Raw genomic sequence first — 72,089 nt, forward strand, 5'->3', positions numbered from 1 at the left:
AAACTTTGTATAAAAATTGTTATATGAAAATATATAGTATACAAAATGCAAACTCTTCTGTAACCTAAAGCTGCAGCTTTGAAATAGGGAAATATTTGTTATTTTTAGTGCGATGGCTGTCATCGTCTTATGATGTCATAGTTAGGACCTTTGTGGTGATCAATTTTTGGAAAACTTTTAATATGTAGTTCCCCACATATAGTAGTAATAAAAAAAAACATAAAACACTTTCTTGGAATTTGTTCCGGGTCAAACCATATTTTGACTGGACTACACATAAGACTCTCAGTTTCCCCGGTAGCAGCGGGGTTTTTCATTTTTCGTTAAGAAAAAAGATGGCGGCCTACGTCCCTGCCTCGACTTTCGAGAACTAAATAAAATTACTGTCAGGAACACATATCCCGTACCGTTGATTCCTCATCTCTATAATCAGCTCTCTCGCTCCAAATGGTTTTCTAAACTGGATCTGAGAGGGGCTTACAACTTAATAAGAATACGAGAAGAGGATGAGTGGAAAGCAGCTTTCCTTATGTCTGAGGGGTTATTTGAGAATCTAGTAATGCCATTTGGGCTCACCAACGCACCCGCAGTGTTTGAAAATGTTATCAATGTAGTATTTTCGAATCTCATCAGCCATTTTGTAGTGAAATACCTAGATGATATCCTGATATATTCTGTTGACAGAGTTTCCCATTTGATGCATGTTAAAAAAGTGCTTCAGAGGATCAGAGAAAAACAATTGTTAGTCAAAATCGAGAAATGTTCATTTTTTGTTCAGGAATTGTCATTTCTAGGTCTGATAATTTCACCTTAGGGGTTTCGCATGGATCCTAAGAAAGTGCAAGCTACTGTATTGTGGAGTGGGTCCAGCTCCGGGACCTTAGGGGACCCCAGCGCTTCTTGGGATTCGCAAATTATTATCGCAAGTTTATTAAAGGTTTTTCACAGGTGACTAAGCCTCTCACGGACCTCACTTGTAAAGGGACAGATGTCAGAAACTGGTCCTCGTTAGCTAAATAATTCTTTCTAATGCTAAAAAACTGTTTTTCATCTGCTCCTATCCTGGTCCAACTGGATCCTTCCAAACCATTTGAGGTCGAGGTGGATGCTTCCGAGGTGGGGGTGGGGGCAGTTTTGTCACAAGGACTAGCTTCTCTGACTAATCTCATGGCCTGTGTCTATTTTTCAAAGAAATTTTGTCAGGAGGAGAAATATTATGACATAGGCAACAGAGAGCTTCTGGATATTAAATTGGCGTTCAATGAATGGAAGAACTTTTTGGAGGGGCGGCTGTTAGGGGTCAAGTTCCCGCCTCTGCACAGGCGGAATCTCGAGCCATCTCCTCTGCGATCTCCCATTACTCTCCAGCCATAGTGGAGCCTGCTCAGCAGAGATGTCGTTCCCAGCGTCTGGCTCAGCCTGATACTGTGCTGATGGTTTCTGCTGCTTTCCCAGGATAAGCCATTGTAGTCAGTACTGGTCAGCGGCGAGCAGACGTCTCTAGGACTAAGTCCTTCTTTTTCCCTTCTGAGCATGCCCAAGGTAAGACCTCTCATTGGAGGTCAGGGGTCACATGCTCAGGTACTGCTGCAGCTCCCATTGGTCCTCTAGGAAGGTCCTGAAGTTGCTCTGGTGTTGTAGCATCTTCCATTGGTCCTCTAGGAAGCTCCAGAAGCTGCTGCAGCTATAAAAGGTTTGCATGGCCACACGGCCATGCGCTAGTATCACTTCATGTTATGAGCTTGCTAATTGTGGTTGCGCCTGTATGATTGTATTCAGGGACCCGGCTGAAATAAGCCCCTAGAATACCGGCACCTCCGATGAGGTGCTTTTGAGTGCTTCTCTCTGTGTGTGACCACTGACTGCCATCAGCTCAGCAGTTAGCTGTGTTCCCCTGTAACGCTAACAGGGCACAGCGTGTTCTTTTCTGTGTGACTCAGTGAAGTAACTGAGTTCACTTATACCGCCATATAGTGCCGTCATTTTCTAGCAGCAGGTTGTCTCCTGCACGGTGGACCCCAGGCTGCAAATGCACTAATTATAACATCCATATTAACTCGGTGCATTCCGCCAGTCCTCACATAATTCTAGCGCCAGGGTTTGGCTAGAAAATGGTGGACGATCAGCGTCTACAGCGGCACATCCAGCAGCTGGAGGGTAGGTTGGTGGTTCTTGAGCGCACAACCTCAGCTGTGGATGTTACCGCAGTCGCTGTTCAGGCTGCTAGTGTAGCTGCAGCCAATTTGTCCTCTGCCACTCCTGCTCCGACTTTATCCCGTCTCCCACTACTGGACAAGTTTGCTGGTGACAGTAAGCTATGTCGAGGATTCGTGAGCCAGTGCACCATACATCTTGAGCTTCTGGCTGCACGTTTTCCTACGGAACGGGCTAAGGTGGGATTTATCATATCCCTTTTGTCGGGCAGGGCGTTGGAATGGGCTACGCCGCTGTGGGAGCGTGATGATCGTGTGGTGCAGAGTGCTCCTCGCTTTCTGGACACTTTGAAACAGGTCTTTTTAGGACCTCGCGTCACCCACGATACGGCGCTCCAACTCTTGGCAATTACACAGGTTTCGTCCATGGTCAGCCAGTTCACCATCCAATTCTGGACTCTGGCATCAGAGCTGGAGTGGCCGGATAAAGTCCTTATTCTGGTGTTCTGGAAAGGACTGGCAGACCATGTGAAGGACACCTTGGCCATCAGGGAGATTCCTGCGACACTGGAGGAGCTCATTACTGTCTCTACCCACATCGACGTCCATTTTAACGAGCAGAGGTTAGAGCGGACCCAGTGTAGGCAGAGGTTCCGGTTGGCTCCTACCTTCGCCAGCTCTCTGGAATCTCTTGTTCAGGCGTCCGACGCCCATGAGGCCATGGAGGTTTCTCGAGTGGGACCTGAGTCCCGGGCCGCTCGAGTACCTGTGGTTTGTAATATTTGCCAACAGTTAGGACATTATGCCACTAAATGTCCTCAGCGGTCGGGAAACTATCGCGTCTAGTAACCATTGGAGGAGGTTCACTAGACACAGAGGCATGTTCCTCCAAGTTGTCCTTCAAAAGGACAATCACTTTAGGCTCTTCCACTCTCACAGTTGAGCTTTGTGTGGACTCTGGGGTGGAGGGGAATTTTATGTCCTCTGCCTTCGCCCAACGGCACGCCATACCCCTGGTGATGGTCGCCAGGCCATTGACTATTCGAGTGGTAAATGGGTCAACACTGCCCACACAAATTACACATCAGTCCATCCCTTTCAGATTACCTATGTCTCCTTCCCATCAGGATATTATCTCCCTGCTTGTCCTTCCCGAGGGGATGGATGAGATTCTACTTGGGATGCCCTGGTTATGTTTTCACTCTCCTCTTATAGAGTGGTCCTCAGGGAGAATTTTGGGTTGGAGCAAATCTTGTAAGGGCAGATGTGTGAGGGAGTCCGTTCAGGTTTCCACTACAGAGATACCCGCAGATCTTACTTCCCTACCCAAGTGCTATTGGTCCTATGCAGACGTGTTCTCCAAGAAGGCTGCAGAGTCTCTTCCACCTCACCGCCCATATGACTGTCCTATTGACCTCATGCCTGGAGCTGAACCTCCTCGGGGACGGGTCTATCCCCTCTCTCTCTCTCTCCCGGAGATGGAGGCTATGTCTCAATACATCCAGGAGAATTTGGCAATGGGGTTCATTAGGAAGTCAGTGTCACCTGCAGGGGCAGGGTTCTTCTTCGTGCAGAAGAAGAACAGAGAACTACGTTCAAGCATAGATTACAGGGGTCTTAATGCCATCATCTTTAAGAATAAGTACCTGTTGCCCCTGATATCTTAGCTCTTCGATACGCTACGGGGAGCAAGGGTACTTGTCAAATTAGACATGTGCGATGCTAATAACCTGATTCGCATCCGTGAGGGGGACGAATGGAAGAAGGCTTTTAATACCAGGGATGGGCATTATGAATATCTGGTGATGCCCTTTAGGCTCTGTAATGCCCCAGCCGCTTTCCAAGACTTTGTGAATGACATCTTCCGGGATATGCTCTCCACCTCAGTCGTAGTCTATCTGGATGATATGCTCATCTACTCTCCAGATATTGACTCCCACCAGAGAGAGGTTCGCAAGGTATTCGACCTCTCAGAGGCAAATTCTCTTTATGCCAAGTTGGAGAAATGTCTGTTTGAGCAGGAGTCCTTGCCTTTCCTTAGCTATATCATCTCCGCCCAGGGATTCGCTATGGATCCTGCCAAACTACAGGCTGTGATGGACTGGCAGGAACCTCATTCTCTCAAAGTGGTGCAGCGTTTTATGGGGTTCATTAATTATTACCGTCAGTTCATTCCGCATTTCTTGACTTTGGTAGCTCCCTTGGTAGCCCTCACCAATAAGGGAGCAAATCCCAAGTTGTGGTCGGTGGAAGTCTACAAGGCCTTCCTCTTTATAAAATCTAATTTTGTTAGTGCTCCCATCCTACATCTCCCCGATGTAGATAAGCCGTTCATAATGGAGGTGGATGCCTCATCTGTTGGTGCTGGAGCAGTCCTCTTCCAAAAGGATGCTCAAGGTCGGAAGTATCCCTGCTTCTTCTTTTCCAAGACCTTCACACCAGCAGAGAGGAATTATTCCATTGGGGACAGGGAGTTATTAACTATGAAGTTGGCTTTCTCTGAGTGGAGACACCTTCTGGAAGGGGCTCGCTTTCCCTTCCAAGTCTTCACCGACCACAAAAATTTGGTGTACCTACAAACAGCTCAGCGGCTAAATTCTCACCAAGCCAGATGGTCCTTATTCTTCTCCCGGTTCCATTTTACCCTCCATTATCTCTCTGGGGAGAAGAACATTCGTGCTGACGCTCTCTCTCGCTCTACTGTGTCTTCTGTGGAGGAGGAAGAGGAGCCTTGACTTATAGTTCCTTCTGAGAGCCTGAGAACTGTGGCTCCGGTTTTGCTAGAATCAGTGCCTCCGGGCAAGATGTTTGCACCTACTAATTTGCTACCGGAGGTTCTCTCTTGGGCTCATTCATCCAGGGTGGGTGCACATTTTGGGACCAAGAGGACATCTGAGCTGTTGTCGAGGACGTACTGGTGGCCGCATATGGCTCATGACATCGGAGACAGTGTTCGGGCATGTGTCTCCTGCGCCAAAAATAAATCTCCTCGACAACTGCCGTCTGGGTTACTCTATTCCCTGCCAGTGGCTGACAGGCCCTGGGAGATGGTCGGGTTGGACCTTGTAGTGGGTTTACCCAAGTCTCGTGGTTGTACCATCATTTGGGTAATCACTGACCATTTTTCTAAAATGGTGCACCTGGTGCTGCTTCCACGGTTACCTTCTGCATGGGCCTTGGCAGCGTTGTTTATAAGACACATATTCCACCTACACGGTATGCCGGACAAAGTTGTCAGTGACCGGGGTCCCCAGTTTGCTTCTCGGTTCTGGAGAGAGCTTTGTCGTTTACTCAGCATTGAGTTAAATCTCTCTTTAGCATATCATCCAGAGACTAATGGATTGGTAGAGAGGACTAATCAGATCTTGGTTACATATTAGCGACATTTCGTTTCTGCCAGGCAGGATGACTGGGCATCCTTGCTACCATGGGTGGAGTTTGCGCTTAATAACTCCGTAGCCGACTCCACTGGTCAGACTCCATTCCTCCTTAATTATGGTCAGCATCCGGGGGTTCCTGTGCCTATGCCCGTGTTTTCCGCCGACTCCAAGGTGGCAGACTGGGCTGTGGAGGCACGGGACATTTGGGACCGCACTCAGGATGCCATTCGGACCTCCAAGGAGAAAATGAGGTCCTCCGCCTAGGCACATCGGCGGCCCGCTCCGACCTTTGCTCCCGGTGACTTAGTGCGGCTCACCACCCGTAACATCAGGCTGCGAGTTGAGTCCACTAAGTTTACTCCTCGCTACTTGGGACCTTTCAAGGTCCTCGAGCTGGTTAACCCTGTGATCTACCGTCTGGCTCTTCCTCCACGCCTAGGTATCACCGACACCTTTCATGTGTCCCTCTTAAAACCCGTACACATGTCCCGGTTTTCTGAGTCATCTGCCGGGACATCGGGTTCGTCTTCGGACGATTACGAGGTGAACGCTATCTTGGGGTGCAAGGTGGTACGTGAGAAAAAGTTTTATTTGGTGGACTGGAAGGGTTATGGCGCAGAGGACAGGTCCTGGGAGCCTGTTGAGAATATTCGAGCTCCGCTGCTCATTGCTGCCTTCAAGCGTGGCGAGGCCCTAGGAGGGGGGGGGGTATTGTTAGGGGTCATTTTCCCACCTCTGCACAGGGGGAATCTCAAGCCATCTCCTCTGCGGTCTCCCATTCCTCTCCAGCCGCAGTGGAGCCTGCTCAGCGGAGACATCGGTACCAGCGTCTGGCTCAGCCTGACACTGTGCGGATGGTTTCTGCTGCTTCCCCAGGCTCAGTCTTTGTAGCCAGTACTGGTCAGCAGTGAGAAGACATCTCTGGGACTAATTCCTGCTTTTTCCCTTCTGAGCATGCCCAAGGTAGGAACTCTCATTGGAGGTCAGAGGTCACATGCTCAGGTACTGCTGCAGCTCCCATTGGTCCTCTAGGAAGGTCCTGATGTTGCTCTGGTATTGTAGCATCTTTCATTGGTCCTCTAGGAAGGTCCTGAAGCTGCTGCAGCTATAAAAGGTTTGCATGGCCGCACGGCCATGCGCTAGTATCACTTCATGTTATGAGCTTGCTAATTGTGGTCACGCCTGTATGATTGTATTCAGGGACCTGGCTGAAATAAGCCCCTAGAATACCGGCACCTCCGGGGGGAGTTTTTGTGTACTTCTCTGTGTGCGTGACCACTGACTGCCCTCAGATCAGCAGTTAGCTGTGTTCCCCTGTAACGCTAACAGGGCACAGCGTGTTCTTTACTGTGTGACTCAGTGAAGTAACTGAGTTCACTTATACCGCCATATAGTGGCGTCATTTTCTAGCAGCAGGTTCACCCTGTTACGGTTATCACTGACCATGAAAATTTAGAGTACATCAAATCTGCTAAAAGACTCCCAGGCAAGCTTGCTGATCGCATTTTTTTTTCCAGATTTCAGTTTTCCATTACCTTTCGGCCAGGGTCTAAGAACATAAAGGCTGATGCCTTAGTTTAGAGCCAATATCTGCCCCTGATCCGCCATCCCTCATTCTTCAACCCAGTCTTGTGGTTGCCGAGGTGTCGTTGGAATTGGTGCGAGAGTTGTGGGGGCTCAATTTTTGGCTCCAAGCTCCAAACCTGTAGACAAATTGTTTGTCCCGCAGCATTTGCAGAACAAACTCCTGTGGGCGTTCCATGATTCGAAGTTAAGTGCACACCCTGGTATGGCTGCTGTTGTGATAAGGTAATTCAGCACCACAATGGACATAGAGGTCAGAGCACATACAGTGACCTGACAATAACCCAAAAACATAGAACGAGCTCTGAGACGTTGGAACTCTGCTGACCGCAATCCCTAATCCTCTCCAACCACACTAGAGGCAGCCGTGGATTGCGCCTAACGCTTCCTATGCGACTCGGCACAGCCTGAGAAACTAGCTAGCCTGAAGATAGAAAATAAGCCTACCTTGCCTCAGAGAAATACCCCAAAGGAAAAGGCAGCCCCCACATATAATGACTGTGAGTTAAGATGAAAAGACAAACGTAGAGATGAAATAGATTTAGCAAAGTGAGGCCCGACTTGCTGAACAGAGCGAGGATAGGAAAGGTAACTTTGCGGTCAACACAAAACCCTACAAAAACCACGCCAAGGGGGCAAAAAGACCCTCCGTACCGAACTAACGGCACGGAGGTACACCCTCTGCGTCCCAGAGCTTCCAGCAAGCAGGAAAAAACAAATAGACAAACTGGACAGAAAAAAACAGCAAACAAAATAGCAAAGCGGAACTTAGCAATGCAGAGCAGCAGGCCACAGGAACGATCCAGGAGGAAACAGGTCCAATACTAGAACATTGACTGGAGGCCAGGATCAAAGCACTAGGTGGAGTTAAATAGAGCAGCACCTAACGACTTCACCACATCACCTGAGGAAGGAAACTCAGAAGCCGCAGTACCACTTTCCTCCACCAACGGAAGCTCACAGAGAGAATCAGCCGAAGTACCACTTGTGACCACAGGAGGGAGCTCTGCCACAGAATTCACAACAGGCTGCATCACGGGAAGCAGTGGCAAGTGTCTTTTGGAGGCCTTTAACGGCTGCAATGCAGAGCTGCGGCCGTTCTATTCTTATCTGCCCACGCTCCCATTCGGTACCCACACGCCGGACGCCCCTCCGCAGCATCGGACGAGCAAATCCATCTCTGCTGGTGCCACACCTGCCTCCTGGTGAGTCTGTGCCTATGTATTAGCTATTTCGTGCACACACGCCATATACTGTTTTATGGGGACACTTTATTGACTCTGTCTTTGCAGCCTGCAGGAGCCCACATACCAGGTCAGCCTTTTCCACTGTGGGCCCCGTACACCACCAGTTACGTTGCTTGGCAATTATCTGGTATGGTTCACAGTGTGCAACAGGCATGGTATCGGCTACAGGCACGTTACTTTGTCTTACAGTCACGCTTGTGCAGACTGCAGGAACCTGCACACTAGGTCTGCATTTATACATTGTGGGCCTTGCACACTACCAGCTACGTTACTTTGATTATAATCTTGTATTATTCACAGGTTGCAATAGGCACGTTACCGTTAACCCAACGTGGGCTCTTTAGTCTATCATCTAATCGCACCTTTTCAGGTATTTATTGCTTGGGGATTCTCCTACTGGATTTCTATAGGGTGATCCCCATTATATGTACATGTTATTTGTGCACACTTGTTCTAGAGCTTTCATTCCCACAAGCGCGGTTTCAATTTTTTTCTTGTTACTAGAAATATAAACATTTTGCGGATAGGAAAAGGGACTCTGCTCAGATGCTGCTTTGTGGGGATATGTTGTGGCTGTCCACACGAAATATAAATCTTCAGTTGCCTTCCGCCAAACTGGGGCCTAAATTTATTGGCCCCTATGAGGTCATCGAAGTAGTGAACCCGGTATCCTGTCACCTCCATCTTCCTCCCTCCTTTAAACTTCATAATGTTTTTCATAGGTCTTTACTTAAACCCTAGGGGCGGTGAGGGAGGATACTGAAGCTGCTTCTCTTCCCATCTTGGTTGAGGGACATATGGAGTTTGAGGTACAACATATTGTGGATTCCAGGTGGGTTCAGGGGTCTATGCAGTATTTGGTACATTGGAGGGGGTATGGTCCGGAAGATCGGTCATGGGTACCAGCCAGATCGGTACACGCTGACCGTCTGAATCATGCATTCCATGCCCGGTATCCTTGGAAACCTGGAGGTCCGGAGGTCCCCCGTTGAGAGGGGGGTACTGTCATGATCTGCTTAGTTTATGCGATTAGGTTCAGAGGTTAATCAGGAACGCCTCACTCTGGGATTTTGGGAGGCTTCTTATAGCCTCATTATTGGGTTATTCCTCATCGCTTATACCTTGACCCTTGGACAAGTGTGTGTGACCCTGTTATGCCTGTGCCTTGTGCTACTTTATGCTTGTCTGGTTCTGATCTGGTTCTGTCCCTGTTAAGAGTTCTGCCTGTCCCTCCTGTACTGCGCTGCTATCTCCGTGTATTACTCTTTGCCTCCTTTCTGACTATTCTCTGCTCGCCCCTCCTGTACCGCGCCGCCCTCTCCGTGTATGACATCCTGCACTCATCTCCAGCAGCAGGACGCTAAGCCCCGCCCCCTGTGGTCACATATTTGCAGGTCCTTCTGCTTCCTGCTATCCTCAGCGTCCCCTCTCATCATGCTACTCAGGTCCCATCTGCCTGAGCTTTCCCTGTGGCATCTGACCCCGGGTTCTCCCGCAGGGTGGGTGAGTCACCGTGCTCAGCCGTGGCAGTTCGCCGGAGCTGACAGGATCCTGATAGATACCCATTGGGACAACACTAATAGCCAATGTGAGTGAAAGATATTCTTTGAACAGGGACTCTGCTTTGATTGTGGCATCTAAGTAAGAAGACGTGTTCTCTTTAACCTTCAAAGCACCCAACAGAGCAAATAAGAAGTGAACAACCCCTTTAATAAATGTATAACGTAATAAATTGCAGCTGGACAATAAAAGTTTTTATGTAAGCTTTCAATGTAATTTACTTTAAAGAAGGAATATAATAGAACATTGAGTTGATAAAAGTCAAATTACAAAGTTTCAGTCAAGTTATACAACCTTAGAAAAGTCACACCTGGAGCTTGGTTACTGAGGAGGCCACAAAAAGAAGACCCTGATAGGTGGGAATTTTATTTCAAAACTTGCATTGTGCTTCAGAACCTCCAGAGGTTGAAGATGTCTCATCACAGAAAATCATTTTAATATGGAAACTTGCACGACAATTGGCTAATTATTATGGATTACACTCCGGAGACACCTGACAAAGAAGCAAATCGAGCAATCACTGCGGTAGTACATGGTGGGCATTCAGATAAATGGCTTTGTATGTAATAAATGGATGGCTGAAACCAATAGATCGAGAGCCGATGCTTGTTGTTATCATATCTCCATGGTCTTGGGTGGAGGACCCTCTCCTGTATGACAGCGATATGTCCAAATCTGTATATATAATTGTCTAAGGGTTTTTCCGTCTGTCTGTCCTGGAAATCCCATGTCTTTGATTGGTCAGCGATGGGCACAGTATCGACGTAGAAATGCCGCGTCTCTGATTGGTCGAGGCCGCCAGGCCTCGACCAATCAGCGACGGGTACAGCGACGATGATGTCATAAAGGACGTAGAAATCCCACGTTTCTGATTCAGCGACGGGCACAGTATCGACGTAGATGTCATAATGGTTGCCATGGCGACGATGATGTCATAAAGGTTGCGTCGACCAATCAGTGACGGGCACAGTCTGCTGCAAATTGTGGAATCATCATTGTCCATATACTATGGGGACATACATATTCTAGAATACCCGATGCGTTAGAATCGGGCCACAATCTAGTAATTATATAATTTCCACATCCATAAAGGGAAACTGTCAGCTGATACATGCTGTCCATATCACAATTAGCAGGAATGAGAGCCAGAAATGTTTTTAGCATTTCACAGTAATCATAGGCAGAGACTAAACCAGTCCAGCACCACCCTGGCCAGGTTCTCCTCAACCTGCTTTACTGAATTAACAGGTCTCTCCCAATGTACACATAAGGAGAGACCTGTGTTAATCACATGGAGTGGTGCAGAGAGAAACCAACCAGGGGCAGCACTAGACTAGTGACATCTCTCCTGTGGTCCCAGATATTTAAATGATGTTTTATTGAACGTTTCAGAAAAAAAAAGCATCCTTGGCTGCATTTGTTCAGCCAGGTTCTGAAACATGAAAACACAAAAGCGCACAGAGAGGTCAAAAAATACTCTGTTGTAAAAAAGTCACAGTAAATAAGCAAGTGCTAGTCAAAAAATGAAAAAATACAGGGTATTTAGTTAATACGTTTTTTTGCAAAAAAAAGTATGTTAAGCTGCTCCACCAATCACCAAGGTATACCCATAATAGAGCAGTCCTGTCTAATGTATATAATCCCTGTCTGATGTATTTAAAAACTTCATCATCTGTATAGTACCTGTATGAACAGGGCTCAGAGAGAAAATATCCACGTTGAACATGCGAGATGGAACATCTCGAACAAGTTTTGCAAAAAAACGTATTTACTAAATACCCTGTATTATTTCATTTTTTGACTAGCACTTGCTTATTTACTGTGACTTTTTTACAACAGAGTATTTTTTTACCTCTCTGTGCGCTTTTGTGTTTTCAAGTTCTTTGGTGGTGTGAACAGGTTCCTACAGACTTGTGCGCTATGCAGGTGGCCCATGTGTTTTTGGTTTTATAATTGTTCTCTTGTTTCTACAAGACTGGGGAGTTCACCACTCCTCTGTGGGTCATTTGCATTGTAGCTGTTCCATCTCGCATGTTCAACGTGGATATTTTCTCTCTGAGCCCTGTTCATACAGGTACTATACAGATGATCAGGTTTTTAAATACATCAGATAGGGATTATATACATTAGACAGGACTGCTCTATTATGGGTATACCTTGGCGATTGGTGGAGCAGCTTAACATACTTTTTTTGCAAAAAAACGTATTAACTAAATACCCTGTATTTTTTCATTTTTTGACTAGCACTTGCTTATTTACTGTGACTTTTTTACAACAGAGTATTTTTTGACCTCTCTGTGCGCTTTTGTGTTTTCAAGTTCTTTGGTGGTGTGAACAGGTTCCGAGAGACTTGTTCGCTATGCAGGTGGCCCATGTGTTTTAGGTTCTGAAACATGCAACCTTTGGTTTATGCAGCATGAATCAGCTGACTGGTTCCCTTTACATATATACATTTACATGTGGCCAACCCATCCAGATAATGGAAGCTACAATAGTCGTTATTATCAGCTTTGTGCATAGGATGTGGGATGGTATATAGATCCCCCAACAAATAGAAGAGTTCATACATTATTCCTTCGAGAGCACCTAATATTTTTTTGGAAAAATTCTTGCATCTCTTTCCAACTAGTTTCTTGTGCTCTACAATGTGGCTGAAGTTCTCCACCCCAAGTCAAAGCAACCGGAAAGTTGTGACCCTTTGATAAGGGACAGAAAGGGGAACCTGGAGGGTCAAGAAGATGTCCTGCACCTGGATAACATTGCACATACACATCCTTCTTTCCATATTTTTCCGCCCGGGATTTTGCTTCTGTAGCAAAGAACAAACCATCCAAATGCTCATCTTTGTTTCCCACCAAAAAGAGAATGGGGCCTCTGGCTTTCTCCAGGGGAATTATAGAGTCCTGGAATTCTGGTTTTCTTGGATCGTCCAGTACGTTGGTAAAATTGTAAGAGCAAAAGTCTGTGCTCAGAAGTTTTTCCATTTTGAAGGGTATGGGTTTTATAAAGTGATCACCATAAACTAGATTGTTGCGATTCACGGCATTGAGTCCATTGATGCATACTGCAGCAGCGACCTGAGGCAGGAAGGACGCCATAGCCAAAGCTATCTCAGCTCCTTTACATATACCGATCACTCCAACTCCATCACCTGACACCTAAAAAGTAAAATGTATTGTCACATTGATTCATAAGTCTATAGATTAATAATATTGTGAACAGTTAATGGAGCAAATTCAATCTTTTATCGGTTTTCTGGTCATTAATACTGCCACTGCTTTACGGCAGTAATATGAGGTTTAGCCGACCAATCAAATAAATGGTTGACCAGGTAATACGCTGGCCAACCTGGACTATGACAGCGAACGCTAGACAGAGGTCCCCATATATGATGTCCATGTGTCCTAGTAATCTCAACAGGACAACTCCTTCAACACTAGAATTTAAAGGGGTTGTTCAATTGTTCAATTTGGGAAATTTTGAGGGATGGGTCCTCTGTTTAAAATACTCATCTTTTGGTTAAAGAGTGGAGGAGAATGGAGGTGCAGTCCTCGTTGGCAGATATGTAACAGACACAGACTTATTTGTGTGCAAGAGGAGTTTACACTTCTCTGACAGTAGATGGCGATGCTGTTACTGTTATACTGTATGCTTAGTTGAATGTACACTTGTACTTTGGTTTCACTTTCTCTATGGTAAATGATCCTTAAAGAAGTTGTCCACTACTATAAAGTTTTTTGTTTTTTTTCATAAATCTTGCTATTATGTGCCACTGAAAACATCTACTGTGTTTATTTTAGCAATATTAGCTGTTATCATGCTGTAGCAGCACATCTTCAGTGCTGGATTCAGCTCTCATGGGGTTAATCGACAACTTCCTTTCTCCTGAGTTATTGTGCTCTAATACTACAAGTTCCATGATGCTTTACACTGCCACTAAGCCGGAACCTAGCACACCCACTCCAAAAACACTCAAACCCCTCCCTCCTCTCTCTTCAAAAAGATTTGTGATGTCATTTCTGTCCAACTCCTCTTTTACATTTGTCCAACCCACACTCCATTACACATAGATAGATAGATAGATAGATAGATAGATAGATAGATAGATATTAGATAGATAGATAGATAGATATTAGATAGATAGATATTAGATAGATAGATAGATAGATAGATAGATAGATAGATAGATAGATAGATAGATAGATATTAGATAGATAGATATTAGATAGATAGATAGATAGATAGATAGATAGATAGATAGATAGATATTAGATAGATAGATATTAGATAGATAGATATGGGATACATAGATAGATAGATAGATAGATAGATAGATAGATAGATAGATAGATAGATAGATAGATAGATATTAGATAGATAGATAGATAGATATTAGATAGATAGATATTAGATAGATAGATAGATAGATAGATATTAGATAGATAGATATTAGATAGATAGATATGGGATAGATAGATATGGGATAGATAGATAGATAGATAGATAGATATGGGATAGATATATAGATATATCTGTATGTATATATCTATTTCCATAGATATGTCCATATCCATGTTTCTAAACCCCTTCACCCCTGGAGCTTTTTTCGTTTATCGCTCCCCTCCTTCCCAGAGCCATAATGTTTCCGTCAATATGGCCATGTGAGGGCTTATCTTTTGCGGGACAAGTTCTACTTTTGAACGACACCATTGGTTTTACCATGTCGTGTAACAGAAAATGTGAAAAAAATTCAAAGTGCGATGAAATTGCTAAAAAGTGCAATCCCACACTTGTTTTTTGCTTGCCTTTTTGCTAGGTTCACTAAATGCTAAGGCTGTGTGCACACGTTGTGGATTTGATTGCAGATCCGCAGCGTTTTTTGCCGTACGGAATTGCATCAAATCCGCAGTGTAGTGCACAACCAATGTGAGTCTATGGGAGCCGCAGACTTGTTGTGCACATGCTGCGGAAAAGGCCGCACCGAAACGCAGCTTTTTTTTCTCCGCAGCATGTCACTTCTTTTGTGCCGAACTGCAGCGTTTTTGCACCCTTAGGCCGGGATCACACACAGCGAGATACGGCAGAGTCTCGCAGGTTAAAACCAAACTCTGGAGCGGACGGCACTCTGGAGCGGAGCGTGCGGCCGCATAGCAATACATGGAGCCGCACGCTCCGCTCCGGAGTGCTGGTGCCAGAGCTTGTATTTAACCTGCGAGACTCGGCCGTATCTCGCTGTAGTGTGACTCCGGCCTTAGACTTTCATTGAGATGTAAAAAATATCTGCAGTTTTGTTGCGGATGTGGGTCCGAGAAACGCTGCAGTTCAGGAGGAGGGAAGTGTGTGGGCGGTGACCAGGGCCGGACTGGCCATCGGGCACTTCTGGCAAATGCCAGAAGGGCCGGTGCCAGTAGTGGGCCGCTGCACTCTTTCCCCCCTACTCCCGCCAGTGCCGCCGCTGCATTCAACTATACCGGCGTCTATGACGCCGGTATAGTTCAATGCAATGATGGAGGAGAGAGCGTCTGCTGTCACTCCCTCTCCCATCATTCCCCGCTCTGCCTCTGACACTGCGGGTGCGCGATGACGTCATATCATCGCGCACCTGCTGTGTCCCGGGCAGAGTGCAGCCGCCGAAACAGGAGCCAGGAGCAGCACGGGCAAGAGGAAAGGTGAGGAGAGGGTTTTTTTTTTTACTGGACTGTGGAGCCATTATCGGGGGGATGAGATGTGGGTTATGCTGTATATACCACTGTGTGGGCTGTGCTGTGTATATACCACTGTGTGGGCTGTGCTGTGTATATACCACTGTGTGGGCTGTGCTGTGTATATACCACTGTGTGGGCTGTGCTGTGTATATAGCACTGTGTGGGCTGTGCTGTGTATATACCACTGTGTGGGCTGTGCTGTGTATATACCACTGTGTGGGCTGTGCTGTGTATACTACTACGCGGGCTGTGCTGTATATACTATTATGCGGGCTGTGCTGTATATACTACGACCCGGGCTGTGATGTATACTACTACACGGGCTGTGCTGTATACTACTACACGGGATGTGCTGTATACTACTACGCGGGCTGTGCTATATTATGCAGGCTGTGCTATATACTATGCAAGTTGTGCTATATTATATGCGGGCTTTGATATATACTATGGGAGGTATATTATATTCTATGGGGGAGGCCGTGTTATATACTATGTGGCTGTGTTATATACTATTGCGGGGGTATATTCTATTCTATGGGGAAGGTTGTCTTATATACTATGGGGGGTATATTACATTCTATGGGGGAGGCTGTCTTATATACTATGGGGGGGCTGCATTATATTCTATGGTGGGTTGTATTAGATTTTATGAGGGATGATTGCATCATACTCTTTGATGGGGCTGCATTATATTCTATGGGGAGGTGGGCTGCATTCTATTCTATTCGCGGCTACATTATATTCTATTGGGGGCTGTATTATATTTATATTCTATGAGGGGTGATTGCATCATACCCTATGGGGGGCTGCATTATATTCTTTGGGGGGTTACATTATACTCTGGGGTGGCTGCATTATACTCAGCAAATTCAGATGTAAGACTACTTTCACACTTGCATCGGTACGGGGCCGTCGAAAACCTTCGGCCAGACGTACCGACGGACGTTATGCTAAATTTAGCACAACATGGGCAGCGGATACAGTTTTACAACGCATCCGCTGCCCATTGTGATGAGCGTGGAGGAGGGGGTGGAGTTCCAGCCACGCATGCGCGGTCGGAAATGGCAGACACGTCGCACAAAAAAAGTTACATTGAACTTTTTTTGTGCATTGCGTCCGCCAAAACACGACGGATCTGTTGCTAATACAAGTCTATGGGTACAAAACGCATCCTGCGAGCACATTTGCAGGATCCGTTTTTTTTCGCCGGATCTTTTTTTTTTTTGCCGTATCCGTTATTTTCCACCTGATCATTTTTTTCCACCAGATCCATTTTTTTCTCATAGAGTTGTATTAGCGAAAGAGTGCGTCTGATGGCCACATGCTTCATCCGTTTTTTGCTAGATCCGTCGCTGTGCATTTTTTCGACGTACCGAAAAACCATTCCTCTGTATGTGTTTTCCGTCCGGCGGAAACAGCTTTTTTGACGGATCCTGCAAAAACGGATTAAACGTGTGGCCATCAGGCGCAATCCGGCGCTAATACAACTCTATGAGAAAAAACAGATCTGGCGGAAAAAAAAACATCCGGTGGAAAAAAATGGATCCGGCGGAAAAAACGGATCCGGTTGAAAAAAACGGATCTGGCGGAAAAAAACGATCCGGTGCAAAAAAACGGATCCTGCAAATGTGCTCGCAGGATGCGTTTTACCCATAGACTTGTATTAGCAACGGATCGTGACGGATGGCCAGACATCGCCTCCGTCGTGCTACGGATCCGTCGTGTTTTGGCGGACCGTCGGCACGAAAAAACATTCAAGTGAAAGTTTTTTTGGCCATCGCGCCCTCCATTTTCTACCGCGCATGCGCTGCAGGAACTCCGCCCCCTCCTCCCCGCACTTCAGAATGGGCAGCAGATGCGTTGAAAAACTACATCCGCTGCCCATTCTGAAGCACGTCGTGCACAAATTTCACAACGTGCGTCGGTACGTCAGCCCGACGCATAGCGATGGACCCGTACTGACGCAAGAGTGAAAGAGGCCTTAATGAGCGGAATTTAAAAAAAAAAAACAAAAGCGGAAAAAAACGGCGTGGGCTCCCGCGCTATTTTCTGCGCCAGAGGGAGAAAGCCGACGGCCGGGGCTAATATTTGTAGCCTGCTACGAATACCAGCCCGCAGCTGTCTGCGTAGCCTTTACTGGCTATTAAAATAGGGGGACTCCCCCCCCCCCAAAAAAAAAAAAATGACGTGGGGTTCCCCTATATTTTATAGCCAGAAAGGCTACGCAGACAGCTGCAGGCTGATATTCATAGCCTAGAGAGGGGCCATGGATATTGGCCCCCCCCGGCTACAAATACCAGTCCGCAGCCGCCCCAGAAATGGCGCATCTGTAAGATGCGCCAATTCCGGCACTTAGCCCCTCTCTTCCCACTCCCGAGTAGCTATGGGATATGGGGTAATAAGGGGTTAATGTCACCTTGCTATTGTAAGGTGACATTAAGCTTGGTTAATAACGGAGAGGCAGACAATAAGACGCCTATCCATTATTAATCCAATAGTAAGAAAGGGTTAATAAAACACACACACATTTGGAAAAAAGTATTTTAATATTCTTCATTTAACCATACTTACCATACTTCAGTGCCTGCAAAAAAAAAGTAAAATAATAAACCGTATACTACCTTTCCGCCGTAGTCCAATTAATAACGAGTGTCCCATGATGATCTCCCCTATAGAACAGTGACATCGGGTGATGTCACTGCTCTACAGGACCCACAGTGACACACTGACAGGAGACAATGGCTCCTGCAGTGCATCACTGGTCTCACTTTATGGCAATTGCTGCGTGGGAAAATGTCTCACTCAGCAATGCCAATAGTGAGACTAGGGACTATTTTCTCACAGGGGCGTAGGAATACCTTGTGAGGAATACATGATGGAAGGATACCTTCCATCATTGTGTTCCTGGAGCCCCTGGAGAGTGGTCGCATCAGCTGATGCTCCTGCTCTCCATGGGAGATCGTCGTGGGACACTCGTTTTAATTGGATTTCTGCGGACAGGGAGTATAGTGTTTGCTTATTATTTAAATATTTTTTACAGGTGACAATGGCTTCGAGGAACAAAGTGACAAGTGATGGTGAGTATGTACTCTATGTTATATGTAGTGTAATAATAATAATCTTTATTTTTATATAGCGCTAACATATTCCGCAGCGCTTTACATTTTGCACACATTATCATCACTGTCCCCAATGGGGCTCACAATCTAAATTCCCTATCAGTATGTCTTTGGAATGTGGGAGGAAACCGGAGTACCCGGAGGAAACCCACGCAAACTCTATACAAACTCTTTGCAGATGATGTCCTTGGTGGGGTTTGAACCCAGGACCCCAGCGCTGCAAGGCTGCAGTGCTAACCACTACGCCACCGTGCCGCCCATGGACAACCAAGAGTTTAAAAGCCTCTGAAATGCAGTTTTTCAATCTGTGATATCTGGATCAGTGGGCTTTTTTTAGTAATTAATTGTATTTAGGATTTTGTATTTAGGATTGTAAAACACTGATCTACTGTACAATTGATGACCCTTTAATGACATATCAAGTCTTCGAAGGAATCCATAAAGCGTAAGACTCACTGACATGTTTCTATAAAAAAATTCTAACTTACTTTTGGATGATTACATAAAAACTGAGCAGCTTCTTCAAAATATTTTAAATCCACTTCACTGAGGAACAAAGGTAAATCATCATAATAAAAATAAGCCAGTGCAAGAGTGGCGAACCCACGGCTGGCTAGGAGGCTACTGCGAAACTCTAGTAGGCCACCAAAACCTCCAAACATGTCAATAATTCCAACAAAGGGTCCTTCACCTAGAGAGAAGACAAAATGGAAAAAATGGATTCTACAATATTGAAGCCCAGAAAAAAGGAGTTTCACTTTTTTACCTATTCAAAAATGTATTAGGTGGGGTGCATGTGTGTCAGCTCACCAGAGCAGTATGATTGGGTGTACATGTATCTACACCAGTGTAACACTGTACCTGTTGTAAATAGATTTGCGTTTCTGCAGTAATGTTATTTGGTCAAAAGATGTTGCTGTTGCCTAAGCATTACTGAAAGACTGTGATATGCTTATAAAATGTCAGAGGTGGGACTACAATGTGACTGATGTGAAACACAGGAACAGGAAGTGCGGCCATCTTAAGGGCAGTCTGCAGTTAATGAGAACAGGGAGAGGATGTGCCGGAGAGGAATCCAACAACATCCTCTCATGGAAGCACCTCACAGAAACCAGAGCAGCGTCAGATTGGAGCAGAACTTATCAATGAACATAACCTGCCCACATGTGAGGAGATTTCTGCCAGAAAAGAGACGGAAAAGGCCAGGATCTAGTGCGAGAGGTGTTGGACACTGCTGAGGAGTTAAGCCACAAGCATCAACGGTACGACTCACCTGTTGGAGGGACATCACATCCATCCATATACACCAATTGTTTGGAGTAGACCCAGGTCAGTAAGGCCCACTGCTCAGTCACAGTGAGTAATCGTGCATGCACCACACTACATTCTGACGCCAAGGAAAGAGACTGAAAAGGCCAGGATCTAGTGCAAGAGGTGTTGGACACGGCTGAGGAGTTAAGCCACAAGCATCAATGTATAACTCACCTGTTGGAGGGACACCACATCCATCCATATGCACCAATTGTTTGGAGTAGACCCAGGTCGGTAAGGCCCACTCCTCTGTCACAGTATGTAATTGTTCATGCACCACACTACATTCTGACGGAAAAAAAAGACTGTAGTGTAATGCTGTTGCAGTGCAGTATAGCGCAACCTCCACCAGGGGATGCTGGTGAGGGAAGAGAGGTTGCACACACAGCGTAGCACCACTGAGCAGCAGCACAGGAGCCACCAAGTGGCGAGAGAGTGGTCAGACGAGCCGAGTCTGAAACAGGCAGGACAAGAAGTACCAGAGGTCACAGCAATACACGTGGTCAAATACAAACCAGAAGTCAGAGCCAGATGGGAGCAGAGATAAACGAGACGTCAGGTCAGAAGACAAGCTGGGTATCATGCCAAGAGGTCCAAGCACAGGGAGCGAACACAAAGACAAGCGGGGTGGCAGGAAAGGGAAGTCACAGGGGCGGGGTAAACAGGCAGAGGACAAAACACGCTATCAAGGGGTCAGTTGCTCTTGCCTGGGAGCATGAATTATCATGGACATTGGTCTGCACGCCACAGCAGACTGAAATAGCCCCACAGAACCCAAAACAAGGCAGAGAAGGTTAACCCCCGCACGAACAGACTGGGGAGAGAAAAACAAGACACAAACCATGGCCTGGATCATGACATTTAGGCTGAGATAGAGCCTGTTGTTAGATTGTTAGTCATATTGACTGTTCAGGCCACGTTTATTGCTAAAATCAGCATCCAGAAATTTCAGAATTGTTGCCACGTTTCCTGTTTATTTCACAACCAAGAATCCTAACCTACACCTAGATGCCAACACAGCATGCAACGGATTCTACACCAAACTTGAACTAACTTTTGTTTCAGGACATAGAGTTTCTGTGGAACATTATAATATGGGGCAGGTGTTCTACTTCTGTGGACTTTATTCACGGCTAATTCGCTGATACAGATGGTTAATTTTGGGATATTTTTAATATAATTGTGGATGGACTATTCATTGAGGTCACATAGGGATGGGAGAGGGATATTTGATTGGGGAATAGAAGTGAACGATTGTAAGATTGTAAACTCCTGTGCTGAACTGCAGGCGAGCCCGTACATTACACCCATATAATTGATCCAGTCACAAGGGTGTAAACAGGTAACGGTCTGCCGATTTAGATCGGCACGCCAGTAAGTAGATTTATAGAAAATACAGTAGATACAGATTGCTTGAGTGCCATGCTTTATAGCACAGTTGTTTCAGCCTTCTAGCTAAATGTCTGTATAATGTATTTTGTTATGTTTTCTACTAGATGGTAGCCCGATTCTGACGCATCAGGTTTTCTAGAATATGTATGTAGTTTATTTATGAAGATTTTTGAATAATACATTGAATACACAGGATTTGGCCGGCCGGACGCGACCAATTAGTGAAGCGTGGTTCAAATCTCGCAGCAATTCACGGCCGGACTGCGCCTGTCGCTGATTGTTCGTGGCCGGCCACGTAGTATATAGCACAGCCATGTAGTATATAACACAGCCCACGTAGTGTATAACAGCCCATGTAGTGTATAACACAACCCACGTAGTATATAGCACAGCCACATAGTATATTGCTTAGCCACGTAGTATATTGCACAGCCACATAGTATATTGCACATCCACGTAGAGTATTGCACAGCCCACATAGTATATTGCACAGCCACGTAGTATATTGCACAGCCGCATAGTATATTGCACAGCCACGTAGTATATTGCACAGCCACGTAGTGTATTGCACAGCCCACGTAGTATATTGCACAGCCCACATAGTATTTTGCACAGCCCACATTGTATATTGCACAGCCCACGTAATATATTGCACAGCCCATGCAGTATATTGCACAGCCCACGTAGTATATAGCACAGCCACATAGTATATTGCACAGCCCACGTAGTATATAGCACAGCCACGTAGTATATTGCATAGCCGCATAGTATATTGCACAGCCACGTAATATATTGCACAGCCACGTAGTGTATTGCACAGCCCACGTAGTATATTGCACAGCCCACGTAGTATATTGCACAGCCCACGTAATATATTGCACAGCCCATGTAGTATATTGCACAGCCCACGTAGTATATAGCACAGCCCACATAGTATATTGCACAGCCCATGTAGTATATTGCACAGCCCACATAGTATATAGCAATGTGGGCATCATATCCCTGTTAAAAAAAAGAATTAAAATAAAAAATAGTTGTATACTCACCTTCCTTCGGCCCCCGGATCCAGCCGAGGCGTTTACCGATGCTCCTCGCGACGCTCCGGTCCCAAGAGTGCATTGCGGTCTCGCGAGATGATGACGTAGCGGTCTCGCGAGACCGCACGTCATCATCTCACGAGATCGCAATGCACAGAGTGGTCACCAGAGCGTCATGAGGAGTGGGAAAGGCCTGTTCTGGATCCAGGGGGCCAACAGACGGTGAGTATATAACTATTTTTTATTTTGTTAATTATTAACATTAGATCTTTTTACTATTGATGCTGCATAGGCAGCATCAATAGTAAAAAGTTGGTCACACAGGGTTAATAGCAGCGTTAACGGACTGCGTTACACCGTGGCATAACGCGGTCCATTAACCCTGTGTGAGCGCTGACTGGAGAGGAGTATGGAGCGGGCGCTGATGGCTTGTGAGTAGGGAGGGACTAATTCTCGGCCGGACTGTGCCCGTCGCTGATTGGTGACGCGGGAATTTCCGGGACAGACAGACAGATGGAAGTGACCCTTAGACAATTATATAGTAGATTGTCTGGTGAAATTACCCTCATAAGTAAGTAAAATAGTTACAGAGAGCGGATTGTGTATGAGTTGTTTTTTCTCGCCCCTGACTCCGCTGTATCCTAAAGAACACCCACCGGTACACGACTTACACATGCTTGGAGGTTTATTTTTGTTGTAATCCACAGAGGTGACAGGCAGTGGTGTGCTTAATACATTAGCAGGATTTTCAGGTGATCACTCTCACTACATAGTGGAAGAAGGGAGTTGGAAATGCTGCTGCTTCCATACTGTATAGAGATACTCCCTGCTGGGACCCTTCATTTAACAGAAAACATGGCAGAAGAGACAGAAGAGAGGGGTAAAGCTTGAGAGAAGATTGGGCAGAGCAGCACTTTTCCTATACGGGCAGTGAAATTCTGGTCAGGTTGTGCAGAGTAGGAGGTCATGCATGGAGGTGAAGATTCGAGAAGCTTGTGATCTCTTAACCAGGAGGTGAAGACGTTGGAGATGGGCACTACAGGTCTTTGTGGAACTTCTTTGGCTTGAAAAGTCACAGCATCATCATCATCATTCATTTAAATGATGTTTCCCATGTTTTAAAGTATCTACATATCAAGAGGCTATGCCACCAGTGTACGTTCAACAGGGTCTGTGTTCCCATGCAATCTCGAGAACTGGTGTACGGCTGCCTCCCATTTTTTCCTGGCCAACTGGAGCAAGCCGTATTCACTTAACCCCTTATTAACCGCCAATATGTCTTTTAACTGACCTGAGATATAAGAATAGCCTCCCCATACAGGTGACAATCCAGCAGCTGCCTTCTGTATTCTATAGCAGACAACTTCTTGCATCAGCCACGATCAGTGTTGGCACCGTCCATATCTGTTTAACCCCTTAGATGCTGCTGTCAATAGTGACTACATCATATAAATGGTTAACAGAGTGTGGGGGGTTTCTCTTTTTCCCAATTGGTGCCCTCAGATCATGATTGTGTGGTCTGCCAGCTGTAGTAATCTGTTCAGAAGTTAGCGGCATTTAGGTGGCAAAAATACACATTTTCATTCCTATCATGCCACTTTGCATTAATTCCTGAAAATCACCTGAAGGGTTAATAAACTACCTGACTGCAGTTTTCAATATGTCAGGGGTTGCTGTTTTTAAAATGGTATCACTTTGGGGGTTTCCCAATATATGGGACTCTTAAAAGTCACTTCAAACCTGGATAGGTCCCTAAAAAAATACATTTTGTAAATTTCCTTGAAAAAGTGAAAAATTACTGCTACATTTCGAAACCTTCTAAAATGCTAACAAATTAAAAGAACATTTTACAAATGATGCTGATGTAAAGCAGGCATGTGGGAATTGTTATTTATTAATGTTTTACCGTAGCATGACTATCTGGATTAAAGGGATATTCAAAGTTTGAAAATTGCTAATTTTTTTTTACATTTTTCTTAAATTTCTGATATTTTTTTTATAAATAAACACAAAACATATCGACCTAAATTTATCATTCTCATATAGCATAATGTGTCACGAAAAAACAATCTCAAAATCACTGGGATTTGTTGAAGCGTTCCAGAGATATTGCCACATAAAGTGACACTGGTCAGATTTTAAAAATTTTGGCTCCGTCACTTTAAATGGAATCTATCAGGTCATTTGTATGCAATTTTCTAATACTTGTGAACATATAACCCAGACCCATTTCCCTCCTCTAGGGATGGGTAACACTCTAATAAACATATAAACATACTGATCAGCGATCACGTTATTAAACTGCGCTGAATCAAAGAAGTGTTATTTCTTTTTAGTTAAAAAGTTATAACTTTATTGACATATACACAAACACAATACATATAACTAAAATAGTGCCTCTAAACCACAAAAATACAATAATAACAGGAAGCGCTAGCAACTACACAAATCCAGGAAACTTTCAATCTTTACAAGTAGCATCTAAATAGTGTTAATTCATTAATTGGGGCAAAAAATTGAAATCCAAAAGTGGAAGACAATATTATGTCAATTATAGCATGCTGATAAAACACCTCAGTGTATGCAGGTGCCTCACAACTAGACAGATTGATCTAGTACCAATATTCATCCTATCTGTCTGTACACATGACAATACATATCACAGTGTAAGGCTACTTTCACACTAGCGTTTTCTGCAATCCGTCACAATGCGTTGTTTTGCAGAAAAAACGCATCCTGCAAAAGTGCTTGCAGGATGCGTTTTTTCCCCATAGACTTGTATTGACGACGCATTTGCGACGGATCGCCACACGTCGCATCCGTCGAGCAACGGATGCGTCGTGCTTTGGCGGACCGTCGGGAGCAAAAAACGCTACATGTAACGTTTTTTGCTCCTGACGGACCGCTTTTTCCGACCGCGCATGCGCGGCCGGAACTCCGCCCCCACCTCCCCGCACCTTACAATTAGGCAGCGGATGCGCCGGAGAAATGCATCCGCTGCCTCCGTTGTGCAAAGCGTTAAACGCTAGCGTCGGAATCTCTCCCCGACGCATTGCGACGGGGAGATTCCGACGCTAGTGTGAAAGAAGCCTAAGTCTTCCATAAAACACGAATTTGACATTGTCGGGCTTGAAGTTGCACTCAAAGCACTTGATTTTTTTGTGTTGATTACTGCCAGAATTTTTATTGAAAGTTATAAAATAAAAAAAATATCAAAGTGCCGGTACCTATAAATTATCTATGGAATATAGCAAAGACAGCACAACATGTGCAGGTTAACAATAATAATACCACCTCCATCCTAACAATCCTAGGAGCCTTTCTCCAAGAAAACCCATCACTAATAATTAATGATGAATATACTGTATCTGTCTGATAATAATAAATATGTACAAACCTAAATCTGTATCAAAATATGCAGGTTTAGTGGTGACAATGCACCAACCTTTCAAAAGCTCATACAATGTAGGTATTTCCCCAAAACATACCATAACAATGCAACCCTATGAATAGCATTGTCTATAACAGCGTAGTTAATAATGGTGATTGCCCAACACACATAGAATTAGGCTACGAAAACTTATAAACATGTCTTACCTAGATGCGTGGTGCTCCCTGTGTGTGGCCGCGTGGCACGCTACACCTTCCCAAACCCCGACGCGCATTTCACGACAGCTTCCTCCTGGGGGCGTGTCCAAAGTTAGGGATCATAGAGTTTTTAAAGCCCCATAAACCAATCAGATTGTATAGGGGAGGGATTGTTAATACGTTATTTCGACCCGCCCATTGGCCTACGTAGCACCGCTGGAAACTGACAATGCGTAGCAATATGTGAACATAAACTTCTCACCATGGAGGAGAACTGCCTTTCATTGTTACTGGCGTGCAAACTCAAAGGCACACCTGCTGCTAACCTTAATTTGAACCGCTTCACAAATCTTGACACAATATGTAAATTATCTTTATCCATAGTGTGACACTAAATTTCCATTGTATAAAATAACTATAATTTCATGTATCTATCTCGCCAATCACAACCATAGGTGCATAGATATACATTCCATGCCGGTTCGGATCATAAGCCCTAGCACGGCGGCATCCAACACCAGATAAGTCCTAAATTCTTTTCGTATATATATATCTATTGCCTCCAACAGCACCACAGATCTCAACATCAAACTGACCTTCATCGCGGTACCCTGTAATTGCAGGTACGTGCCCTGCCCAAAAACAAAGACATTATGCGATAGTACAAATTCCAACAGTTCCAACAACAGCCAACCGGTTTCTTATCCAGATTGCTCGATTTCAAATACCACGCCACAGTCTTAATTCCATCCACATGCCTAATTGAAGTGTAGAGTGCTTCTACATCTGCGGTGACCATAATGCTGTTAGGACCTAACTGAAGATTGTCTAACCTCTGCAAAGCAGCAGGAGTGTCCTTTATAAATGATGGCAACTGACTTACCAAAGGCTTTAGATAAAAATCCAGGACTTGTGTCACTACCTCACACAAACCACCATTGCCTGATCGCTGATCAGTATGTTTACAGTATATAGTTTTCTAATACTGTAGCATCCGGAAATAGGTCTTGGGCAGCCCTTTCAAGATATGTAATTTTTATTCCTGTACGTGGCCCAATTGTGTTGCTGTAAGCCCGGGACAAATGTATTGTCTCGCGATCCATCCACTTAAATAAGTCCTATATAGTGTACTAGCTGAAGAGCCCGGCGTTGCCTGGGCATAGTAAATATCTGTGGTTAGTTATAGCACGTCACTTCTCTTATTTTCCCATCACGCCTCTCATTTTCCCCCTCACATCTCTCATTTTCCCCCTCACATCTCTCATTTTCTCCCTCACACCTCTCATTTTCTCCCTCACTCCTCTCATTCCCGCCTAACATTTGTCATTTCGACCTCACATCTGTCATTTTCCGATCACTACACTATTTTCCCTCACTCCTCTCATTTTGCACTCACACCTTTTCATTTTCACCTCACACCTCTCATTTTCACCTCAGTATATACATGTTTGTCATCTCCCTTATATATAGTATACACCTGTATGTCATCTCCTGTATATAGTATATACCTGTATATCATCTCCCCTGTATATAGTATATACCTGCTGTGTGTCATCTCCCCTGTATATAGTATATACCTGTATGTCATCTCCTCCTATATATAGTATATACCTGTATGTCATCTCCTCCTATATATAGTATATACCTGTATGTCATCTCCTCCTATATATAGTATATACCTGTATGTCATCTCCTTCTATATATAGTATATACCTGTATGTCATCTCCTCCTGTATATAGTATATACCTGTGTGTCATCTCCCCTGTATATAGTATATATCTGTGTGTCATCTCCTCCTGTATATAGTATATACCTGTATGTCATCTTCTATATATAGCATATACCTGTATGTCATCTCCTCCTGTATATAGTATATACCTGTAGGTAATCTGCTCCTGTATATAGTATATACCTGTATGTCATCTCCTCCTGTATATAGTATATACCTGTATGTCATCTCCTCCTGTATATAGTATGTACCTGTATGTCATCTCCTCCTTTATATAGTATATACCTGTGTGTCATCTCTCCTGTATATAGTATATATCTGTGTGTCATCTCCCCTGTATATAGTATATACCTGTGTGATCGCCTGTATTAGACCTCGTTAACACATTATTTGCTCAGTATTTTTACCTCAGTATTTGTAAGATAAATTGGCAGCCTGATAAATCCCCAGCCAACAGGAAGCCCTCCCCCTGGCAGTATATATTAGCTCACATATACACATAATAGACAGGTCATGTGACTGACAGCTGCCGTATTTCCTATATGGTACATTTGTTGCTTTTGTAGTTTCTCTGCTTATTAATCAGATTTTTATTTTTGAAGGCTAATACCAGACTTGTGTGTGTTTTAGGGCGAGTTTCGTTTGTCAAGTTGTGTGTGTTGAGTTGTGTGTGGCGACATGCATGTAGCGACTTTTGTGAGATGAGTTTTGTGTGGCAACATGCGTGTAGCAACTTTTTGTGTGTCGAGTTGCATGTGGCAGGTTAGTGTAGCAAGTTGTGTGCAGCAAGTTTTGCGCATGGCGAGTTTTGTGCGTGGTGAGTTTTATGTCAGGTGCCTTTTGAGTATGTGCAAGTTTTGTGTGAGGCAACTTTAGCATGTGTTGCAAATTTTGTGCATGTGGCAATTTTTCCGCATGTGCAAGTTTTGCGTGTGGCGAGTTTTCCATGAGGTGAGTTTTGCACTTGTGGCGAGTTTTGCGTGAGCCTATTTTTTGCATGTGGCGAGTTTTGCGCGTGGTGAGTTTTGAGCGGCGACTTTTGTGTTTCGACTTTTATGTGGCGAGGTTGGTGTATGTGTGGTGAAATGTGTGCTGAGGGTGGTATATGTGTTCAAGCACGTGGTAGTGTGTGGCGCATTTTGTGTGTGTGTTCATATCCCCGTGTGTGGTGAGTATCTCATGTCGGGGCCCCACCTTAGCAACTGTACGGTATATACTCTTTGGTGCCATCGCTCTCATTCTTTAAGTCCCCCTTGTTCACATCTGCCAGCTGTCAATTTGCCTCCAACACTTTTCCTTTCACTTTTCCCCATTATGTAGATAGGGGAAAAATAGTTTGGTGAATTGGAAAGCGCGGAGTTAAAATTTCGCCTCACAATATTGTTGTGAATTCTGTGGCTGAATTCACTCCTGTGGTCACAAGTGGTATTGCAGCCTCTGGGCTTCCTCCCTCAGGTGTTTTGGTGAGCTCGTTGGCTGCCTTGCTATTTAACTCCACCTGAGTCTGTCTTCCTTGCTCCTTGTCAATGTTCCAGTGTTGGATCTGAGCTACTGCATCTTTCCTGTGGCCTGCTGCTCTGCTAGATAAGTGTTACTTTGTTTTTGTTTCCGTTTTTTCTGTCCAGCTGTGCTATTCTCTTTTGCTGGAAGCTCTGAGACGCAAAGGGTGCACCGCCGTGCCGTTAGTTCGGCACGGTGGGTCTTTTTGCCCCCCTTTGCGTGGTTCTGCTTTAGGGTTTTTTGTAGACTGCATAGTTCTCTTTGCTATCCTCGCTCTGTCTAGAATATCGGGCCTCACTTTGCTGAATCTATTTCATTCCTACGTTTTGTCTTTTCATCTTGCTAACAGTCATTATATGTGGGGGGCTGCCTATTCCTTTGGGGTATTTCTCTGAGGCAAGTCAGGCTTGTATTTCTATCTTCAGGCTAGTCAGCTCCTCAGGCAGTGCCGAGTTGCATAGGTAGTGTTAGGCGCAATCCACTGCTGCTTTTAGTTGTGTGAGGATAGGTTCAGGTATTGCAGTCTGCAGAGATTCCACGTCTCAGAGCTTGTTCTATTGTTTTTGGGTTATTGCCATATCACTGTATGTGCGCTGATTACTGCACACTGTGTTGCCTGATAGCACAGCATAACACAATATAGCCTATGACGCTCTCGGGGTCCAGACATGTGACTGTGCAAAATTTTGTGGCTGTAGCTGCGACGCCTCCAACACTTTTCCTTTCACTTTTTCCCCATCATGTAGATAGGGGCAAAATTGTTTGGTGAATTGGAAAGCGCGGGGTTAATATTTCACCTCACAACATAGCCTATGACGCTCTCGGGGTCCAGACATGTGACTGTGCAAAATTTTGTGGCTGTAGCTGCGACGCCTCCAACACTTTTCCTTTCACTTTTTCCCCATTATGTAGATAGGGGCAAAATTGTTTGGTGAATTGGAACGCGCGGGGTTAAAATTTCACCTCACAACGTAGCCTATGACGCTCTCAGGGTCCAGACATGTGACTGTGCAAAATTTTGTTGCTGTAGCTGCGACGCTTCCAACACTTTTCATTTCACTTTTTTCCCCATTATGTAGATAGGGGCAAAATTGTTTGGTGAATTGGAATGCGCGGGGTTAAAATTTCGCCTCACAATATAGCCTATGACGCTCTCGGGGTCCAGACGTGTGACTGTGCAAAATTTTGTGGCTGTAGCTGCGACGGTGCAGATGCCAATCCCGGACATACACACACACATACACACACACACACACATTCAGCTTTATATAGTAGATGTTATATTGTACACTGGTTACTAGTACATCATTTATATGATAGGTCATAGACAGCAGAATTACACTGTGGCCAGGAGTGAATCAGTAGTACCCCTCCATCAAAGTCAACATAGTTATTATGTGTGAGAATACTCCCTGAAGAGTCCAAACAACAAACAAAATGGAGTAAGCACAAAATCTCACTGATCATTATAAAAATACTTGAATTTATTAAACATATACAAAGAAACACACAAAAATTACACCATATCCGCACAATGCAGTGTGCACAGGAGATAAAACAAGGAATAGACTAGTGATGTGACAGGGAATTCATGGGAAAAATGTATATTAAACCATGGCGCATGATATCATATTCATACCGATTTAGCACAAATCAAAGGGCCCAATGTATAACACAGTCCATAGCCAAAATATATGGATGCAAGTACCGCTGTAAACGGCTATGGAGTGCATCGGTGTAAAAGTTAATGCTTACCCATGGTACAAAGTCAATCCCACAGACTCCCTGGCGCCCCTGACGCGCGTTTCGCGGTCCAGCTTTTTCAAAGGGGAGACACTCGTGAACTAGTTACTCAGGTTTTTATAAGGGGAGACCGGAAATGTCTGAAGACAATTGGCGCACGCATACCGGACTACATTACCCAAAGTTCCAGTGGCCGTCATGGAGGAAGTGCGCATGTGGGCGGAAATCCCGCCCGTGACGTCATAATGACATGCGCACTCCGCCTAGATAGATAACCACCGAGACAAAGGGAATACCGCAGCCACAGTGCGCGTGCGCTCCAGCAGACATCATTTTATTGAAGACCAAACCTAAAGCGGCCATGATTTTGGGGATAACACATGAGGAAAAGAGTCACATTGTTACGCTCACGGAGGTGAATGTGCGAGAGTGAAGACACTGTGTGAATGAAGACAGAATGCAAACAATCACGTGAAAATACAGACATAAGAGCATTATTGTAAAAAACCCCACTTCTGAGGAGCACAGTATATAATATTGACTAAAGTGCGAAACATAGTGCCATTAACCCGAAAGGTTAGAAAAGTGCACAGTATGCAAAAAATAGGAATAAATATACATTCAAATTCCACCTATTACAGGTAAATGGTTGCTACACACAAGTCCCATACGTTATAAAACGAGGGGAAATAATCATGAAAATAGTGTACATATACAGTGTACATAGATAAAGCATACATCATAAGGAGAATAATAATAAAAAAGATACAGCAAAACAATTATGACAGATGCCAATGAGACTCCATTCAAAATATTTCATCCCACACTGCTGGAAATATCCCCAGATGGTCATATAGAGAACGTCTTGACACAGATCCGGTGTTCCCGCATACATATAATACACTAAAAGACAAAAACATAATTTAAAATAGTATAAAAACAAATGGTGGATACAACGCCAGGAAATATGCGGAGAGAACATATTACTAAGAAAAAAACCCACCCCAAAAGAAGGGGGGTTATAAGTACAAATGGTGGAACAGGGATATATAATATCATAAAAAACGAGAAGAGAGAAGTCACAAAAAAGGAGAGAAACTTAAATTTTCGTTCAACCCCCTTGGGGTCAGAGTGTCAAGGGTGACAATCCACCTACACTCCCGCTGTGCCAGGAGCTGATTAAGATTGCCACCCCTGACACCCCCATGGATTTTTTCGATCCCCCTAACCATAAGAAGACTGGGGTCGGATCCATGGTGCTCACGAAAATGCCTCGGCAAAGTTTTCAAAGAGGTGATGTCCGTTGCATCCTTTGCGGCCTTGATGTCCCTCACGTGTTCACGTGTCCTAACTTTAAGCTCCCTTGATGTAAGTCCAATATATATACGTGGACAGGGGCATGTGGCATAATAAACCACATGTGTGGTATTGCAAGAGATGAAATCTCTAATTTTATATTCTCTCTTGCCGTCTGAAGATGCAAACATTTTGCATCTAAGAATGTTAGGACACGCGACACATGAGCCGCACGGGAAACATCCATGTTTGGGGCCGCTGACACCAAAAAAGGTTTTTTGCTTAGCCACATAGTGGCTGCTAACCAAAGTGTCCCTTAGATTTTTACTTCGACGTTGTGTCATTCGTGGTGATGCAGGTAGTATTGTTGCCAACGTCGGGTCAGTACGTAGTACAGGCCAATGTTTAGATAGGACACCATGGATTCGATCCCAGTGACAATTGGATGTCGAAATGAAACGAATCAAGCGGGAGTGTAGGTGGATTGTCACCCTTGACACTCTGACCCCAAGGGGGTTGAACGAAAATTTAAGTTTCTCTCCTTTTTTGTGACTTCTCTCTTCTCGTTTTTTATGATATTATATATCCCTGTTCCACCATTTGTACTTATAACCCCCCTTCTTTTGGGGTGGGTTTTTTTCTTAGTAATATGTTCTCTCCGCATATTTCCTGGCGTTGTATCCACCATTTGTTTTTATACTATTTTAAATTATGTTTTTGTCTTTTAGTGTATTATATGTATGCGGGAACACCGGATCTGTGTCAAGACGTTCTCTATATGACCATCTGGGGATATTTCCAGCAGTGTGGGATGAAATATTTTGAATGGAGTCTCATTGGCATCTGTCATAATTGTTTTGCTGTATCTTTTTTATTATTATTCTCCTTATGATGTATGCTTTATCTATGTACACTGTATATGTACACTATTTTCATGATTATTTCCCCTCGTTTTATAACGTATGGGACTTGTGTGTAGCAACCATTTACCTGTAATAGGTGGAATTTGAATGTATATTTATTCCTATTTTTTGCATACTGTGCACTTTTCTAACCTTTCGGGTTAATGGCACTATGTTTCGCACTTTAGTCAATATTATATACTGTGCTCCTCAGAAGTGGGGTTTTTTACAATAATGCTCTTATGTCTGTATTTTCACGTGATTGTTTGCATTCTGTCTTCATTCACACAGTGTCTTCACTCTCGCACATTCACCTCCGTGAGCGTAACAATGTGACTCTTTTCCTCATGTGTTATCCCCAAAATCATGGCCGCTTTAGGTTTGGTCTTCAATAAAATGATGTCTGCTGGAGCGCACGCGCACTGTGGCTGCGGTATTCCCTTTGTCTCGGTGGTTATCTATCTAGGCGGAGTGCGCATGTCATTATGACGTCACGGGCGGGATTTCCGCCCACATGCGCACTTCCTCCATGACGGCCACTGGAACTTTGGGTAATGTAGTCCGGTATGCGTGCGCCAATTGTCTTCAGACATTTCCGGTCTCCCCTTATAAAAACCTGAGTAACTAGTTCACGAGTGTCTCCCCTTTGAAAAAGCTGGACCGCGAAACGCGCGTCAGGGGCGCCAGGGAGTCTGTGGGATTGACTTTGTACCATGGGTAAGCATTAACTTTTACACCGATGCACTCCATAGCCGTTTACAGCGGTACTTGCATCCATATATTTTGGCTATGGACTGTGTTATACATTGGGCCCTTTGATTTGTGCTAAATCGGTATGAATATGATATCATGCGCCATGGTTTAATATACATTTTTCCCATGAATTCCCTGTCACATCACTAGTCTATTCCTTGTTTTATCTCCTGTGCACACTGCATTGTGCGGATATGGTGTAATTTTTGTGTGTTTCTTTGTATATGTTTAATAAATTCAAGTATTTTTATAATGATCAGTGAGATTTTGTGCTTACTCCATTTTGTTTGTTGTTTGGACTCTTCAGGGAGTATTCTCACACATAATAACTATGTTGACTTTGATGGAGGGGTACTACTGATTCACTCCTGGCCACAGTGTAATTCTGCTGTCTATGACCTATCATATAAATGCTTGCTTTCTGTGTCTTTCACAGCATCTAGTCAAAAGCAGATGGATTTTCGTACTCGAGACAAGACCTGGCTGTCTCGCTTACAGGATATATTCAAGGATGATTCTGGTGGTGTTTTAACTTCAAATGGTGGTGACTCCAGGGAGCGGATTACGAGACTTAAATTTTTATTACAAAAACGTACTAAATTGTGGTGGAACAGGGCTTCCCTGGGACAGTACCTGGCCCGTGGTTTAATACCTAGGGGGTTAAGGGTTCAGATATTCCCATCGTTTCCGGTGGAAGATGAACAATTTAAGAAGGAATGGGAAGGTGTGGCTTCTGGGTGTTCCCGTGGTTTCATGGAGCTTCTTGTTAAGCTTGATGAGAGCAAGCTGAAGGATATTGAAAAAGAAATTGATGATATCCAGATACTCATTAAGGAGGAATTAACCCCGGAGGCTTTGGACAAATTAAATGGTGATTTAGATAAGGAATTTTTAAAATGGGAGCAGGAGATTGTTGCCTTAAAAACTAAAAAATTGCAGAGAGATAATACAGATTACAAAGAGGACAGAGTATATCGATGGAGGAATAACAAATCTAAAATACGTCCCCCTTCTCAATTGAGATCTGGTTCCATCTCCTCATTTACCTCCGTTGAGGATTCAAGTGTAGCCTCGGACCAGTCAAGAAATGCAGGGGGTGAGAGGACTAAACGGTTCTTACCGTCAAGGAAAACAAAAGGACAATTTAATAAAAGAAAACCTACATCACCTCCAGCCTATGACCGCAAGGCCAAAAGCTCAAATCTTGAGGTAATTAATTTGTCCTCACACATCCTTTCTGAAACTCAGTCAGAGCTTTTAAAATTAGGTTTAAATTTTGTACCGAGTAATAATTTTGATTTTTTTCACAGCTCTGAAGGATACACATTTATTTTGTCGCAAACTTGTTCTCAAGAAGCTACATGGCCATGGGGGCACTCATTTGAGCGCATCCAATGATGTGGAGCTGGAGGCATTGACTACCCTGGAGGATCTGTTAAGGGAACAGCAACCCGATTTTATAGGTAATTTCCCCAGATCCTTCATCCCCAGATCACGCACATTCCCCCCCTTGTCCTTATGTCCACAAGTTGAAATATTCTGCAGATTGGTATCTGAAGATTTAAAGAAGATACCTAATAGGATGCATAAAGACAATCTTACGCATGCACAAAGAACTGCATTAAAAGAGCTACAATCATTGGACTCAGTAGTCATTAAACCGGCGGACAAGGGGGGGAATGTGGTGATCTGGCCTGTTGACAAATATGAAAAGGAGGCGTTGCGACAATTGAGGAATAGGGAAACATATCAAGTGTTACACCAGAACCCTACACCTCTTTTCTTTAACAAACTTGAACATATTTTGTCCTGTGCCAGGGAGTCGGGGATTGTCCCGGGGAAGATTTTGGATGGATTGTTACCTGTATGTCCAAAAGTGGCCACTCTGTACCTTTTGCCTAAAGTGCACAAGGATGTTGTTAATCCCCCAGGTCGACCGATTGTCTCTGGCATAGGAGGGTTGAGTGATAATGTTTGTAAATTCATTGATCATTACTTGAAACCACTAGTTGAAACGCTCCCCTCCTATGTCAGGGACACAACGGATATGCTGACCAAGGTTGACGGACTGTCTCTGGAGGATGGCATGCTGCTAGCAACAATTGATATTGAATCATTATACACCTCAATTAGACATGCAGATGGTCTTAGGGCGGCCCGCTTTTTTCTGGAGACAACCAACTGGGATGGCCATTTGATTGACTTAATTTTGGATTTATTGGAGTTTGTGTTGACCCACAATTATTTTGTTTTTAAGGATCGTTTTTATTTACAGATACAAGGTACTGCCATGGGGGCGGCGTGTGCCCCGTCATATGCTAACCTTTTCCTTGGATTTTGGGAAAGGTGGCTTTTCCATGGTGACGGGGCGCACGTGGCTGACCCAGTGGTAGGATGGTTCAGGTACATCGATGATGTTCTGCTAATTTGGAACGGAGATGACACTAACTTAATCAAATTTATGCAACAACTTAATGTTAATCCCTTTAATTTGAAATTTACTTATAATTGGAACCGTAGGAAAATTGATTTCTTGGATATTAGTCTGTGTGTTGGAGAGGATGGGGCTATTGAAACGGACCTTTTTCGTAAAGATACATCAGTGAATTCGTTGCTTCATGCCTCTTCTGCACACAGCTATTCCACAATTAAGGCCATCCCAGTTGGCCAGTTTCTTAGGGGTAGGCGGGTTTGCTCTACTGACATGCGCTTTGAGAGACAGTCCGTTACCTTGAGTGATCGTTTTCGTGAAAGGGGATATAGCCATCGGTCCATTAAGGCTGGGTACAGGAGGGCCAAAAACACGAGAAGAGAGGACTTACTCGTTCAGCCCAAACAGAAAAAGCGGATGGATGAGACAATGATTCGTTTCATTTCGACATCCAATTGTCACTGGGATCGAATCCATGGTGTCCTATCTAAACATTGGCCTGTACTACGTACTGACCCGACGTTGGCAACAATACTACCTGCATCACCACGAATGACACAACGTCGAAGTAAAAATCTAAGGGACACTTTGGTTAGCAGCCACTATGTGGCTAAGCAAAAAACCTTTTTTGGTGTCAGCGGCCCCAAACATGGATGTTTCCCGTGCGGCTCATGTGTCGCGTGTCCTAACATTCTTAGATGCAAAATGTTTGCATCTTCAGACGGCAAGAGAGAATATAAAATTAGAGATTTCATCTCTTGCAATACCACACATGTGGTTTATTATGCCACATGCCCCTGTCCACGTATATATATTGGACTTACATCAAGGGAGCTTAAAGTTAGGACACGTGAACACGTGAGGGACATCAAGGCCGCAAAGGATGCAACGGACATCACCTCTTTGAAAACTTTGCCGAGGCATTTTCGTGAGCACCATGGATCCGACCCCAGTCTTCTTATGGTTAGGGGGATCGAAAAAATCCATGGGGGTGTCAGGGGTGGCAATCTTAATCAGCTCCTGGCACAGCGGGAGTGTAGGTGGATTGTCACCCTTGACACTCTGACCCCAAGGGGGTTGAACGAAAATTTAAGTTTCTCTCCTTTTTTGTGACTTCTCTCTTCTCGTTTTTTATGATATTATATATCCCTGTTCCACCATTTGTACTTATAACCCCCCTTCTTTTGGGGTGGGTTTTTTTCTTAGTAATATGTTCTCTCCGCATATTTCCTGGCGTTGTATCCACCATTTGTTTTTATACTATTTTAAATTATGTTTTTGTCTTTTAGTGTATTATATGTATGCGGGAACACCGGATCTGTGTCAAGACGTTCTCTATATGACCATCTGGGGATATTTCCAGCAGTGTGGGATGAAATATTTTGAATGGAGTCTCATTGGCATCTGTCATAATTGTTTTGCTGTATCTTTTTTATTATTATTCTCCTTATGATGTATGCTTTATCTATGTACACTGTATATGTACACTATTTTCATGATTATTTCCCCTCGTTTTATAACGTATGGGACTTGTGTGTAGCAACCATTTACCTGTAATAGGTGGAATTTGAATGTATATTTATTCCTATTTTTTGCATACTGTGCACTTTTCTAACCTTTCGGGTTAATGGCACTATGTTTCGCACTTTAGTCAATATTATATACTGTGCTCCTCAGAAGTGGGGTTTTTTACAATAATGCTCTTATGTCTGTATTTTCACGTGATTGTTTGCATTCTGTCTTCATTCACACAGTGTCTTCACTCTCGCACATTCACCTCCGTGAGCGTAACAATGTGACTCTTTTCCTCATGTGTTATCCCCAAAATCATGGCCGCTTTAGGTTTGGTCTTCAATAAAATGATGTCTGCTGGAGCGCACGCGCACTGTGGCTGCGGTATTCCCTTTGTCTCGGTGGTTATCTATCTAGGCGGAGTGCGCATGTCATTATGACGTCACGGGCGGGATTTCCGCCCACATGCGCACTTCCTCCATGACGGCCACTGGAACTTTGGGTAATGTAGTCCGGTATGCGTGCGCCAATTGTCTTCAGACATTTCCGGTCTCCCCTTATAAAAACCTGAGTAACTAGTTCACGAGTGTCTCCCCTTTGAAAAAGCTGGACCGCGAAACGCGCGTCAGGGGCGCCAGGGAGTCAGTGGGATTGACTTTGTACCATGGGTAAGCATTAACTTTTACACCGATGCACTCCATAGCCGTTTACAGCGGTACTTGCATCCATATATTTTGGCTATGGACTGTGTTATACATTGGGCCCTTTGATTTGTGCTAAATCGGTATGAATATGATATCATGCGCCATGGTTTAATATACATTTTTCCCATGAATTCCCTGTCACATCACTAGTCTATTCCTTGTTTTATCTCCTGTGCACACTGCATTGTGCGGATATGGTGTAATTTTTGTGTGTTTCTTTGTATATGTTTAATAAATTCAAGTATTTTTATAATGATCAGTGAGATTTTGTGCTTACTCCATTTTGTTTGTTGTTTTTACTAGTACATCATGTAGTAATCATGCATCTCCTTTCTAAGAATTATTTATATACTGACTGGTATGTGTATTTGCACATTATTACCTACCAGGTGGCAGAAAAAGTGCTCCTCGTATCCGTCCTTCTCGTATTGATATTCTCTGGACTCCGGGAGCGGCGTACCATCTTTCAATGACCTTGGTGGCAGCAGAACAATCATCAGAAACATTCAACTCCAACGAGGAATATAGGTCGATATGAACCAAGTAAGGACTTCCCACAACATCACGTTTGTTCAGTTTTTTAAATGGGATTTTTGGTTTAAGAGCCCAGAATAAGCCCATAGGACACACTCCATGGAAGTCTCCACCAGTGGCCGGAGTTTTCTCCAAATCCACCTTCCCTTCCATGTCTGTCCTGTAGAAAGCCCTGGAATGAAATATTAGCCCTTTCTCATCCTTCAGCCATGCTGCTAGAGTGATTACCTGGTCGGGAGGAAGGCCCCAAGCTTGGATCTTGACTGGTTCATCCACCAATGAGATCTCAGGAGAGACTGTTAAGCCAACCATATCTGAAGATCAAGGAGTCTAGAATGGGAGACAAGTATCAAGAAGACACAATTAAAATTACAGACTTTAAGAAAAGAATTTATTCTCATCGAGTTTTCACATGCGACACTTCATACTGTCAATCAGAATTTTACTTTGTACTGATGAGGAGCAAGAAAAGACTAGTGGCGTTCTCCCCTAATAAAAGTACCGATGGCCATTCAATCTTTTCACTGGCACCCAATGTATTATGTTTATTAGGGTGTCTCAAACCAAAGGGAAACTTAGGGGGAGGGATCCTTTGTGTGCAATTTAGGAGAAAACAATAAAAAGGGTTGTTGACGTGGAATAAAAAAAACTGTTGTAACAATAAAGTTGTCACGAGAAGACTGCACCATGTACAGGAGTCCTCTAAGATTTACGCCTGCACCACGGGGTGGCAGCAGCATTAGGTGTCCCAGAAGCTGCATAACCTGCCATACTATACATACTGTACATAATAGGAACCTTAACAACAGAGCAACCCTATTATCAACCCACAACATGTCACACTACATAGCAATGATGCCATGTGCTTCTACAGCAGCCAGAAAAATAATCTTTTCAAAGGGCTGTATGACTGTATCAAAGCTGGCTGTTGGGTTAGAGTTGGCCTCCAATGTGAGTCCTCTGATCTGAAGATATTGGCGTAAGTCCTGGGTCCCCGTAGCTCCATTTCCTGCACAAGAAATAGCTGTTTGTGTCAGTACGTGATCAGTGTTATATGTGAAAGAGGCCGACTAGCTGCTCATTTTAGTACCTTAGCCAGTCCTTTTCTATAGCTATACATCATTTATGATAGCTACCCTTTGTGGTGGTTGCAGACAGACAATTTTAAATGAAGCAGGGCCAGGAGAAGCACACCACTAACCCATTCACCACCCTAATCTTTATCCTATCAAGCTATAATATACTGTACACTTAAGGTACCGTCACATTAAGTGACGCTGCAGCGATATAGGCAACGATGCCGATCGCTGTAGCGTCGCTGTGTGGTCGCTGGAGAGCTGTCACACAGACCGCTCTCCAGCGACCAACGATGCCGAAGTCCCCTGGTAACCAGGGTAAACATCGGGTTACTAAGCGCAGGGCCGCGCTTAGTAACCCGATGTTTACCCTGGTTACCATTGTAAATGTAAAAAAACCAAACACTACATACTTACATTCCGGTGTCTGTCCCCCGGCTTCAGCTTCCCTGCACTGTGAGCGCCGGCCGGCCGTAAAGCAGAGCAGTGATGTCACCGCTGTGCTTTACGGCCGTCCGGCACTGACAGTGCAGAGAAGCAGAATGCCGGGGGACGCGACAGACACCGGAATGTAAGTATGTAGTGTTTGGTTTTTTTTACATTTACACTGGTAACCAGGATAAACATCGGGTTACTAAGCGCGGCCCTGCGCTTAGTAACCCGATGTTTACCCTGGTTACCAGTGAAGATATCGCTGAATTGGCGTCACACATGCCGATTCAGCGATGTCTGCTGGAGATCCAGTGACAAAATAAAGTTCTGGCCTTTCTGCTCCGACCAACGATGTCACAGCAGGATCCAGATCGCTGCTGCGTGTCAAACACAATGATATCGCTAGCCAGGACGCTGCAACGTCACGGATCGCTAGCGATATCGTTGTTAAGTTGTTCAGTGTGAAGGTACCTTAAGGAATGCTATACCATCCTAGGCCACCATCAATAATGGATATCAATATTATCACCAGCAGTGAGACTATGGAACTCTCTGTTGCATGATGTTGTAATGAGTGATTCATTACCAAAATTTAAGAGGGGGCTAGATGCCTTTCTTGAAAAATATAATGTTACAGGTTATATATACTAGATTCATTGATAGGGTGTTGATCCAGGGAACTAGTCTGATTGTCGTATGTGGAGTCGGGAAGGAATTTTTTCCCCCAATGTGGAGTTAACTCTTTGCCACATGGTTTTTTTTTTTTTGCCTTCCTCTGGATCAACATGTTAGGGTATGTTAGGTTAGGCTATGGGTTGAACTAAATGGACTTAAAGTCTTCCTTCAACCTTAATAACTATGTTACTAAAGATAGCAATATACACGGGTTAAGACCTTTGGCGCTATTCGCCTTAGTGCTGCGATTTCCATTAATATCAGAAGCTACAAGGCTGTTCCATCGCTCAACAAATCCCAATGAGTTTTAATAGGGGCCTATGTCATGGTCAGGACTAAGAGCTTTTTGATCAAAATACGTAGGACCAGCGTCTCTCTGTTTTCTCTTTCATTATGCTTTTAGCATCTCTTTGGTTTTAATGTTTGTCTAATAAATGTGACGTTTTCTCTTACCCAGTTTTTGCAGTTGCTGGATCTCCTTCCATACTTTTTTACACAATTCCTATGGCATCTACTAAGGTTTTGAAGGAAATACAGTAATAGTGCCGAATGTAGTGTTAGCTGCTCAATGTGAAGCTGTGAAGAAGTCTCTTAATAGAGATCCGGACACAGACATGAGCTGCATTTTCATGATGTATTCACGATTCCTCGGTCATAATGGGTGCAATATTACTGGCACGGTAAGATAGGATTGCACTGTTTCTTGCATCTTGCATGAGGAACTTGAAGATATTGTCCAGTTATGGTGCCGTGTCCTTGCCAGATGGAGACTTGTGAAGTGAGCTGGCAAACAACTGATGACTTTGATTGACTGTTATGCATGTGATATCCTAATAAATGCTTATTGAGGGATGGGAGAATTATACAAAGACGTCTTCATGGGATGAGTCATATGATCTATGTCGCCACTTGAGGCTGAAGATCCTTTACAGCCTTGGGATCTTTTTCAGATGAAAAAACTTGCCTCTGTTTGTCTTGTATGATAAGTGAGTATTAAAAATGTGCATATCTGTTTATGGGTTATCTGGACTCTGCAGATAGTCAGGTAATGTAACAGCTGAGCTCTAAAAGTTGCCTATAGACTAGATTCAACCTGGAAATTAAAAAAGGTTTCTACTGCCTTTCCTTTTAAAAGAAAGCTATACTAATGCCTTACTTCTGTCACTGTAAAGCCCCTCACATACCTTTTTTGAGCCTTTATGTGCCATTCTCCGCTCCCCAGGCACTCTCTCCATTTACACTTTTGGCCTGGGACAGCTCATAGAATCTCATGGTTTTCAATATCATCTCTATGCTGATGACACACAGATCTACATCTCTGGACCAGATATCACCACCCTACTAACTAGAATCCCTCAATGTCTATCCACTATTTCATCCTTCTTCTCCGCTAGATTTCTAAAACTTAACATGGACAAAACAGAATTCATCGTCTTTCCCCCATCTCACGTGACCCCCCAACGAACCTATCCATTACAGTAAACGGCTGCCCACTCTCCCCAGTCCCACAAGCTCACTGTCTCGAGGTAATCCTTGACACTGATCTCTCCTTCAAACCACATAGCCAAGCCCTTTCCACTTCCTGCCGCCTTCAATTCAAAAATATTTCACGGATCCGTACATTCCTAAACCAAGAATCTGCAAAAACCCTAGTCCATGCCCTCATCATCTCCTGCCTCGACTACTGTAACCTCCTGCTCTGTGGCCTCCCTTCTAACACTCTCACACCCCTCCAATCTATTCTAAACTCAGCTGCCTGACTAATCCACCTGTCCCCCCGCTATTCCCCGGCCTCTCCCATCTGTCAATCCCTTCACTGGCTCCCCATTACCCAGAGACTCCAGTACAAAAGCGTAACCATGACATACAAAGCCATCCACAACCTGTCTCCTCCATACATCTGTGACCTCGTCTCCCGGTACTTTCCTGCACGCAACCTCCGATCCTCACAAGATCTCCTTCTCTACTCCCCTCTTATCTCCTCTTCCCACAATCGCATGCAAGATTTCTCTCCCGCATCACCCCTAGTCTGGAACTCTCTACCGCAACATATCAGACTCTCACCTACCATCGAAACCTTCAAAAAGACTCTGAAGACCTACCTCTTCCGGCAAGCCTACAACCTGCAGTAACCACCGATCGACCAAACCACTGCACAACCAGCTCTATCCTCACCTACTGTATCCTCACCCATCCCTTGTAGATTGTGAGCCTTCACGGGCAGGGTCCTCTCTCCTCCTGTACCAGTTGTGACTTGTATTGTTAAAGATTATTGTACTTGTTTTTATTATGTATACCCCTCCTCACATGTAAAGTGCCATGGAATAAATGGCGCTATAATAATAAATAATAATAATAACTTGTTTTCTTTGCATTCACAGGTCTGCGACTAAAAAGCTGTTTGATTATTTTCATCTAATTTCCATGTATTTTGGTGTGCTGAAAACGGAAAAAATATTGAAAAAAATCCTGGACATCAGGATTTGCCACAAAATGCAAAATTCTCTTCAAATTTAGTATATTTTTCTCAATTTTTGGTATTTTTTTTATCTTAGGGTTTTGAAAGTCAAATTTACTATTAATTAATTCACATCAATGCATTGAAGATATACAATGCCAAAAAATATAACTTTCAAAGAAAAGAACTTTCCGAGTGAGCTAATGAAACCAGCATCAAGATGTTGCAAGCTGAACGAGCAGGCTCTGACATGCTCGGGCTTGATTCAATTGTTTCATCTTGGTTCTCGCCTGTTCACACTTTTTCATCTCAGTCCGTGTTAGCTTGTCATATTCAACCGTGTTTCCCAAAATTAGCATTATGGCTCAGCGGATCAAGCTGATCAAGAGTTTATCAATACCATGATGCATCCTCAAAAAGAAGGGTGGTTTGCATTTAAAGAGGTCATAGAGAAATTTTTAGGCAATAGCAAAGACCCTGACTAGAAAAAAATCGTCGGACGAATGCTGAAAGCATTTCAAGCTTTAGGTTGCCTGATGAGTTTGAAGGTGCATTTCCTTCATTCCCACCTTGACAACTTTCCTGAAAATTTTTAAGCTGTGAGTGAAGAGCAAGGTGAACGATTCCACCAGGACATTAAAGAGATGGAAAGAAGATACCAGGGAAGATGTAGCATTACAATGATGGCAGACTACTGTTGGACGCTTCAGAGAGATATTCCAGATGCTCCTCACAAGCGTAAACGTACCAAGAGAAGCCTCACAGGGAAGAAGAATCGATTTTAGTGTGTGTTAGTGAGATCATTGCAGTTAAAAAATGATTTTCATGAAACATTTGTAATAAAAAATTAATTTTATGAGTCTTTTTTCATTTATTTTGAGGTATTATCTTATTTAACATAGTTACTTAAATTGTCAGAAAAAGTGATGTCCTATGACAAAACGGAGGTCATTTTCGGATTCAGCGCACTTAAAAACATAAAGATTACGTGGAATAACCAAAACAGCTCTTGAAAAAAAATTTTTTTGCAGACCTGTGTTTTTTAAGGTCTGTAAGTACTGTTTTTTTTTATTTTGATCATTTTTCTTTGTCAGAAAAAAAATACAAAATTCATTGCTTGGAAATTCGGAGACATGTCAGAAATTTATAGAATAAAAGAACAATTTACATTTTACTCAAAAATCTAATCTATAAAGCTGAATGTGTGTGTGTATGTGTGTATGTCCGGGAATGGCATCTGCACCGTCGTAGCTACAGCTACAAAATTTTGCACAGTCACACGTCTGGACCCCGAGAGCGTCATAGGCTATGTTGTGAGGTGAAATTTTAACTCCGAATGTTCCAATTCACCAAACAATTTTGCTCCTATCTACATAATGGGGAAAAAGTGAAAGGAAAAGTGTTGGAGGCAAATTGACAGCTGCCAGACAAGGGGGACTTAAAGAGTGAGAGCGATGGCGCCAAAGAGTATATACCGTACAGTTGCTAAGGTGGGGCCCCGACATGGGATACTCACCACACACGGGGATATGAACACACACACAAAATGCGCCACACACTACCACGTGCTTGAACACATATACCACCCTCAGCACACATTTCACCACACATACACCAACCCCGTCACATAAAAGTCGAAACACAAAAGTCGCCGCTCAAAACTCGCCACGCGCAAAACTCGCCACATGCAAAACTAGGCTCACGCAAAACTTGCCACACGTGCAAAACTAACCTCATGGAAAAGTCACCACATGTAAAACTTGCACACGCGGAAAAATTGCCACATGCACAAAAGTTGCAACACATGCAAAAGTTGCCTCACACAAAACTTGCATTTACTCAAAACGCACCACACATAAAACTCGCCACGTGCAAAACTCTCCATGCGCAAAACTTGCTGCACACAACTTGCTGCACTAACCTGTCACATGCAACTCGACACACAAAAAGCCGCTACATGCATGTCGCCACATGCAACTCAACACACACAACTTGACACATGAAACTCGCCCTAAAACACACACAAGTCTGGTATTATCCTTCAAAAATAAAAATCTGATTAAGGGTATGTGCACACGTTCAGTATTTTTCGTGGTTTTTTCGTGTTTTTTCCGCTATAAAATCGCGATAAAAACGTGAAAAAAACGCTAACATATGGTTCCCAATCGTTTGTATGGATTCCGCAAAAATTGTGCAAATGTAGCGTTTTTTTCCACGAAAAAAACGAATCGCGGAAAAAAAAGCAACATGTTCATTAATTTTGCGGAATCGCTGATTTCCCGCATCCATAGACTTGCATTGAAACGCTAGAAATCCGCAAACATATAAAAATTTGCGGATTTCTAGCGTTTTTTTCCGGTAAAACTACAGGAAGTGACAACAGAATGTCCATCCCATTCCTATCCCATCATGCCATTCATGCGCATTCCATAATCCAGGAAGAGGAAACTCCCACACCATTCCCGTCTTCCTGTGTTATGGCTGCCGACATGGAGGGGTATGATCGCATGAGCCTGGATGTGCTGCAGATGATAAGTGTGGTAAGTGTGTGTGTGTGTGTATGTATATGTGTATATATGTGTATATATGTGTGTGTCTGTGTATATATGTGTGTGCGTGTCTCCGTATATTTGATATGATCATTCGCAGTGTTTGGCCTTGTCATCTTCGGACATTCCATATTTCTTATCTGGGACGTGCTTCAATCAAAATTTGCTCCATCTATGTATATTTCTTACATGTCTTTATGCATATTTTGTTTTTAATATTAGGCATAGGTGTGTTCTTTATGTAATTTTTACATGTAACTATGATACACAAATACACACATACACAATGGTACTAATATAGATTAATCAGTTTGGTATATTTTCACATATATGTAAAAAAAAATTTCGGGATTGATATATATGTAGGTACTTTTTATTGAATATTAGTGTGCAATATTGGCACATTTGCACTTTCAACTATTAATATTGTTTTATTTTTCATGTCTATACTTATACATATAATTATTATATCTACTGATGGATCTAGCATTTTATGAGTATTGTTTTGTATGTTATTATTGACAGCACTTTTTCATTGATAGTTTTGTCTGTCATATGCAGCAAATACTATATTATAATGTATCACAATGCCTATATGTATATATTGCTGTATTTTAATTTGCATCTGTACATACTTTACACTTGATAGCATTTTGTTTATGCACTGTTCACTTTAGGTTGTTTATGTGACCCTCAGCATCTGTATGTATATACATTTGTATGTAAAATCTACATCAGCACCTCTCTTGCACTTTTCGTTGTTCCTGAAACTCCCTATGTAGGCGGTTCATATTCCTCTAGGTCCCAGCTGCATTTATTCCCTGCAGTGAGCGCTCGTAGATACTTCCGGTATCAGGGAGTGGACAGGCTTCATGTGACGCTGACCGGCAGTGACGTCCGAGCCGGCGTGTTGAAACTAGCGCCATTACAAACCGCTGCCACCACTGTATACATCCACTATATAAACTCCTTCATGGCCACGGTTAGCTGTGACTATCCCCCTGGACGAAGCATTACGCGAAACGCGCGTCGGGGTCCTTCTACTGACCTGCATTCTTAGGTAAATACACCCATGCCTTCCCTTATGCTTGGCACTTTAGCACTATATGCACTTTTTAGCTGTTGCACATTGCGCTGACTGTTCCATTATAGGATTACAAGGGTCCTATTAAAGCACTTTAGGCAGTTTTTTGCCATATACTTTATTATTATACAGGCCCCTTCCTTTACTTTTTGTTATAGCTGAGGCATATTGTTGCTTATAACATGCTCTAGGCACATTATTAATCTATGGCCCCCATGTCTTAGATATTATGGCGCTCTTTGTTTATTATACATTCCCTTATTTGTCCACTGTGACATACTATATGTTAATATAAATTGGATGTATATTCTAGTATGCACTATTTATGTGCTTTAGTTCATTAGCTGCTGTTTTTTATATAGGTTGGGCTCTGTATGTTATACCACTTTACAGACATATTGATGAGCTGGTTTAAGCATTTTTTTTTTGATCATTTGATCATTTACAGGCTTGTTTATGGTGTATTTCCCTTATGCAGACAGTATATTCTGTCATTTGTATCTCCACTGATTGCTACTGGACTTGTTAAAAGATTTTATATTTATCTGTGATTAATAAAATATTACTGTTTTTATTGGTAAAAAGCTTCAGTTTCTCTTCTTTGATGTATTGTGCACATATGGAAGTGCCTTTTATTTAGGCCTTTATTGGGGTATATATACAGGAGGAGATGACACACAGGTATATGCTATATATAGGAGGAGATGACACACACACATATATACTATATACAGGCGAGATGACACACAGGTATATACTATATACAGGAGGAGATGACATACAGGTATATACTATATACAGGAGGAGATGACACACTGGTATATACTATATACAGGGGAGATTACATACAGGTACATATATATACAGGGGAGATGACACACAGGTATATACTATATACAGGGGAGATGACACACAGGTATATACTATATACAGGAGGAGATGACACACAGGTATATACTATATACAGGAGGAGATGACACATGTATATACTATATACAGGAGGAGATGACATACAGGTATATACTATATAAAATAGGAGATGACACATAGGTATATAGAGGAGGATATGACATAGAGCAGGTATATACTATATACAGGGGAGATGAAATACAGGTATATACTTTATACAGGAGATGACATACAGGTATATACTTTATATAGGACAAGATGACATACAGGTATATACTATATACCGGAGGAGATGACACATAGGTATATACAATATACAGGAGGAGATGACATACAGCAGGTATATACTATTTACAGGGTGGATGACATACAGGTATATACTATATACAGGAGATGACAAACATGTATATACTGAGGGGAAAATGAGAGGTGTGAGGTGAAAATGAAAAGGTGTGAGTGCAAAATGAGAGGAGTGAGGGAAAATAGTGGAGTGATCGGAAAATGACAGATGTGAGGTCGAAATGACAAGTGTTAGGGGGGAATGAGAGGAGTGAGGGGGAAAATAAGAGGAGTGAGGGGGAAAATGAGAGGTGTAAGGGAGAAAATGAGAGATGTGAGGGGGAAAATGAGAGATGTGAGGGGGAAAATGAGAGGCGTGATAGGAAAATAAGAAAAGTGAGGTGCTATAACTAACCACAGATATTTACTATGTCCAGGCAACGCCGGGCTCTTCAGCTAGTATACCTATAAAGAGAAAAATCAGACAAACTGAACATTTTGCAGTGGTCTGTTAATTTTTGCCAGAGCTGTATATATCTGGACAAATATCTGGGCACAGTGTAAAAATGGTCTGCATCTTTTCTCTACAATCTCTTAGTTCATGGGCATCCCCAATGAATCATTCTCCTGTGTCCACAAACAATAAAACAAAGGCCAGCAATTGGGCACCCACTGTATAATGGGACCCTCAGGAGTGGACACAGGGTGGGATGTCATTATTGCGCAGCAACAATAACATTTAGTTTTCCATAACAGCAATCCTATATCACAGCGCGGTCCGATTCCTATACACAGCAGCCGCTCAGATACAGATCATAATGATCGTTCTGAGGAAAGCCTGGGACTTACAGTCACACATGTTGCAGATGGAAGCATGAGGGCAGCATAGCCCAGTGGAATGAGATGGGGTAGAGGGGATGTGAGCCCATATAATTATAAGGCACAAAACGTTCTGCGACCGCTGTGAGCTGGGAGAGACCATCACACAGCTGTATAGTCAGTTCCCGCCACTACTTTTACCGATAAGTCCTCAGCCCCATAGAAAAAAAAAGTCCTGGATAACCCCTTTAACTCTTAACTATAACTTCAATGCAGAACATGCATACGGCACTGTGCAGATAGGAATCATTTCTATTATCTACTATATCATGCTTATGTGCATTATCTGCAATGGCAGACGTTAATATAATGCAAACTGGAGAGGCAGCGAACAGCTCTGATATAATTGAAAGCCACCTACATAACAATATTGGGGCACGATGCAGCGGCGTCTAAGATTAAGCTGTTGTGAATAGAGCTAACTCTGATCACAGCAATCACTCTCAGTTGCAAGCTGTATAACACTAAGCTGTATGGAGTGCGCTCAACACCAGTGGGACAGTCTCAATTTAGGGGAGCTGTCTTTGTTGCCCAGGGCTGTATCACGACTTTTACTCACTGTGCGGTGTATCGTCTCCTGCCGTGCAGTGAAGTCTGCGATGTCTGGTCTGCTGCCTTATAGAGAAGTTTGTGATGTCTTGTCACCTGTCAGATTGATCTGTTACTGATAAATAGGTTCTCCTCAGAGGGAGGACCCGGCTTCTCTGTGCTCTGTACACATGTACTTGCATTCATTTAGTTAACTCATTATTCTCTTTTCTTGAAGTCTGGTCTTCCTGGGATTCAAACACCCAACCTGCACCATTAGAGGAAGCAGCAAGACTTAATAAGAGCCACAGGCTGCAATGACAAGTATAGGACAGTTTTCTGTACTTGAATGTGCAGTTTATAGTCCCATCTTCTACAGGCAGATTCTACTGATACACACAGCTACACCTCCATATACCAAATACATTTCTATGTACAGTAGCTTTACAGTGAAATGAAAGTCAAAGTTTTTTTTCTTCCTATAAAATTGCTAAAAAAAAATAATGAAAAATAATTACAAGAATTTCATTTTTAATGCCTTTTTAAAAATATAATTAAACATATTAATCAAATTATCAGCAAATAACCGACATATTCCTGTAATCGTAACAACCTGTACAATACAACGGACAGTGATTATTTACAGTTATTAGGGAATGATATCAAAGATGGCATGATTGATTTTTCTCTTCATTAAACTCATAAAAAATGTAAACATATAACACTGAGGCTTCATCATATACAGTTATATGAAAAAGTTTCGGCACCCCTATTAATCTTAAGCTTAATGTTTTATAAAAATTGGTTTTTTTTTGCAACAGCTATTTCAGTTTCATATATCTAATAACTGTTGGACACAGTAATGTTTCTGCCTTGAAATGAGGTTTATTGTTCTAACAGAAAATGTGCAATCTGCATTCAAACAAAATTTTGACAGGTGCATAAGTATGGGCACCCCACCAGAAAAGTGACATTAATATTTACTATTTAGAAGCTATGTCAGAACAGGGGGAAGAAGTGGTGGCAGATGCAGCAGCAGCCCCTGTAATGCCCCAAGACCTCGGGTTGGATGCAGCCGCCGGTCTCATGGAACCCCCGGGCCTCGCCACGGACGCACCTGCAGGCCCCATCTTACCACCAGGCCCCGTATGGCCCGCAGCTTCAATCAGCAGGCCGGACCCCGCTGCCGCTACAGTGCCCATCATGCCGTTGTCCACAGTAGCCAAAGGGATTGAGTCCCAACTAGGAGTGCAGAAGACGGTCCCTCTCATGGTGACCACTGACCTGGAAGTGCAACCACCCTACAAAGACAGAAGAAGTGTCAAGTGTTACAACTGTGGCAAGTTTGGCCATTTCCGGAACCAGTGCAGAGCACCCATGCAACCCAAGAGTTGGTCTAGAGAAACAGGTCAAGGAAGAAGTACAGAAAGCAGTGAAGTACCCCGTCCATAGGACAGGGGCAAGCAAGCCAGGTCCGCAAGACACTACGCTCCTGACATGTAAAACCCCATCTGCAGGACCAATACCTCAAATTACTCTGAAAGTGGATGGCGTTATCAGATCTTTTCTTCTGCACACCGGTGCAGCCAGAAGTGTGATGAGACCTGTGGAACTCCCCGATCCCACCTGCCTATCAGAATCCTCTGTGTCTCACATGGGCATTGATGGTCAAGTCAGACGTTCCCAGCCTACAAAGCCTCTGAGCATGTGCACTCAGCCAGGACACTCTATCCTGTCCCAGTTTGTGGTGTCAGGGACCTGCCACTCAACCTGCTGGGAGCAGACCTACTGCAGAAGCTGAAGGCAACCACAGTGTTCCAGGAAGATGGGACCGTGACACTTTCTTCATCTTTAACCCAAGAAGAATCATGCTGGCAGCCTTACAAGAACCTCAAACAACCGATGAGGCCTACCCAACGAGGTACTGGACGTAGTACCAGAGAGTTTATGGTCTAAGGAACCCCAAGACATGGGAAAACCTCAAGTTGCACCAGTACGGGTGTCACTCAAGCCAGGTATCCCGTACCCTCGTAAGGTCCAGCATCCCCTATTCATCGCCTATAGTCAAGCTGTCTTTGACCAACTGAAGATCTACCTGGAAAGAGGAATCATTGTTCCTTGCACATCGCCTTGCAATACCCCACTTTTCCCGGTCAAGAAAAAGACTGTAAAAGGAGAGCCAGCCAAGTTCAAAATGGTGCATGACCTGAGAGACGTGAATGACGCCACGGTGTTTGAAACTCCAATTGTGCCGAATCCGCACACTCTGCTCTCAAATGTGCCTGCCACAGCAAAAGTGTTCAGAGTGACCGACCTGGCTAATGTTTTCTTCAGTGTTCCCCTTCACCGGGATGACCAGTACCTGTTTGCCTTAACGCACCAGGGAGGACAGCACACATGGACAGTGATGCCACAGCGGGCCCTGAACAGCCCTTCACAGTTCACCAAAGCAATGTCCACAGTCCTCGCCAACTGGGTCACAGAACATGCAGAAGTAACCCCACTTCAATACATGGACAATCTACTCCTTTGTGCACGTGTAGAGTCCATTCCTTGTCTCTCCTACTCTACCTGGCGGAGCAGCACTCCAAGGTCTCAAAGAACAAGGTCCAGCGGTGTCTGAAGTGAGTTACGTTCCAGGGACACTGTATTGCTTACCAGACGAAACACCTGACAGATGACCGGAAGACCATAGTGGAGAAGATGGTTCCTCCAACAACTCCAAAGGCGTTACAAGCCTTCCTTGGTCTAGTTTCGTATTGCAGAGCCTGGATCCCTGATGCCTCAGTCCTAATGCAGCCTCTGTATGACTGTCAACGTAACCCCGTTCCTCTTGACAGATGCAGCCTTCAGCTCGTTCAAGAAGTTAAAAGGCTCTGTAGTCTCAGCCCCAGCACTAGGCCTACCTGACTACGAGAAGCCATTCCGTCTCTACCTGATGGAAAAAGAAGGCCTTGCTGCTGGAGTCCTGATGCAGCTTCAGGGGGGAAAGCAGAGACCTTTGGACTACTTTTCAGCTCGCCTGGATCCAGTTGCAAGGGAAGCCCCCTCCTGCATGAGAGCAGCATTTGCAGCATCGGCCCTCCTGGACAAGACTGCTGACATCATTCTTGGATTGCAGATTGGAAATCCTGGCTCCGCATGACATCTCAGAAATGCTCAACCAAACCCAGCCAAAATATCTCTCCACCGTCAGGCATCTTCGCTTCCAGTGCTCTCCACTGCCCGACAATGTCACCATCTTCAGATGCACAGTCCTCAACCCGTCCACTCTACTCCCTCTCCCAAGGGGGATACAGATATGGACCCCGAGATCAAAATTCTGATTAAAATCTGCATGATACCTTCCGCAGGGATCTGGATTTGCTCCGGACGGATGACCATGATTGCTTCAGCATCATGCAACAGGAAACAGCAGGACTACCCAAGGTGGCAGAAGAGCCACTGACTAACCCAGAGCAGATCCTCTATGTGGATGGCTCCAGATTTGCAGATGATGAAGGAAGATTCCACACGGGATGTGCAGTGACCAGCAATCAAGAGATCCTGTGGTCCAGAAGTCTGCTGTCTAGTCTGTCAGCCCAGGAAGCAGAACTGATAGCGCTGACGAAGGCCTGCCAGATTGCAGAAAGCAAAACTGCGAACATATACACCAAGGTACTCGCATGGCATAGCGCACGACTTTGGACCCATCTGGGATGCAAGAGACTTCATCACAGCAAGCGGAACAACCGTGAAGCATCATGGAGCCATCAAGGACCTGCTGGACGCACTTCAACTTCCAAAAGTGGTGGCAGAACTAAAAGTCAAAGCACATGGAAAATTGAACACAGTAGAGGCACGGGGCAACAACATGGTGGATATGGCAGCCAAAGAAGCAGCCAAAGGAAGACAATATGGAGAAGTGGGAGAGGTCGTAGAGCCGGACGGCTACTACATGATGACTGAAGACAAGAAACCTAACCAGATGACGTCCTGGGATCTGCTTAAAAAGCTGTAAGAGCAAGCCCCAAAAAAGGACAAGAAGGAATGCTGGATGCGGAAGGGAGCAACACATGAAGAAGGAAGGGTATACGCAATGGACTACAAACCCTGTTTATCCCGAAGCATGTATCCTATGGTGGTCCAGTGGGCACATTGGCCCACACACAGATCAAAGACACAGATGAATGATCTGATTGGTGCTTACTGGTTCGCTCCAGGGATCTCCACCCTAACAGCCAAATTCACTAGCAGATGTCTGACCTGCGGCAAATGCAACCCTGGAAGAATGGAGAAAGTTCCCACAAATCATCTTGCCAGACCACTGTACCCCTTCCAGAGGATCCAGATAGACCACATCCAAATGTCGCCAAATGGAGGATTCGAATATGCCCTTGTGGTCGTGGACGTGTTCTCAGGATGGCCAGAAGCTTTCACAGTGAGGAACCAGTCAGCAAAGACTACTGCAAAGAAGCCACTCTCAGAGATGAGATATGCAGATATGGGGTCCGAGAAGTGATAGAGAGTGACCAGGGACCCGCATTCACAGCAAGTCTCACACGAGAGATCTGGTCAGTAATAGGGTCAGTCTTGGGCCTACGCACTCCCTACAATCCCTAGAGTAGCGAGAAAGTGGAAAGACTGAATGAGACACTTACAAACAGGATGTTGAAAGACAAACAAACCATGGCAGGAGACACTCCCAATCACACTACTTAGTGTTAGGCACACTCCTAGAGGCCCAGAAAAGCTGTCATCATATGAAATTTTGTTTGGGTCTAGTCCCAAGTTAGGGGTATTCTTTCCCTCAGCAGCTGACTATGCAATATGATACTTTGTCTGCTTATGTAATTGAACTCACCAAGAAACTTGCTAACATCCATTTGTCACGATTCCCCTGACCGCTGTCACCACTGGGTCAGGATTCACACCGTGACCGTCACCCCTACGTCACGGATCAGGGTGACTTTAGGCCAACAGACGGCTATCACATGTGCAGGGGGGCTTATCTTAGTTATCCCTCCACTGCTAACAATGTGATGAAAAACCACACACAAGGCTATTGACCTCTTAGTTTACAGCAGGGGCTTATTCTAGGTATCCCACTGCTTTTCTATATACCACGAACTGCAGGGATTTATGTATATCCCGCTTACAGTTCCACTTAACACTTGCAGCTCTCTGGCGCCCCCTTACTCTCAGGTCAGATTAGGTACTGCACCCTGGGTAATTAGTCGCCAGAAAGGCTGCCTGCTATGTACTGGCTATTGGGCACGCTGCAGCGACGCGATAACTACTCCCACACAGGCAGGAACAATAATTATCAAACCCGCAGTTGCTTCAGCAGAATCCAACCGTCAGCACACTTTCGCTGCCACCAGCTTCGATTAAACGGGTCCGAAGCTAACCCAACACAACAGTAACAGTAGCGTATTTTCCCTTCAAGAGACTTAGGGTACGGTTTAGAGCAGGAGAACGAACTAATATATAATAGTATATCCCATTAAAAATAATTAGGCAATGCTTTATCAAAAATAGTTTATAAAGAGGTTATAAATGAGACAATTGCAAATATGTACATGGGTAATTATAACATAAAGGGAATAAATGAGAAAAGCAACACTTACATGTTTAAAGCATGACAAGCAACCAGGCTAGTGCAGTTTCCATACATCCCAGTCCATGGGATGTACCAGCTCTTCCAGGACAATAGGACAAAGCAGTCCAGAAGGAGAAATCAGCAAAAAGTGACTCCTCAGAGCCTGCCAGACACTTAAAACATTAAGGCTGTGACATCACAGAAAGGCTGGCTTATCCAGACCCTCCTCTCTCTACATTCTGCCTAAACTTTAAACTATTCTCTCTAATTTCTATAACTTCACTACAAAACATGACAGAGTCATACCAAACCCATAATTCATCTCGGATTAACGTGAGCATTCTAATGAGATCAAATATGTCCTATCTGGGATACATATTTACAGAGAAAACCCTACTTCTTTACCAGATGGAGTTAGAAGCCCGAGATTCATGGGATGTGTAAATACACGGAGTGAGACTAAGAATATATATTTTCGTATTTCTAGCTTAAATCGTTTGCCTAATATCTAACAAAAACTAAACAAAGAATCTTTCATGAATTTTTGGAGCCATTTTCCTGTTCTAGCTGGAGCGAGATTCTACCCTGGCCGTAAATTCCTCTCGGCCATAAAACTTCCCCCAGTGCAGGGGCAAAGCAGCTCTTGGCTGAATGAAAGGGAAGGGGGGCTTGTTAGCCCACAGCCTTGAGCAAGAGAACTACTTATGATATTTCATACCATATCGTGACACCTCCCCCTTTTGGTGTGCGCTAGGGAGGCAGTACCCCACGGTATGCCTCCATGGGCACCTCAGTAGGTTCACCCTGGCGGGAGAGTCCATCTGCATTCCCATGCTCTTTGCCCGTTTTATGTTCAATGGTGAAGTCAAACTGCTGAAGGGCAAGGCTCCAGCGTAGCATCCTGCCGTTGGTTCCACACATGGCGTTTAGCCAGCGCAGAGGGTTGTGGTCGGTCACCACAGTGAAGGTGTGACCGTACAAGTAGGGCTGCAAGCGCTGCAGGGCCCAGACTATGGCCAGGCACTCCTTCTCGATGGTGGAGTAGGCCACTTCCCTCGGCAAAAGTTTCCGACTCAGGTATAACACGGGGTGCTCTTGGTCCTCCGAGTCAACCTGGCTGAGTACAGCACCAAGGCCAAACTCGCTGGCGTCGGTCTGCACCAAGAACGGTCGACTGCTGTCGACTGCTTTCAACACAGGGGCGTTGCACAGTGCTATCACATGTGCAGGGGGGCTTATCTTAGTTATCCCTCCACTGCTAACAATGTGATGAAAAACCACACACAAGGCTATTGACCTCTTAGTTTACAGCAGGGGCTTATTCTAGGTATCCCACTGCTTTTCTATATACCACGAACTGCAGGGATTTATGTATATCCCGCTTACAGTTCCACTTAACACTTGCAGCTCTCTGGCGCCCCCTTACTCTCAGGTCAGATTAGGTACTGCACCCTGGGTAATTAGTCGCCAGAAAGGCTGCCTGCTATGTACTGGCTATTGGGCACGCTGCAGCGACGCGATAACTACTCCCACACAGGCAGGAACAATAATTATCAAACCCGCCCTCTGAGGAGTCACTTTTTGCTGATTTCTCCTTCTGGACTGCTTTGTCCTATTGTCCTGGAAGAGCTGGTACATCCCATGGACTGGGATGTATGGAAACTGCACTAGCCTGGTTGCTTGTCATGCTTTAAACATGTAAGTGTTGCTTTTCTCATTTATTCCCTTTATGTTATAATTACCCATGTACATATTTGCAATTGTCTCATTTATAACCTCTTTATAAACTATTTTTGATAAAGCATTGCCTAATTATTTTTAATGGGATATACTATTATATATTAGTTCGTTCTCCTGCTCTAAACCGTTCCCTAAGTCTCTTGAAGGGAAAATACGCTACTGTTACTGTTGTGTTGGGTTAGCTTCGGACCCGTTTAATCGAAGCTGGTGGCAGCGAAAGTGTGCTGACGGTTGGATTCTGCTGAAGCAACTGCGGGTTTGATAATTATTGTTCCTGCCTGTGTGGGAGTAGTTATCCCACCGCTGCCACCAATTGTCACGATTCCCCTGACCGCTGTCACCACTGGGTCAGGATTCACACCGTGACCGTCACCCCTACGTCACGGATCAGGGTGACTTTAGGCCAACAGACGGCTATCACATGTGCAGGGGGGCTTATCTTAGTTATCCCTCCACTGCTAACAATGTGATGAAAAACCACACACAAGGCTATTGACCTCTTAGTTTACAGCAGGGGCTTATTCTAGGTATCCCACTGCTTTTCTATATACCACGAACTGCAGGGATTTATGTATATCCCGCTTACAGTTCCACTTAACACTTGCAGCTCTCTGGCGCCCCCTTACTCTCAGGTCAGATTAGGTACTGCACCCTGGGTAATTAGTCGCCAGAAAGGCTGCCTGCTATGTACTGGCTATTGGGCACGCTGCAGCGACGCGATAACTACTCCCACACAGGCAGGAACAATAATTATCAAACCCGCAGTTGCTTCAGCAGAATCCAACCGTCAGCACACTTTCGCTGCCACCAGCTTCGATTAAACGGGTCCGAAGCTAACCCAACACAACAGTAACAGTAGCGTATTTTCCCTTCAAGAGACTTAGGGTACGGTTTAGAGCAGGAGAACGAACTAATATATAATAGTATATCCCATTAAAAATAATTAGGCAATGCTTTATCAAAAATAGTTTATAAAGAGGTTATAAATGAGACAATTGCAAATATGTACATGGGTAATTATAACATAAAGGGAATAAATGAGAAAAGCAACACTTACATGTTTAAAGCATGACAAGCAACCAGGCTAGTGCAGTTTCCATACATCCCAGTCCATGGGATGTACCAGCTCTTCCAGGACAATAGGACAAAGCAGTCCAGAAGGAGAAATCAGCAAAAAGTGACTCCTCAGAGCCTGCCAGACACTTAAAACATTAAGGCTGTGACATCACAGAAAGGCTGGCTTATCCAGACCCTCCTCTCTCTACATTCTGCCTAAACTTTAAACTATTCTCTCTAATTTCTATAACTTCACTACAAAACATGACAGAGTCATACCAAACCCATAATTCATCTCGGATTAACGTGAGCATTCTAATGAGATCAAATATGTCCTATCTGGGATACATATTTACAGAGAAAACCCTACTTCTTTACCAGATGGAGTTAGAAGCCCGAGATTCATGGGATGTGTAAATACACGGAGTGAGACTAAGAATATATATTTTCGTATTTCTAGCTTAAATCGTTTGCCTAATATCTAACAAAAACTAAACAAAGAATCTTTCATGAATTTTTGGAGCCATTTTCCTGTTCTAGCTGGAGCGAGATTCTACCCTGGCCGTAAATTCCTCTCGGCCATAAAACTTCCCCCAGTGCAGGGGCAAAGCAGCTCTTGGCTGAATGAAAGGAAAGGGGGCTTGTTAGCCCACAGCCTTGAGCAAGAGAACTACTTATGATATTTCATACCATATCGTGACACCATTCTCGAGTTTTTTCTTCATTGCCAGATCCAGATTCAGTGTCCGGTATGCACTCCTTGATGCCAGGAGACTGGGTGTTGTTGAAAAAAGTTTGTAAGGAGAACACCACTCGATCCCAGATCTGATGGTCCTGTCCAAGTGCCGCTGATGACACCAACCTCTGTGAAACTGGAGGGAAGACCCACTTGGATCCACTCATCGCGTTGCAAGAAAGCTCCCCTACCAGAGAATGACACCCAAGCCAGAATGATGTTGTGGATGCCCTGCCTGACAGAATAGCTAACCTACCTGATAAAGAATACACTACACATGCTATTGACTAAGAGACTGATTGCATCGAACCCCCGTTAGGGACAGATCTCCTGACCGCCCATTTGAGAAAAGTCTGTACGAAGTGGGGCGTAGGCGCTAGGCTTGCGTCAGTTCACCGGCAGCACAAAAGAGTTGCAGCGCTTTGGGACAGGAGGCTAGAATTAGGGCAAGTGATATCTAAGGGGGGCTTGTGATAGAAATATTTATATCATGTAGATCTCACTTGCATGTATACTCCTCTATAATTATATATACTCATATAAATGCAAATATATCTATATATATTATAATCAATGGCTTAAAATGGCTGACATAAACTGATATAAGCCAGACAGACTGTATGGGGATTTTCCAGGCAAAAAGCGGAACAACTTTAGATGTATTAAGTGCTGATCAGATGTCTCAACTTTGTCCAAGATGCCGAAAGATGCAGACAGCTAAAATGTAGTTGCTTAATCATCATATGTGCATTAATCACAATATTCCATGTATATATTTAGATAACCAATAACAGAGGAGCTAGACAATATGGTAATTAACTAACCACCCCTAACTACTCCTTTCTATATGCAATTATAAAACTATGTATGTACAATAAATGGTCAGTATTGATGGAATGTTGTTGACACAATGGTGTGCAGTCTCATTCCTTGAGCACTCAAAATACTCAATCTTATTGGGAACGGCCGCAGCACACACAGGGATAGATTTATCCAAACCAAATTTCCATAACACTTATAGAAGATCAAGAAATTTAAGAGACCAACTTGTTAAAAGCCACTACACATATAAAACATCTTCTTTTTTGTCCAACTCCAGACCACAAATGGGGTGTAAACCATGTGGCAAATGTGTGGCATGTCCAAATATTTTGAGAGCACAAACCTTCCTAACGTCTAAGAAGATGGTTACATATAAGATAAAGCATGTAATAACTTGTACCTCTAAGGCCGTAATATATTACGTCACATGCCCGTGCGCTCTTATATATGTAGGACTAACAGCCCGTCAATTGAAGGTCCGCATACGCGAGCATGTTTTGGGAATACTAGTGGCAAAAGAAGTGTAGTTTATGGGGTATTTACATGGAGGTAGCACCTCTGGTGGATTGCTTGCCGTGTCCTTTTTGGACAGCTCTTCCATCTTTGGTCCTCATCTGATGCTCAACTCTCACCTGTACCTCCAAGTAGCTGCTAGCATGCGGCAGCATGTACACCCTGGAACACCGCCTCGGCAGGCAGGCCAAACCAGGTGAGGGTAGCTGTTGGGTTTCTTTGAGACCTACAGTGATTTTCAAGGGTTTGCCTACCCTTGCATGTGAAGACTGGGTATAGCAGACTGTGCTGAAGAAACCAAGATTCAATGGACAGGCAAGCGATTTCCAGCACAGCATTGTGGAGCGCCGAGAGGGTGTAGCGAGGCACATATAGGACACTTCTGGCCATCCACTGCACCCTGACCTATCTCCCATTGTCTCGCCTAGTTCTTGCCACTGGGGTTCGATAGGTACGGGCGAGAGAGCAAGGTTGACGACAGCGCAACTCCTCCTCACTTTAATCCAAGTCAAGCGCAAGTCATGACTTCAACCACTGCGTATCAAAAGTCCTGTGGCGATGGGAGAGTGGCAAAGCAGCAGGTGTGGAGTAACTGGAAGCTGTAGTCACGAATCTACACGCAGATGGCCCAGGCCATATGATCGCTCTCCACTGGACCGAAGCAGCAGTGGAGTTTGGCAGCCTCCTGGGTGTCTGAGCAGTCCTGTTCAGGATCACTCTGCTCACCTCAATCGAGGGCGGGGCTAGAAAAGGTGCCTCAAACATAGTCTGCTTCTTTTCACCTGGCCAGCCTACCGCAGCTGGCGGGTTTCCCATACAGCGGTCGACACACAATAAAGAAAAAGAAAATGATGGTACTCAACCTTGGCACATGGAATGTGAGAACTCTGCTGGATAATACCAAGGCAGATAGACCAGAGAGAAGAATGGCATTGGTTACTCGGGAACTAGTTCATTACAAGGCTGATATAGCAGCTCTCAGTGAAACACGCCTGGCAGACAAGGGTCAATTGACAGAGCATAGTGGTGGATATACATTCTTCTGGAGTGGTCGAGGCAGCACTGAAAAACGAGAAGCAGGCGTGGGATTTGCTATCAAAACTCATCTTGCTCGTAAACTTACCTGGGTTCCAGAGGGCATCAACGACTGTCTGATGACATTTCAGCTCCCACTTACAAACAAGAAACATGCAACTCTGATCAGTGCCTATTCTCCCACGATGACTAATCCGGATGACATTAAAGATAAATTCTACGATGAACTTGACACACTTATTTCAGCAATCCCACAGGCAGACAAGCTCATTATACTTGGAGACTTTAATGCCAGAGTGTGAACAGACCATCAAAACTGGGAAGGGGTCATTGGGAGACACGGCACTGGCAAGTGTAACAGTAATGGCCTGCTGCTCCTCAAGATGTGTGCCACAGATGACCTTGTCATCACCAACACTTTATTCCGCTTACCCACACGCAAGAAGACATCATGGATGCACCATCGCTCGAGGCATTGGCATCTCATTGATTACATCATTGCCAGGAAAAGGGATGAGATGGACTTTAGAGTGACGAAGGCCATGTGCGGTGCAGACTGCTGGACTGACCATCGCCTCATTATGTCTAAGTGCAGGCTCCGAATCCTGCCTGCAAGGAGACCCCAAGGGCAGAAAACGACAAAGAGGCTGAATATCTATAAGCTGCAAAATAAAAGAATTGCAAGGGAATTTGACAATGTCCTTCATGGCAGACTGTTAAATATACTACAGGCAGAGGAGATTGGCGTTGAGGAACAGTGGACAATTCTGAGAGATGCTGTTTATAATACTGCTCTGGAGCATCTTGGATCAGCAGTCAGAAATAATCAAGACTGGTGCGATGAAAACGACGAGGAAATAAAGACACTCCTAGAAGTGAAACATCAGCGGTATAAGGTGTATCAAAATTGACCCCACGTCGTTAGCTAAGAAAGGTGCCTTTACCAACATAAAAAGAAAGCTACAAATCAAGCTACACAAGATGCAGAATATCTGGTTTAGCAAGAAGGCCGACGAAATTCAGGGCTATGCAGATACCCATGACCGGAAACGCTTCTACGATGCGCTCAAAGCTGTATATGGACCCCAGTCATCAAGCTCTTCATCTCTCCTTAACGCAGATGGAACTAAGCTGCTGACAGAAAGGAAATAAATTCTGGAACAGTGGGCTGAGCACTTTGATAATATTCTTAATCGCCATGCCAATATCAATGATGAGGCTATTGCTCACCTGCCCCAGGTAGAAATCAACAAGGAGCTTGATGTTCTTTCAAGTGGAGATGAAGTCAGGAAAGCAGTAAAACAATTTTCTTGTGGAAAAGCACCCGGAAATGATGCTATACCTGCTGAGGTATATAAAGCTGGCAGCCCTGTTCTGATGCAAATGGTGACCAAACTATTCCAATATATGTGGACAAAGGAACAGGTTCCACAACAGATGAAAGATGCCAGCATAATTCACATATACAAGAGGAAAGGTAATCGCCAATCTTGTGACAACCATCAAGGCTGTCCACTGCAGGCAAGATATTGGCTCGTCTCTTGCTCAACCGCCTTTTACATCACCTTGAGCAAGGACTATTACCCAAAAGCCAGTGTGGTTTCCGTGCTAAACGTGGAAGAGTAGATATGGTCTTTTCAGCACGTCAACTTCAGGAAAAGTGCCAGGAGCAACACCGTGACCTTTATGTAACTTTTGTTGATTTGACCAAGGCTTTTGACACAGTCAGTAGAGACGGCCTTTGGAAGATCATGGCAAAATTTGGCTGCCCGAGCAAGTTCATCTCAGTCTTCCGGCAGTTCCATGATGGCATGATGATGAAGGTTCTGAACGATGGAGATGTATCTGAGGCTTTCCCAGTAACAAACGGCGTAAAACAAGGCTGTGTGCTTGCTCCAACCCTGTTCAGTATGCTGTTCTCTGCAATGTTAAGTGATGCCTTTAACAACTGTGAAGATGGAATCCAGGTTAGGTACAGGACTGATGGCAAGCTATTCAACCCAAAATGCCTGAAGGCAGTTACGAAAGTGCATGAGACTGTTATCCGTGAATTACTATTTGCTGATGACTGTGCACTTAACGCTAGCACGGAACAGCAGATGCAGCATGAAATGGACTGTTTTTCGCAAGCCTGCAACAGTTTTGGTCTCGAGATCAACATTAGAAAAACCGAAGTCATGTATCAACCGGTTCCAGGAAAACTGTACAAGGAGGCACGTATCACGGTGAAGGAGCAAAACCTCAAAGCAGTCGATAACTTCACCTACTTAGGCAGCACACTTTCCCGTGAAGTAACCATAGATGCTGAGGTTAATAACAGAATCGCCAAAGCCAGTGCCGCCTTCAGGAGACTGCGTAAGAACATCTGGGAACGAAGGGGACTCAGCCTTACCACCAAGCTGAAGGTCTACTGCGCGGTGGTCCTCACCACACTTCTCTATGCTAGCGAGACCTGGACAGTGTACAGCCGGCATGCTAAACAGCTTAATCATTTCCACATGAGTTGCCTCCGCAGACTCCTCCACATCAGGTGGCAAGACAATGTCTCGGACACAGCAATTCTGGAACAAACTGGGCTCTGCAGTGTTTACACTCTTCTGCTGAAAGTCCAAGCCAGGTGGGCTGGACATGTGGTCAGAATGCCTAACAGCCGACTACCGAAACAACTGCTGTACGGAGAACTGTGCCAAGGAAAGCGAGCAGTTGGGGGGCAGAAGAAGCACTATAAAGACCGCCTTAAGGTGTCTCTCAAAAACCTGGAGGTCAACACCAATGAATGGGAAGAGCTTGCCCTGGATCGTCCAGGTTGGCGGGGCAGGATCACCTCAGGAGCACATGCAGCTGAAGATAGGAAAATCTGTGACGCAAAAAGAAAGCGCGCTGTACGCAAGGCACAAGTAGAATCTGGTGTACTGACCACATCTGCTTCCTTATGTCAAGTATGTGGACGAACCTTCAGGGCCAGTATTGCACTCATCAGCCACCTCCGGACCCATAACTACTAATTCTCTTCTAACCCTAAAGTCATGGTCATCTAATCTTCAAAAACGAAGGACGAACATCATCATCATCATCAATTATCAACTGACAAGGCACCAATAAACTCAACTAATATAATTAACTAACCAAAAGCAGAATAACAGTAATAAAGAAGGAAAGAAATATAGAACAATCATAGTACAAGTATAGCATAGCAGAGCAGAACAGGATCAAGACACTTCAATTACAATATTTACAGTATTGACATCGTTACAAACAGACAGACAGGAACCCTTATTACAGATACAGACAAAACAAATGATGGAAAATCATCGTACTTCATAATGAAACAAAAACAATTCTTAACAGCACTTAGACAAACAACATACAAAACAGATAAAGACAAGCAAGAGACAATAAAACAAATAACATATACTTTTTTTTAACCTGAGGGCTTTCCCGTTAGAAATCCCCAAAGACTGACTCTAGTAAGCCTCCTTTCCCGGAGAGAAAACTGTGTGAGTAATAAATCTACTCACTTGCCCGGGATCTGGTTTTCTGATCAGGACGGAGGCAGTCAATTGTTCAGTCTAAGATGAAAGTCGAAGGAGAAATTATATTATCCCGCTGAAGGCCTCCAAGTTGTTAGAGAAGGGATTTCTAACCTACTCAGGTGTTCTGTCTTTTAGGTACCTATGCGATGAAGCAATAATCAGAGAGACACACGCTCTTTTGTCTGTCCAAGTAGTCTCATGCTCTTTATTTTCAGGGCTGGGGTCTTAAAGCCCCAAGATCAAAAGGAAATATAGAGTTACATAATAAATTGGCAAGGAGATATATTATACAATGAGTTGTCATACACATCCTGGTATCCAAGATAGATCACATGAGAAGAATGTGGGGGGATGCTTGCATATGTCTGTGTTTTATGAGATTTTGGCTGAACATTCTGGATTTTGGGTGGATAAAGACAAAAACAGACATAGAATCGGCGATTCTGAGAAATTCTGACCACTACTATGTGGAATGTTCTGGGAAATCGTCCTAAATGAGACTCAGATGATAACATTGTGCAAGACTTGTTTTTCTGCTATTTTTCTGATATTTAAAAGATGAAGATTAACCATTTATTTAACAGACGCCATGTTGCGTTTGGAGAGCCCCTGATGTGCCTAACCATTGAAACCCCCACAAATGACACTATTTTGGAAACTAGACCCCCTAAGGAACTTATCTAGATGTGTGGTGAGCACTTTGACCCACCAAGTGCTTCACAGAAGTTTATAATGCAGAGCCGTAAAATAAAAATAATATTTTTTCACAAAAATGATCTTTTCGCCCCCAATTTTTTATTTTACCAAGGGTAAGAGAAGAAATTGGACCCCTACAGTTGTTGTACAATTTGTCCTGAGTATGCCGATATCCCATATGTGGGGGTAAACCACTGTTTGGGCACATGGCAGAGCTCGGAAGGGAAGGAGCGCCGTTTGACTTTTCAATGCAAAATTGACTGGAATTGAGATGGGACACCATGTTGTGTTTGTAGAGCCACTGATGTGCCTAAACAGTGGAAACACCCAATTCTAACTGAAACCCTAACCCTAGCTCAATCCCTAACCCTAACCCTAACCCTAGCCCTAACCCTAACAGGAAAATGGAAATAAATAAATGTTTTAAATTTTTTAATTTTTCCCTAACTAAGGGGGTGATGAAGGGGGGTTTGATTTACTTTTATAGCGGGTGTTCTAGCAGATTTTTGTGATTGGCAGCCGTCACACACGAAAAGACACTATTTATTGCAAAAAATATTTCTTTTTTGGGGGGGACATTTATACCGTTCTGTGTTTGGTAAAATTGATAAAGCAATTTTATTGTTTGTGTCAGTACGATTACAGCGATACCTCATTTATATCTTTTTTCATATTTTGGCACTTTTATACGATACAAACTATTTAATAGAAAAAATAATTATTTTTGCATTGCTTTATTCTGAGGACTATAACTTTTTTATTTTTTCACTGATGATGCTGTATTTGGCTCGTTTTTTTGTGGGACAAGATGACGTTTTCAGCAGTACCATGGTTATTTATATCCGTTTTTTTGATCGCGTGTTATTCCACTTTTTGTTCGGTGGTATGATAATAAAGCGTTGTTTTTTGCCTCTTTTTTAATTTTTTTTTACAGTGTTCACTGGAGGGGTTAACTAGTGCAACAGTTTTATAGGTCGGGTCGTTATGTGTACTTTTATTGTTTTTTTTATTATTATTTAGGTAAAGAAATGTTTTTATCGGAACAATATATATATATATTTTTTTTATTTAGCAATTTTTTTTTTACACATCTGAATATTTTTCTTACACTATAGCATTGCCATCATGTTATAGTGTAAGATCGCTGATTTGACACTTTGCAGAGCACTGTGTCAGATCAGCGATCTGACGTGCACTGCAGTGAGGCTTCCCGACGCCTTCTCTGAGCAGGCGCTGGTAAGCCACCTCCCTGCAGGACTCGGATGCAGTCCCACGGCCATTTTGGATCTGGGGCCTGCATTGAGGAGACGCTCGGTACAACGCGAGCACATCGCATTGTACCGAGAGTCTCAGGGAAGCCCGCAGGGAACCCCCTCCCTGGCCGATGCTTCCCTAAGCCCCCGGAACACTGCGATCATGTTTGATCACAGTGTTTCGGGGGTTAATGTGTCCGGAGCGGTCCATCACATAGGAGCGTCACATAGTGCCGGATGTCAGCTGCGATCGCTATGACATACTATCCCGTCGGTGGGCATACAGGCCCACCCCACCTCGATGGGATAGTACGTCTAATGTCAGAAAGGGGTTAAAGAGCATTATAGATATAGGCTATATATTCAATACATTGATGATTGATTGAATAAAAATGTATAGGTAACTTCCAATCATATAACATATGGTATATCACAGCCTTCCACCTCAGGATAAATTCCACATGTTCTCTGATACACCTAAATGTTCCATGATTACCAAATTCCCTATCACGATTTCAAACCAACAATGCTCACAAATGTCGATTAATCCACTAATTGACCAACAAGATTATCATGCTGGTAACCAGAAGCACCAATACACCGAATGCCACAGATACTGAATGCATCAGCAGATATATTGTAAAAGTTGCAACTCAATAAATATAAACCAATGAAACTGATAAATCTGCTTATCTTTCCATGGTGGTATCCACTGATGGCGCTACTGCACTCCACATACTCTCAACGCGTTTCTCCCTTTGATGGGATCATCACGAGAGATCAGTTGATCAGCATATTAGCGATGTTGCCATATCCAAAGAAATGAGGCTGCTTCCTCCACTCACTAAACCCACGATATAAATACCTTGGCGTGCACATGTAGTTCACATCCAACTTCCTGTTGGTGATCAACATCAGCATGTAAGAGGATGTCTCCATATCGTGCACTGCGCATGCGTCTGTACCCTTGCAGCCGCTAGAGGTAGAGTTGAAAGATACACTCCTCCCCAACAATCACGTACGCGTAGAAGGTATACCGGCACGTGACATTTCTGGTGGCTACTCTTCTGCCTTATCCATCATTTCAACTAATTCAACTCCGAAACGCAAGCAAGAATTACGCTATGCACCAACAAGGCTCACTTATGAGTATTCGCCCAAAAATTACAGGAATAAAAATAACTTGAAGGTAATCAATCTGAGCTCACATGTGTTTTCGGAAGTTGAAATTGATACATTGTGTAGAGGAATAATGTTTTGTCCGTCAGCACAATTTGATAAATTTACGGCCATTAGTGACCTGCACCTATTTGCTGGAAAACTTATTTTCAAACGATATTTTCATAATGAAAGTTTACTCCAAATGTTTCCTACAGAGGAGGAACAGGAGGCACTAGCAACCCTGAATGAATTGGCACAAGAACATAATGAACCTCAGGAAGGTAAGGTTCCTAAGTGTATTCAACCTCGGTCTCAAAAGATTCCAACCTTGTCAGCTTATCCTACAATTTATGTATTTGTTAAAACAGTAAGCAAGGACTTTGATAATATTCCTCGCTTTCCCAAAATTGATAACTTGAATAAAAAAGAAAAATTAGGGCTTAGAAGATTACAAGAACTCGATGATGTAGTGTTTAAACCAGCTGACAAGGGTGGGAATGTGGTGGTGTGGCCAAAAATGTTGTACGAGACAGAAGCCTTCAGGCAACTGAAGGATAAGGTATGCTACAAAAAAGTAACCGTCAATCCCCTAAAGAAATTTAGGTCCGAACTTTTAACTATTTTAAAGGCAGCTATGGAGACAGAAGTTATAACAAAATAATTATTTTCAGCGCTTCAGGTGCCAGGACCTATGACACCAATACTGTATCTGCTACCTAAAAAACACAACAACAGTGAAAATCCCCCTGGGAGACCTATTATCTCAGGGTGTGGTAATTTTCTCGAAAATGTGAATAAATTTATAAATGCGAAATTACAACCTTTGGTTGAGGTACTTCCGTCATACATTAAAGATACCAACGAGTTTCTCAAAAAGGTGGGTGGTCTACACATTGATATCAATACTGTTTTGGTGACTAGTGACGTGGAGTTCTTGTACACCAATATTCACCACGGCATCCAAGCGGTACAATATTCTGCCGATTGCTCTCCTATGACTCCTTCTATGAATCAATTGGTGGTCCAGTTATTACAATTCTCACTATCACATAATTTTTTCTTTTTTAAGGGGTCCCTCTGCATGAAGCTCTAGGGCACTGCGATGGGTGCTTCTTTTGCACCAAATTATACAAATTGTTTCCTGGGGCTGTGGGAGAGGGACCTCTTTATGTCTGGTCAAGTGTCATAGATTGAGCGCATCCCTATATGGATGCGCTATATTGATGACATATTTTTTATTTGACAAGGATCTATTGAAACACTTCAGGACTTCATGTCTATGCTAAACCGAAACGTAAGTAATATACGGTTAACGTATAAATGTGACAAAGGCCAGATCGAATTTTTAGATGTCTGTATTCAAAGAGGTGAAAATAACTGCCTTCAAACAAATTTGTTTCGTAAGGAGACTGCAGTAAATTCATTGTTACATGCGACATCGGCACATCCTCCGGCGATGATACGCTCTATTCCGATAGGTCAGTTTCTGCGATTACGGAGGATCTGCTCAGAAAACAATGATTTTGAAGAACAGGCTAAGGATCTCAAAAAGAGATTTTTGGACCACGGATATAGTAAACAGTCAATTAAAAAAGCTTACAATTGAGCTAAAAACACAACTAGACATCTACTTCGAACCAAGTTGTTCGTTTTATCACACAGCATCATGGTCAAACGGACTTGATGCGATTTTATATGACCAAATCTTGGTCTATTTTACAGGCCGATCCAATAATATCTAGATACATAGGGGAGAAACCAAACATCACTTATAGAAGATCAAGAAATTTAAGAGACCAACTTGTTAAAAGCCACTACACATATAAAACATTGTTAGGGCTAGCGGAACGCACCGAGTAGAAATAGATATTTATTATAAATGGTGCGTTCGCAGCCCGGGGTCCACCGTGCAGGGAGAACCTGCTGCTAGTGAATGGTGGCACTGTTTGGCGGTATAGACTAGCTCTGTTACCTCACAGAGCAGCCATGAGAGGAAAACACTGCGCCCTGTTAGCCTCACAGGAGCACAAGCTTACTGCCAAGCTGATAGCAGTCTGTGGTTATACAACATGCAATCTCCTCACCGGAGAAGCCGGTATTCTAGGGGCTTATTTCAGCCGGGTCCCTGAACACTCTCATACAATCTCCTCACCGGAGATGCCGGTATTCTAGGGGCTTATTTCAGCCGGGTCCCTGAACACACTTATGCATAACCACGCTGGCGCAAAGCACATATGACTTGATACTACCGTGCGGCCATGCGAGCCTTAAATAGTTGCAGCATGTTTAGGACCTTACAAAGAAGGACCAATGGAGTGCAGCAGCACCTGAGCATGTGACCCTGGATCTCCACTGAGAGAACTCGCCCTGGGCATGCTCAGAGTGCAAAGCAGGATTTAGTCCTAGCAGCTACAAGGACCTTAGCTGCAGTATCTGATCATGTGACCCTCGATCTCCACTGAGAGATCTTACTCAGGGCATGCTCAGAATGTGAAAAGCAGGACTTAGCCCCAGAAGCGTCCGCTCGCTGCTGCCCATCACTGACTTCAATGGGAGAAGCAGGAAACGCAGCAGTAACTCTTAGCACAGAGTCAGACTGAGCGAGACGCTGGGATCGACGTCTCCGCTGAGCAGGCTCCACTGCGGCAGGAGAAGAATGGGAGACTGCAGCGGAGATGGCCCGAGATTCCCCCTGTGCAGATGCAGGAACTTGACCCCTAACATTACCCCCCCTCCTAGCCCCCCCCCCCTCCTTGGGCCTTGCTACATTCGAAGGAAGCAATGAGCTGCGGAGCCCAAATGTGCTCAGCAGGCTCCCAGGACCTATCCTCAAGGCCGTTAACCTTCCAGTCCACCAAATAAAAATTTTTGCCACGTACCACCTTGCACCCCAAAATAGCGTTTACCTCGTAATCGTCTGTAGACGAACCCGATGTCCCAGCAGATGACTCGGAAAACCGGGACATATACACGGGTTTCAAGAGGGACACATGAAAGGTGTCGGTGATACCCAGGCGTGGCGGAAGGGCCAAACGATAGACCACAGGATTAACCTGTTCGAGGACCTTGAATGGACCCAAGTAGCGAGGAGCAAACTTAGTGGACTCAACTCGCAGCCTGATGTTACGGGCGGAGAGCCACACCAAGTCGCCAGGAGCAAAGGTCGGAGCGGGGCGCCGATGTGCATCGGCGGAGGACCTCATTCTCTCCTTGGAGGCCCGAATGACATCCTGAGTGCGGTCCCAAATATCCCGTGCCTCCACAGCCCAGTCTGCCACCCTGAAGTCGGCGGAAGACACGGGCATAGGCACAGGTACCCGCGGATGCTGACCATAGTTGAGGAGGAATGGCGTTTGTCCAGTGGAGTCAGCTACGGCATTGTTCAGTGCAAACTCTGCCCACGATAGCAAGGATGCCAAGTCATCCTGCCTGGCTGAAACAAAATGTCGCAGGTATGTGACCAAGGTCTGGTTGGCCCTCTCTACCAACCCATTTGTCTCGGGATGATATGCGGAAGAGAGATTCAACTCAATGCTGAGAAGACGACAAAGCTCTCTCCAGAACCGAGACGCAAACTGGGGACCCCGGTCACTGACAATTTTGTCTGGCATACCATGTAGGCGGAAGATGTGTTTTATGAACAACGCTGCCAAGGCCCGTGCAGAAGGTAACCGTGGTAGCGGCACCAAATGCACCATTTTTGAGAAATGATCGGTGATGACCCAAATGATGGTACAGCCGCGAGACTTGGGTAAACCCACAACAAAGTCCATCCCGACCATCTCCCAGGGCCTATCTGCCACCGGCAATGTTATGATAAGGTAATTCAGTACCACAATGGACATAGAAGTCAGAGCACATACAGTGACCTGACAATAACCCAAAAACATAGAACGAGCTCTGAGACGTGGGA

General features: G+C 44.1%; 1 protein-coding gene across 3 annotated transcripts; it reads right to left on the reverse strand.

Moving 5' to 3' along the window:
* Positions 1 to 10,096: 10,096 nt before the first annotated feature.
* On the reverse strand, positions 10,097 to 50,239 carry LOC138661603 (acyl-coenzyme A amino acid N-acyltransferase 1-like). 3 transcript variants are annotated; one of them, XM_069746426.1, is made up of 6 exons: positions 50,082 to 50,238; positions 49,059 to 49,108; positions 39,034 to 39,511; positions 20,234 to 20,347; positions 19,237 to 19,439; positions 10,097 to 13,082 (listed from the first exon to the last, which is right to left on the reverse strand). In XM_069746426.1, exons 3-6 carry the CDS (start codon positions 39,491 to 39,493, stop codon positions 12,486 to 12,488), a joined length of 1,374 nt encoding a protein of 457 aa, XP_069602527.1. In that variant the 5' UTR covers positions 39,494 to 39,511; positions 49,059 to 49,108; positions 50,082 to 50,238; the 3' UTR covers positions 10,097 to 12,485. The 3 variants fall into 3 exon arrangements, with proteins under 3 accessions (XP_069602527.1, XP_069602534.1, XP_069602541.1); XM_069746433.1 differs by lacking the exon at positions 49,059 to 49,108 and having other exon boundaries at positions 50,082 to 50,239; XM_069746440.1 differs by lacking the exon at positions 20,234 to 20,347 and having other exon boundaries at positions 50,082 to 50,231.
* Positions 50,240 to 72,089: the final 21,850 nt, after the last annotated feature.

This window comes from Ranitomeya imitator, chromosome 1, assembly GCF_032444005.1.
Source record: "Ranitomeya imitator isolate aRanImi1 chromosome 1, aRanImi1.pri, whole genome shotgun sequence".
Taxonomy (NCBI): Eukaryota; Metazoa; Chordata; class Amphibia; order Anura; family Dendrobatidae; genus Ranitomeya; species Ranitomeya imitator.

What these genes read in the sequence shown, in the direction of transcription:
- LOC138661603 (XM_069746433.1), bottom strand. Translation starts at nt 39,493, where the DNA reads ATGGTTGGCTTAACAGTCTCTCCTGAGATCTCATTGGTGGATGAACCA. An exon ending in AGCACTTTTTCTGCCACCTG is followed by an intron (nt 20,348 to 39,033) that starts GTAGGTAATAAT and finishes TTTTTCCGTCAG; the next exon opens with AATGTAGTGTGGTGCATGAA. An exon ending in ATGTGGTGTCCCTCCAACAG is followed by an intron (nt 19,440 to 20,233) that starts GTGAGTTATACA and finishes TCTTCTCTCTAG; the next exon opens with GTGAAGGACCCTTTGTTGGA.